This window comes from Aquarana catesbeiana, linkage group LG12 (genome assembly GCF_042186555.1).
Source record: "Aquarana catesbeiana isolate 2022-GZ linkage group LG12, ASM4218655v1, whole genome shotgun sequence".
Taxonomy (NCBI): Eukaryota; Metazoa; Chordata; class Amphibia; order Anura; family Ranidae; genus Aquarana; species Aquarana catesbeiana.
Window position 1 is genome coordinate 234,164,685 of NC_133335.1, and position 72,089 is coordinate 234,236,773.

General features: G+C 41.9%; 1 protein-coding gene across 1 annotated transcript; it reads right to left on the reverse strand.

Moving 5' to 3' along the window:
• Positions 1 to 21,591: 21,591 nt before the first annotated feature.
• On the reverse strand, positions 21,592 to 59,415 carry KCNJ2 (potassium inwardly rectifying channel subfamily J member 2). Its single transcript, XM_073606905.1, has 2 exons — positions 59,192 to 59,415; positions 21,592 to 28,446 (listed from the first exon to the last, which is right to left on the reverse strand). The coding sequence occupies exon 2, from the start codon at positions 28,226 to 28,228 to the stop codon at positions 26,951 to 26,953; it is 1,278 nt and encodes a 425-aa protein (XP_073463006.1). The 5' UTR covers positions 28,229 to 28,446; positions 59,192 to 59,415; the 3' UTR covers positions 21,592 to 26,950.
• Positions 59,416 to 72,089: the final 12,674 nt, after the last annotated feature.

Below are 72,089 nucleotides of genomic sequence, written 5' to 3' on the forward strand. Positions count from 1 at the left end.
TCTGAAAAATCTTGGATGGTTTTTCCAATGGAATTCTGCTCAATCTTGCCTTGCATACACACGGTCACACAAAAGTTCTCTGAACTTTCGACCGTCAAGAACGCGGTGACGTACAACACTACGATGAGCCGAGAAAATGAAGTTCAATGCTTCCGGGCATGTGTCGAATTGTTTCCGAGCATGCGTGATTTTTTTGTGCGTCCGAATTGCATACAGACGATCGCATTTTCGGATAGGAATTTTTTACGAGCGAAAAATAAAGAACCTGCTCTCAATCTTTTGCTGGCTGGAATTCTGCCAGCAAAAGTCCGATGGAGCATACACACGGTCGCAATTTCCAACCAAAAGCTCTCATCGGACTTTTGCTGGCGGAATTTCCGCTCGTGTGTACGGGGCATTAAACTGCTTTCTCTATATAATTTGCTTCTTCTGAAGTCAGATCAGCAACAGTTAATATTCCATTGGTTGTCCCTATCAGCGGCCATGGGCCTATGTGTCATGTACAGTTTGTATACTATATTGTCAAAGTATTGGGACGCCTGCCCTTACACGCACATGAACTTTACCTTTCCAACATCACTGCCTGATCTCACAAATGCTCTTCTGGAAGAATGATCAAACATTCCCATAGACACACTCCTAAACCTTGTGGACGGCCTTCCCAGAAGAGTTGAAGCTGTTATAGATGCAAAGGTCGGGCCAACTCAATATTGAACCCAACGGACTAAGACTGAGATGTCATTAAAGTTCATGTTGCGTGTAAAGGCAGGTGTCCCAATATTTTTGACAATATAGTGTATAAAGGGTGTGGGGAACCCCAAAACTCCATTCACCATTTCACTGTTCTAAGAGCAGCCGCGGGTGCCTGGGTTTCTTCACAACCCTGCAAATCGTTCTCCTTCCATGATGAACGTTTTACATCCCCCTTCATATCAATACCAATGAAGCCCAGGGTTGGGAACTTATATAACCAGTGAAGTTAAGCCCTCAAATAAGAGATCCCTCTTTATTGATGTCAACTCTTCATATTATCTCACACAAGTCACATTCTCAGCAGGCAAGGCGCAGATGAATACATACACGGCTAATTAGACTCAGGGACATTAGTCAAGTAATAGATTACTTTGAAGAAGGTTAGTACAATAAATGACAATGTCATTGCTCGGAGACAACAGCATGCATCACACAAGCTGTAACATCTCAAACAAAGGCTATTGTTCCCGGGTGCCAAAAGGAGGCTGATTTCAACGCTACAGAGAAGCTCTCAGCCTCTTGCGCAGAGGAGGCAGTTTTGAAAACTCTGTTTTTTTTCTAATTCACAGTGGCAATTATCATTAATAATATATAATTTTGCTGTTTAAGGCTTTTGTGTTGCAATGAGAACACCGTTACCTGGATTGCCTACTTACTGATCTGATGCAGCTTTAACCGCTTTGGAGCTGGAGGGCTCAGTGGTTGCTAGAGGCCACAGTTTTTATTAGACAGAGTGGCGCAAAAAAACTAAATATTCGGTCAAAGTGGAGCTGGCATTAGATGTATGTTTGCCAAAGTGGAGGAAAGGTCTAACTATAACTCAGTGGCGGCCGGTCCACGAAGGGGCGCAGGGGCAACGTTCCTCCCCCAGCCGGCACCATCTGTGTGGCCGGACCAACAAGTCTCTACCAGGTCCGTCACCCCCTCACAAACACGTGACCGCAGCCCGAGGCCCCAATTGGCCAGTTTCATATTGTCCTCGGGGCCCTGCAATACCAGCAAATCGAATTCCAGCTTCCCGGCGAATCGGGACAGGAGGCAGAAGACTGAGAACCCGGAAAGAGGACCCAGTCAAAACAGAAGCCACGGTGCCGGGCACCAGCGGGATCATGACAGCTGGAGGGCTCCTTCTGTAGGGTGAGTTCAGACCTGGAGGGCCCCACCCGTAGGGTGAGTGTAGACCTGGAGGGCTCCGCCTGTAGGATGAGTGCAGACATGGAGGGGCTCTGCCCATAGGCTGAGTGCAAACCTGGAGGGCTCTGCCCGTAGGATGAGTGCAGACCCGGAGGGGCTCTGCCCATAGGCTGAGTGCAAACCTGGAAGGCTCTGCCCGTAGGATGAGTGCAGACCCGGAGGGGCTCTGCCCATAGGGTGAGTGCAGACCTGGAGGGCTCCGCCCGTAGGGTGAGTGCAGACCTGGAGGGACTCCACCCGTAGGGTGAGTGCAGACCTGGAGGGGTTCCGCCCGTAGGGTGAGTGCAGACCTGGAGGGCTCCACCTCTAGGGTGAGTGCAGACCTGGAGGGCTCCGCCTGTAGTGTGAGTGCAGACCTGGAGGGCTCCGCTTGTAGGGTGAGTGCAGACCTGGAGTGTCCCACCCGTAGGGTGAGTGCAGACCTGGAGGGCTCCGCCCGTAGAATGAGTACAGACCTGGAGGGGCTATGCCCATAGGGTGAGTGCAAACCTGGAGGGCTCTGCCCGTAGGGTGAGTGCAGACCTGGAGGGGCTCCGCCCATAGGGTGAGTGCAAACCTGAAGGGCTCCGCCTGTAGGGTGAGTGCAAACCTGGAGGGCTCTGCTTGTAGGGTGAGTGCAGACCTGGAGGACTTCGCCCGTAGGATGAGTGCAGACCTGGAGGGGCTCCGCCCGTAGGATGAGTGCAAACCTGGAGGGCTCCACCCGTAGGGTGAGTGCAGACCTTGAGGACTCCACCCGTAGGGTGAGTGCAGACCTGGAGGGGCCTGCCAACGCCCCCCTCCCCAAAATCCTCCAGCACCAGCCGCCACTGCTATAACTGTTCTAAAACATGTCCCCTTCCCCATCCCTACCTATCCTGCCTAACCTGTACAAAAAAATATCTGTGCACTTACCTTACCAATCACATCATCCTGCAGCTCTTGCTCTCCTGTGTCAGTGAGCAGCTGCTGCAAGGGAGAAGAGGAAGCGCCGACAATGGATGGGCCACAGGAACCAATAGGTGACATCACGGCTCCAGAAAGTGCTGAAGCACTCCCTTACAATCCGATCCAGTCCGGTTACATGATCCTGCAGCTCCTGCTCTCCTGTGTCAGTGAGTGGCTGCTGCAGGGGAGAGGAGGGATTGCCGACAATGACTGGGTTCACAGGAACCAATGGGTGACATTACTGCTCAAGAAAGCGCTGAAGTGCTCCCTTACAATCTGATCCAGTCTGGTCACATGATCCTGCAGCTCTTGCTCTTTGTCCTTTATTTGCTCTCCTTTGTCAGTGAGCAGCTGCTGCAAGGGATAAGAGGGAGCGAAGACAATGGCTGGGCCAAGGGAACCAATGGGTGACATTACAGCTCCAGAAAGCACTGAAGCGCCCCCTTCAATTCGTTCTAGTCCGGTCACATGATCTTGAAGCTTCTTCTCTCCTGTGTCAGTGAGCAGCTGCTGCAGGGAATAGGAGGGAGTGCAGACAATGGCTGGGCCACAGGAACCAATGGGTGACATCACTGCTCCAGAGAGCACTGAAGCGCTCGCGTACAATCTGATCCAGTCCAATTACATGATCCTGCAGCTCCTGCTCTCGTGTGTCAGTGAGCAGCTGCTGCAGGGGATAGGAGGGAGTGTAGACAATGGTTGGGCCACAGGAACCAATGGGGGACATCACTGCTCCAGAAAGCACTGAAGCGCTCCCTTACAATCCGATCCAGTCCGGTTACATGATCCTGCAGCTCCTGCTCTCCTGTGTCAGTGATCAGCTGCTGCAAAGGAGAGAAGGGAGCTCCCACAATGGCTGGGCCATGGGAGTGACGTTACCGCTCTGGAAAGCATTGAAGGGCTCCCTTACACAGATTTGCAGGATCATGTGACCAGACAAGAGCAGATTGAAAATAGGTAAGTATACAGATCTTTTTTTTAAACAGGGGAGGGAGGATAGGTAAGGGGAGGGGGGGGGGGCAGAACATTTTTAGTAATAGTTATAATAGGAGTTTTCTTCTCCTTTGAGCTCATGCATGCTGAGTATTGTAGCCGTGTAACCCTACCAGGTATTTATTACCTCTCACAGAGATCACAGGACTCCCCTTGACATTGCCTTCATCGGCTTTTCACTCCCGAAGGACAGCACCATCTTCAACACCATCTACACTGACATATTACATAGCATACATGTATAGCTACATATAGATACATAGTTATATAGTTATCTAGTTACATAGTTATATAGTTACATAGTTAAAAAAAGACACAAGTCCATCTAGTGCAACCAATACATATACCATAAAAATATATATATGTGATGATAGGTCCACTTTGAAGGCCTCTGTCAGACTCTGAATATTTAATCTTACATCTTTATGACTGTATGACTATTTGCACTCTTTATTTTTGTTGTGTCTTGTTTATAAGCCTGAGTCCAGGAGTAAGAGGACACCAGAGCTCAGACAGATTCTGCCTCCTCGGTTGCCTCACATGCTGTTCTTAGAAGCTGGAAGACGTTGCATTGGGTCAAGTAGGGTCTTGTCACTCAACTTGTCTCAACTACATCTGTTCTTGGGAAACCCAACCACAGCACTCAGTCCCACCAAGCGCCCTACCCAAGAGGCTCTCAAAGCCGTTTGGTCATTATCTTGGGTATGACACTATTATTGAAGGGTTGGCAAAGCTCCCAACTGTCCCTGATTTCGAGGGACTGTCCCTGATTTGGAACAAAGTCCATCTGTCCCTCTTTCCTCCTCATTTGTCCCTCATTTTGGTCTGTATAGTTGTATATAAAATGCACTTTTTATCTTTCAAAAAGTGTTTTTCAGTGCTAAACCTTTCATCCAATTTCTAAATTTCTGCATTTGTAAATCCAGTATGAAGCCAGAATAAAGGCATAGTAGTGATAAAAAAACAGTTGTGGGTTTAACTAACCTTTTTTTTTTAATTCTCCTTTAAGGGACGTGGCAGTGTGTGTGTCCTATGTCTACATCATTCCCATCTCAAAAATTTGGGAGGTATGGGTTGGGGACATTTCTTTACTGCAGGTGAGCATATTGGATGGGTCTCCTCCCAGCCTGCTGATTGGACAGTGGTGGAGCATCTCAAAGGTTTGGGGATCGAGCAAAGTGACTTATTTCTGGATCTGGAGCCTAGAGGTAAACATAATGTACAATTATCTCAATCAGACTTAGAAACCACTTCTTTCATTACATGATATTGAGGACTGATGGGTCACTTTCGGTTTTAATTGCAAAGTATATGTATGTATCCATTAAGTCATGATCAACTCTTACTAGTTCTATGGACATGTTTGATATGCTTGAAAGTCTTCTTCCATGCACTTTTGCTTACGAGGTAAGTCACCAGGTCACCTTTTATCAACCCTCCCAGATTAGGACCGGCATGTAGAACTCACGGTGCCCAAAAACAAAACACAACACCAAAAAGTGCATGTGAACACACACACAAAATGTGCACTTAAGGTATGACATATGGGCCAAACCCCAAGAAGAAAGAGCCCTCCCTGGCCCCCTTGGGCACAAAACTTATGATGGGTACAAGGCACACTTAGGTCCACCTAGCCAAAAGGCCTGGTGGACCCCACTCCTCATGGTCACCAATGAGTACTAGGCGTGTGGGTTTTCCTGAAAAGGGATCAACACCCCCCCAAGGCAGGGGAGGAAGGAACGTGAGGGCCACACATCCTCCCCGTAGACTTCAAGGTAGGCCCTAAGACCCACACCCTACAATCCAAGTGGAAAAAGACACATACGTGAAGATGAAGCACACATGCAGAGAAAATAAATAAGAAAAAAGGGTGCCAGTGCAGATGCAGTGGTTAGGCCTTGCTGGCTGGTAACAGTGCCTCTATTGGCCAAAAGGCCTAGCCCATGAGGCATGGTGCAGAGAAAAAGCTTTTAGTGCCTATGGCCTAGTGCAGTTTCATACAGTGGGGTCCCAAACCCATAATGCTCCTCCGACACCCCTAGGACACCACTGGGGCTCCTTCCTTTCTGGCCCTCTGCCATACAAGATAGCACAATACAAATCAGGAGGCACTGGAGACCTTGGAACTCTCCATACCTCCTGACCTCCCCCTCACCTAGCGGATGCTTCATTTGGTTTCTTTCCCATGGGGAAGATCCCTCAGGTCCCCCATCATTCCAGCAGAGATACTATACAGCCAGCCCTCCACACCAGTGATGGGGCACAACTCCTCCCAATGACACCAACATTGGGGGACAATTTCTGCCAATGACGCCAACGATGGGGCACAATTTCTCCCAGTGTCACTTTTACAATCGGGCCTAATGACACCAATGAAGAGGCACATATCCTCTCAATGATGCCAATGATGGGGCACAATTTCACCCAGTGACACCAACAATAGGGCCCAGTGACACCACTCTTAGGGCAGAATTCCCTCCCCCGACACCAACAATAGGGCACAATTCCTCTCACTGAAACCAAAGATGGGGCATTGTTTTTTTCCCACTGACATCGGAACCATTTCTACTCCCAGAGGCCACAGTCTGGCCCAACCACCCCCCCCCCCCCCCCCCCCCAAAAAAGCTGAAGGACTGGCCCTTTGTTTAGAGAGTTTGGAACCCTTGCCCTAGAGGAACCCTTAAATTCGTTTTCAGGTCTCTGCTAAAACCAATTCTTAGGTGATAAAATGACAACCCTTACAACGTTGGTCAGAATGTTACTCTTACAGGTAGACAAAAAGATAATTGGTACCATGCCTCTGGCTCTGCCAAGGGGCATTGGTCAACCCCAGAACTATAAAGAAGGGGGGGGAATAGTAGGCACAAAGGCAATGTATCTCAGTCTAATATAGTTCATGAGTACTACACACTAGTCCAACACTTGGGCAAGCTGATCCGTGAGCTGTTGCTAGCTCTGGGGGAAAAATGGGAAGGAAGCAAAAGAGGAAAGTAAGTGTAGTAGGACGAGCAAGTTTTAATATACCCATAAACAGGGCTACTCACGTAGAAAGGTTAAAATCAGGCTCATCAAGTGTAAGGGTCCGGGACGCCATGGGATGTGTCTGCATGCGCCCCTGTGAGGAACACTGTGGAGATAAGGAGGACGAGGGCTATAGTATCACTCCTCTGGTGGACAGCAGCCTGGAACGCAGAGCAGTGTAAGGCAGCGTTGGACGTGTTGATGTTTGGGGACCCAGAATGGTCTGTGACACATTTTGGGGCATGCGCTGTGCTGTTCTCAAGCATGCATGCTCCTTTGTCAAGCTCTTGATCCCCAGATGTCAACATGCCCAACTCCGCCTCACGCCGCGCTGCAGTCCACGCTGCTGTCCACTGGAGTAGGAGTGATACTACAGCCGGCTTCCTCTTCATTTCCTGGATCTCCATAGTCCACAGTGTTCCTCATAGTGGTGCATTTGGACAATTCCCATGTTGTCCCGGGAACCTTACCCTTGAAGAGCCTGATTTTAACCTATCTATGTGAGTAGCCCTGTTTATGGGTATAATAAAACTTGCCTGTCCTACTACACATAGTGGTGCTTTTCCTCTTCTGCTTCCAACCCCAGAACTATGCAGTTCAAATAGAAGGTCAATCAGTCACAGCTCAAGGAACCCCTGGACACCTCTGGAGGAACTCTGGTTGGGAATGACTGCACTAATGTATGATGGGTTGTAGATGTACAATTTTGAGCAGGGGGTTTCCTGAGACCGCAAAGTTATTTCAGGGGTTCTTCTGTGTTTGAAAAGGTTGGTCTAGAGGCCCGCTTTACCCGTCTGATCTTTGCACAGTCGGTGTGGCTTGTATTTTGATATGGTGTCATGCCAAATATTCCTGACACCCTTTGCATCATATTTATGTCCACTAGTAATCCGACCCCGGGAACTTTCTGTCCTTCAGCGGAAAGGAATACGCCACGAGATTTATACCTTGTCCTGTTCTAATGCAAACACTTGTCACTTGGAGGGCTGAGAGGTAACAGCACACGGAATCAGGAGGAATGTCATCTTTTTTATTGGAAGCTTGATATCCCTGTCAAGCAAGATCGCTAGAACAAATGAGAGGATGCGTCATTTCCTTTTTTTTTTTTTTTTGTGATCGTCATTTGTAAGAATTTGGTACAGTAAACCACGTGTGACTGGTCTTCTCCATAAACCTGATCGTGAACCCTTTGTCCACGCAAGGTCCACCGGCACTCAAGGATGCCACCCTCCCCCTGCCCAGGTCCCAATCTGAGCTGAAATTTGTGGGGCTTTCACATCTGCATGTACAGTGCCTGGGTGAACAAATTATAGCTCTTGTCTACCGGTAACGAGAGTAATCACCTTTAATATATATATATTTTTAAAATTTTTTTTTTACTCTTTGTCACCCAAAAGAAGCTCCTGCTCCTTTTTTGGGGCAATAAGCTTAGTGCTATTTTTAAACGCGCTTCTTGCCGTGCCTTCCATATAATTGTATCGCACGTCAATGGTGGCTGAATCTCTTGGCGTTTTGGGTTTGCCATTAAGAATTTTGCCAAAATTTGGAATCGCGAGCAGAATTGCCCAGATTCTACACGTTTCCAAATCTCCTAGTGTGAACGGGACCTAACATCTCATATAAGCTTTAATATACACTCACCGGCCACTTTATTAGGTCCACCTTGCTAGTAGCAGGTTGGACCCCCTTTTGCCTTCATTCTTGGTGGCATAGATACAACAAGGTGTTGGAGAAGTTCCTCAGAGGTTATTGCTCCATAGTGACATGATAACATCACCCAGTTGCTGCAGATTTGTCGGCTGCACATCCATGATACCACCACATCCCAAAGGCCCTCTATTGGATGAGATGTGGTGAGTGTGGAGGACATTGGAGTACAGGGACCTCATTGTCCAGTGGTGAGATGATCGGAGCTTTGTGACATGGTGCATTATCCTGCTGGAAGGAGCCATCAGAAGATAGGGACACTGTAGTCATAAAGGGATGGACATGGTCACCAACAATACTCAGGTAGGCCGTGGTGTTTAAACCATGCTCAATTGGTACTAAGGGGCCCAAAGTGTGCCAAGAAAATATCCCCCCCACCATTACATCACCACCTCCACCCGCCTGAACCGGTGATAGGAAGGATCCATGCTTTCATGTTGTTTACGCCCAATTCTGACCATCAGAATGTCGCAGATGAAATTGAGATTTATCAGACCAGGCAAAGTTTTTCCAATCTTCTATTGTCCAATTTTGACAGGCATGGTCTTCTGCTCCTGTAGCCCTTCTACTTCAAGGTTCGATGTGTTGTGTGTTATCAGAGATGGTATTCTGCATACCTTGGTTGTAATGAGTGGCTTTTTGAGTTACTGTTGCTTTTCTATCATCTGGAACCAGTCTGCCCATTCTCCTCTGACACCAACAAGGCAGTTTCGTCCACACAACTGCCGCTCACTGGATATTTTCTCTTTTACCCACCCTTCTCTGTAAACCAGAGAGATGGTTGTGCCTGCAAATCCCAGTAGATCAGCTGTTTTTGAAATACTCAGTCCAGCCCGTCTGCCACCAACAACCATTCCACGTTCAAAGTCACTTAAATCCCCTTTCTCTACCATTCTGATGCTCAGGTTGAACTTCAGCAAATCGTCTTCATCACGTCTAGATGCTTTAAATGCATTGAGTTGCTGCCATGTGATTGGCTGATTAGCAATTTGTGTTACCAAGCGATTGATCAGGTGTACCTAATAAAAGGGGCCGGTGAGTGTACATTACAGAGGCATCGTCCACTGTTGTCATCATTACGGATGAGCCAACGAATGCCCGAAATAACTGCCCGTTAATCCCCCTGTTCAGCAGGAGCCGAGCATCACATACAGAACCGGTATTTCCACCATTTCTATATATGCCCATTTTCCAGTTGACAGTGGTCCCTAAGGAAGCAGCTGGTGCTGGCACCCGCTGCGTCCCTAGCAACCGCCACTGTCACTGTCACATTGCTTACATGGCTAGGAATGCCCAGGCCACGTAAAGCGAAGGGGCCAGGCACAGCAGTGACGTCACTGCCCAAATACGGTCACTGGCAATATTTGGGAAATGACTTTCCCAAATATGGTCATGGCCATATTTGGTCAAAGATGTCACTACGATCCCCGCCTCTTTCCTTATATAGCCTTTGACAGCTGGGGGGAGCAGCGAGCAGTACTGTTGGGATCTGTCGGGTCATTTTTGAAGATGGATCCACAACGAGGGACATTTTTGGGGGAATTTTAATTTATTTTATTAAAGGACTTGACAAATGTTTGGGACATACATGGGGGGGGGGGGGCAGTATCTTATTTTCGAAGAGGGCTTCCAAATTCCAGTAAGCTCCCTGCCCACAGACCCCCACACACAACCACAAGCCAGGGTTGTTGGGGAAGAGGCTCTTGTCAAATATTCGGGTGTTTTTGTTTCTGAGAGACATCTTTTTTTATGAGTGAGTAGGGATACTATGCATGTATTCACACAGAGGGGGGCAGTATCTGTGGGCCCCCTTATTTTTGAACAGGGCTCCCAGATTTAAGTCCCCCCCCCCCCTTACAACCACCAGCCAGGGTTGTGGGGAAGAGGCCCTTGTTCTCATCATCATGCCCATGGCAAGGAACCAGTGTTAATTTTGGCTGCAAATCTCGATTTAGTTTTAGTCTTAAGACTAAAATGGCATTCTAGTTTTAGTCGTATTTTAGTAGACTAAAATGGTATTAAAGGGGGGTTCCGGGCGCAATTTTTAAAAAAAAAAGTCAGCAGCTACAAACACTGTAGCTGCTGACTTTTAATAAGGACACTTACCTGTCCAGCGAGCCCGCGATGTCGCCCCCCCCCCCCCCCCCCCCCCCGAGGGCGCATCCATCCTAACTAAGGGAAACAGGCAATGGAGCCTTGCGGCTTCACTGCCTGTTTCCTACTGCGCATTCGCGAGTCGCGCGGCGCTTTGTGAATGGCCCCGTTGTTTCCTGGGCACACACGGTTCCCAGAAGGCAATGGGGGCCGCTCGCCGGAGAGGAGGAAGCGCCGCGGAATAGGAAGAGGCAGATTAGGAAGACTGCCTAGCAACAGGGGTTTCAGGTAAGTTAAAATTTTTTTTTTTTTAAATTTGAAAAAAAAAATTTTTTTAAAAGAATTTTAATGCTATTTTTTATTGTAGGGTGGCCCTCCACTTTAAGTTAGTCGACTAAAATGTTTTAGTCGGTTTTAGTCGACGAAATTAACAGTGCAAGGAACCCCCTCCCCCCATTTTTGCTGTAGGATGTGCTACAGCAAAAGTCACATTTACAAAATTGACAAAGAAAAAAAAAAAATGATAAAAATTGCTGGCAAATGACATTTCCTTGGCAGCTTCTTTTTTCTTTTTTTTTTCTTTAAATGGCACACAGATCCTTCCAAAGTCGTCCCCCCCCCCCCCCCGAATATTTTTGACACTGGTACATGTTCCCCGGGGCAGTTAATAATACACACTTTGGGTTTACATCTACTATGGGTAAAGAGAGGTTTTGTTTCTCTTTTTTTTTTTTTCCCTCTCTCTCTCTCTCTGTGATCTTGTACTTTAATTAATGAGAATATAATGAAAGTATAACTCTCGGCTTAGAGGCAATGCCAATATTCTAGATGGAATTCGCCCAATTAATCATGGAGCATTAAGCTCCACTTACCAGGAGCAGTTCCAGGCTAAGCGTATTAGGAGGGATCCTGGACGAACCGCTGCTCCGTATTATCGTCTCAATTACACACTTTCTTAAACAGTGCCGTGAAAATCTCCCCGGCCTTATTAGTCCAAGGAAAAGGTCACATCTCCGCGAGCAGCCTCTGACATTTTGCCGGTTTTAATGCCGGCCCAGAATCCGTGTTGCACAATTGTGCTTCATATTCCTTTCAAGTCCAATAAGTTTCATACATTGTCCTCTTCTGTGCTGGTGTTTGTTGGAAATTAATGTAAATTATTAACCCTCATTGGATGGCATTTAGTTTGCTAAACCATTGTGTAGGATATATATATTTTTTTAATACTGTTTTCATTTTTTTACATCATCCTTCTTTCCCTATTACACTATATTGTCAAAAGTATTGGGACACCTGCCTTTACACGCACATGAACTTTAATGACATCCCAGTCTTAGTCCGTAGGGTTCAGTATTGAGTTGGCCCACCCTTTGCAGCTATAACAGCTTCAACTCTCCTGGGAAGGCCGTCCACAAGGTTTAGGAGGGTGTCTATGGGAATGTTTGACCATTCTTCCAGAAGCCCATTGTTGAGGCCAGGCACTGATGTTGGACAAGAAGGCCTGGCTCGCAGTCTAAAGGTGTTCTATCGGGCTGAGGTGCTCAGGCCAGTCAAGTTCCTCCACCGCAAACTCGCTCATCCCTGTTTTTAAAGTGGTTGTTAACCCTTTACAACCACTTTAACCTACAGGTAAGCCTAGGTTAAGGCTTACCTGTAGGTGCTTGAAATATCTCCCAGACCTGCACGGTCTAGGAGATATTTGCAAATCGCCGCAGGGCGATTTCTTCTGTGCACGCTGTGCCCTTTCTAGCTCGGGTCATGATGCTAAAAGAGGCTCTTGCGCGCATGCGCGGGAGTGAGGTCACGTGCCGTCACGCGACTCCGGCCAGTCACAGAGCCGGAGTTCGCGGCCCCGGGAAGGAAGAGGGGTGAAGAATGGAAGCTCGCTACTAGCGAGGAAGATAGGGACATCATGGGCTTCTCCTGCAGGTAAGTGTCACATAATGGGCTACTATGCAATGCCGGGAAACAAAGAGGAAGTAACACCCATCAAGGTTTACTTCCTCTTTAAGGACCTTGCTTTTTGCACTAGTCCAAATCATTTGGTGGAGGGGGGATTATGGTGTGGGGGATGTTTTTCAGGGGTTGGGCTTGGCCCCTTAGTTCCAGTGAAGGGAACTCTTAAAGCGTCAGAATACCAAGACATTTTGGTCAAGTTCATGCTCCCAACTTTGTGGGAATAGTTTGGGGATGGCTCCTTCCTGTTCCAACATGACTGCGCACCAATGCACAAATTAAGGTCAGGCACTGATGTTGGACATAAAGGCCCGGCTCACAGTCTCCAATCTAAAGGTGTTCTATTGGGTTGAAGTCAGGACTCTGTGCAGGCCAGTCAAGTTCTTCCACCCCAAACTAACTCATCCATGTCATTATCAACCTTGCTTTGTGCACTGGTGCGCAGTCATGTCGGAACAGCAAGGGGCCATCCCCAAACTGTTCCCACAAAGGTGGGAGCACGAAATTGTCCAAAATGTCTTGGTATGCTGAAGACTTAACAGTTCCCTTCACTGGAGTTATGTGGCCAAGCCAAACCCCTGAAAAACAACCCCACACCATAATCCCCTCTCCACCAAATGATTTAGATCAGTGCCCAAAGGAAGGTCCATAAAGACGGGGACGAGCGAATTTGGGGTGGAGGAACTTGACTGACCTGCAAAGTTCTGAGTCCTAACCTCAACCCAACAGAATACCTTTGGGATAAATTAGAGCAGAGACTGCGAGCCAGGCCTTCTCATCCACATCAGTGCCTGACCTCACAAATGCGCTTCTGGAAGAATGGCCAAACATTCCCATAGACACACTCCTAAACCTTGTGGACAGCCTTCCTAGAAGAGATGAAGCTGGTATAGCTGCAAAGGGTGGGCCAACTCAATACTGAACCCTTACGGACTAAGACTTGGATGCCATTAAAGTTTATGTGCCTGTAAAGGCAGGCGTCCCAATACTTTTGGTAATATAGTGTATGTGCTGCTGGTGTCCTCTGACCTCTTTGAGACCATTTCATGTCAGCTGCACATCATTGCTCTGGATTGACTTCCTAGTAATGACAACGGTAGACCATGCCTATATGATGAGTGTTGAGTCTCCTCCAGGGATGCATGTTATAGGGTGTCTACTAGGGATTCGTAGTGAAAACTTTCAGTTGTGCTTACGGAGCTGCTTAAAGTGGAACTAACCCTTCAATATCCACCTTCTTCGAAGGCTGGTTTCAGTTTTGGGGTCTTTGGCCATCTTGACTACAAAGGAAGAAGTCTGGAATGTGCAGCACATTCCAGACTTCTTCCTTTGTTGTGCATTTCCAGGAGAGCTGTGCTAGTACCTTCAGTCCTACATGCAGTGGATTCATGGCTGATTACTTACCTGGAGCGGCTTTCTTCTTGTCTTTGGCCATCTTATTTGGCCAGGCCCATGCACTTGAGAGTTCATTCATCCTGGCACCTCTGAAGCTATAGGCATTGTGGAGAAGTTCATCTTCAAGGTTCACAACTAGGGACAGGCCCAGTAAGTTCAGAACAAACAATGGCTGTTCAGGTGCACAGATGACTGCCCAAACGTTTGCCCATCTGGCCTTCTGTTCAGCAGAAGCAGAGCATCATATATAGAAGCGGCATTTCCACCACCTCTATATATGACAGCTTCTCGCTGTCACTGGTTCCCAAGGGTGCTTACACCCACTGTGTCCCTAGGATCCACATTGGGATTCCTGGCCACATAACCAAAGGGACGGGGATAACAGTGACATAACTGCCCAAATATGGCACATTTTTGGCAAGCTGGTTTATTTTTTAATCCATGGCGGTATGGAAATAATTGAAACATTTGACCACTGAGATCCATCATGGACATCTGGGGCCATGGCCGGGACAGCCATCTCAATATCTCTTAGGCCCCTCGATCAGTCTATTTTTTGACCTGTGATTACAAGGAACAAAAACTGACTACCATGTATCCCTATGGGTGGCTGGACTTTAGTGAATGTGCATCCATTTTCATCTGGGTCTGTTTAAATTTGCACCCAAGACCACTTTTGCGGACAAATGTGAGCCGCTGACAGCTCTGCTGAGATGGAACCGGAGTGAGAAGGACCTTAGGCCCAACTATTCCAGCGCATGACTCCCTTGCTGGTTGAAACGATGCAGAATCCACAACCAGGCTTGATTTTCAATGAGTTTTCCCCCTCACACATTCCTGTTCTTGGTAAGTTGTCTCCCAAGTATGACTTAATAGACCTGAGGTGTGGCAGAAGTGTAAGGAAGGTGGGTGGTTACTCATCTGGCATGGCTTTCTTCCTGTTTTGGTCATCTTGGTTGGCCAGGCTCATGCACATTAGAGTTCATCTATCCTGGCACCTTTATAGCTATAGGCATATGTGGAGAAACTCATCCTCAAAGTTCACAACTAGGGATGAGCCTAATAGGTGTACAGATGAATGCCCAAACGTTTGTCCATCTGGCCTTCTGTTCAGCAGGAGCTGAGCATCATATTTAGAAGTGGTGTTTCTACCACCTCTATATATGACAGCTCCCCCCCCCTGTCACTGGCAGTGGTTCCCAAGGGTGCTTGGATCTACCTTGTCCCTAGGAACCACATTTTTTCCTGTTCCTCATTCCTGTTCTTGGTAAGTTGTCTCCAGCCAATGGATCCCAAGTATGACTTAATAGACCTGAGGTGTGGCAGAAATGTTAGGAAGGTGTGGGGTTAATACAATATAGACCTGTGGTTATCAACTTACAGGGTGTAGGCCCCTCAGCTGTTACCACTCCAAAGGGCTGAATATATTATTCAGAATACCGAGGCTTCAGACATACTAGAGAAGGGGGTTAAGTCTGTGCAACATAAGACCCATCTCCTTCCTTCCATTTACCTCCAAACTCCTTGAATGCCATGTCTACAATTGTCGGAGCCACCACCCCACTGATAACAAGCTTCTTGACCCCTTTGAATTTGGCTTTCATTCACCACACTCCACAGAAACTGCCCTCCTAAAACTCACCAATAACTTACTGACTGCTAAAACCAATGGTCACTACTTCATAGTCATTATTAGACCTTTGTGCTGCCTTCAACACAGCTGACCACCCGCTCCTCAAAAAAAACTCCACTGGTCTCCAAGACTGCTGGTTCTCCTCCTACCCATCTTACTGCACCGTTAGTGTAACCTACAACTCTGCCTCCTCATCCTCTCTCCATAAGGGCTCCCCAAGGGTCTGTCCTCAGGTTCCTTTTATTGTCTACAAGTCCTCCCTGGATCAGCTGTTAACCTAATAAATCTGGCCTCCTATCCAATCACTGTCCAAATCTTGCCACTTTCCCCTTGACACTGTGACATTTACAAAATAAACCCCTTCTTAACCAATGACAACTACTTATGCACTCTCTCAACTTGACTATTTAAACTCCCTCCTCATTGGCCGACTTCTACATAGGTTATTCCCTCTTCAGTTTATCATGAATGCTGCTGCCTGACTCATCCAGCTTACCAACCATTCCGTGTCTGCCACCCCTCTCCACCAATTCCTCCACTGTCTTCAAATCGCCCAACAAAAAAACAATTCAAAATGCTACCACACATAACCATCCACAGCTACACCACTAATCTCATCCCAGAATATCACCCAAACCGTCCTCTCTCCGCGCCTCCCAAGACTTCCTGTTCCCTATCTCCCTCATTGTCTCTTCCCACATTCACTTCCAGGACTTCTCCTGAGCCTCTCCCACCCTCTGGAACTCCCAACCCAATCTGTCCGGCTATCTCCTACTCTGTCCACCTTTAGAAGATCCCTGGTATTTTTTTTGGAAGGGGGATGGGGGGAGAAGCATTGTGCTAGTAGGGGTTTGTGGTAGAAAGGGTAATATAGAAGAATATAGAAGGGGGGGGGGGGCGGGGGAGGGGCAGGGATGATTGAGGGTATTTTTGCTAGGATGGGGGATTTGGGAGAATTTGTGCTGGGAGGGGGAAGTTGGAGCGGGGGAGAGGGGTAGGAGGTTTGTACTGGGAGGGGGGAATTTGGAGCGGGGGTTGATTTGTGCGGGGAGCATATGGGAAATAAGAGGATATGAGCTGGAGGGGGTTGGGGTTAAAGATTTGTGCTGGGAAGAGAATTTCAGCAGGGGGGTGGATTTGTACTGGGAGGAGGGGGAATTTATGCTTAAGGGGTAAGCATGCAGATTAGTGCTTTTTTTTTGGGGGGGGGGGATTTTTGCTGACACATATTGCTTATACATCTTGGGGGGGGCACAATTTGGCATGTTCCCCCTAGGCTCTAGATGACCTTGTCCCAGCACTGACTGTAATGCCCACATTAATGAGCAAAGGTGTGAACCCAGCCCCCCCCCCCAGGCTATAATGCGCCCCCCCTTTCCCCGCCCCCAAAATCATCGAACAAATCAGAAACCAGGCAGAAATTAAATTGAAATTTTTATTTTATTTTAGAAATAATAAAATAAGACATAATATTAATAAAAAAATCTGTACAATCCAGGATTTTTGTGCAGTACATTTTGTAGGAAGACTTCGATACAATAAAAAAAAAAAAAAAGGCTACAGCCAGAAATAAGATACTTATTTACAATGATTGTCATCCGCCGTTCACAACATGGAGACAGCACGGCAACAAGAGTTTAAAAAATAAAATAAAAAAATGGCTAAAGATAGCGACCAGGCCGCGCCCTTCGACCTTTCCGCCGGTCGGGGGACAGCCAGAGTTTTTAAAGACATTACAGTACATGTTATCTCTTAGTTACCCCCAAATATTAAACTAGATCCAATAGGAGCAAAGAAGAAAAAAAAGAAAAAAAAAGTCAAACCCTTTGTCTTTACCGTAAGTATAAAATAAAATTAAATACATTAAACTCCGCCCCCTCCCTGATTTGTTACATTGTATCCCGCCACCGGTCCAACAAATAAATAAAATAAAATATTCGCTCTCCCTATTGGGTAGTATGGACGGGAGGAGGAGAGGGGGGGGGTGTTAATTACAATAGCGTTGTACCTGTCAGGCGCGCTCCACGCCAGGTTTGGATCAGGTGACCACACACGGCACAGCGAGGCGGCTGCTTTCCTGTCGATCGATGTGCATTCGCCCGCTGCTTTCTGTGTGTGGCCGACAGGTACACTTTGTGTTATAAAAGGCCTCTTTATGTTAAAAGAAAAGAAATAGCGCTCTCTCTCTGTATATATATACTGTGTAAATATATATATATATATATAATATACATTTATAAGATGGATGTGAAGGCATCTCGTGACCTGACAGCCTGCTCTATGGAAGCTACGATCGATCTGGGGGGAGGGGGGGGTGACGAGCGCAGCTTCCCGCGCAGTGTTCCGGTAAGACATCGTTCCAATGTCCCGATTCAAGTATTTCAGGAAGGAAACAGAAAAACGGCGAAAGGATTCCAACTGCCTTTTCTGATGAATTTCACTATAGCGGGGGATGGGGGTGGACGGACGGGGGGGATGGGGATTGAGGGGGATGGGCAGCCCAATGGCTCCCATGTTTGTCCATACCAACTATCTTCAGCCAGGGATCCGTGAAACCTTAGAGTTCCTCCAGGGCCGGCTAGGGGGTTCCTTGGGCTGTGGCTAACTGATAGACATGTCCGGGTTCGTTTCGTTATCAATCGAAAATTCGGACAAAATTTTCATTATTCGGATGGATCCAAAATTTCCCAATCACAATAGTAATGAATTGAAACAAAATCCGAAATAAAATGATAACGAAATGAATTATCCGAATTCGAAAATGAATTTAAGTTGCAAATTGAAAATGAATTTGTATAAAAGGTATAAAAGTGAAATAAGATGATGATTTCTACTTAGGCTGCTTTATAGTATAGAAAAGAATAGAATAGAATAAAGCAAAACAATAGAATAAAATAGAATAGAATAGAATAAAACATAACAGAATAGAGTAGATTAGAAAAGAATAGAATAAAACATAGCAGAATAGAGTTGAATAGAATAGATGAGAAAAGAATAGAATACAACATAACAGAATAGATTAGAAAATAAATGAATAGAATAGAATACAATAGAAAATAAAAGAATAGAACAGAATAAAAAATAAAAGAACAGAATAGAAGTGAAAATAATTGAATAGAATAGAAAATATAAGAACATAATAGAATAGAAAGAATAGAAAATACAATAAAACTTTGTTTGGAACAACAACAAAAAAAGAATAGAAAAGGATAGAATAGAATATAGATTAGATTAGAATAGAATAAAACAAACAAAATAGAATTGCATGACATAGAACAGAAAAAAATGAACAGAATAGAATAGCATAAAACAGAACAGAATAGAAAAGGGTTGAATAGAAAATAAAAGAATAGAATAGACAATAAAATACTGGAATAGAAAAAAAAGAATATCACTGAATAGAATAGAACAAAACAGAATAGACTAGAATAGACAAGAAAAATCCAGAATAGAAAAAAAAAAGAATATCACTGAATAGTATAGAATGAAACAGAATAAAAATAGAATAGATTAAAATAGAATATAAAAAATAGAATAGTTTAGAAAAGAGTAGAATCAAATAGAATAGAAAATAAAAGATTAGAACAGAATATAATTAAATAGAATATAATAGAACAAAACAGAACAGAATAGAAAATAAAAGAACAGAATCCAGGTCTAACGCCACTTGGCAGAGCCAGTGGTATGACCGTAAGGGTGTCATTCTGGCCACTCCTGTAAGGGGGCGCATTCTTCCCACTCACCCCCCCCCCCACCCGCCAATGTAAGGGGCATTTTTCTAATGACCCCCCCCAATGGACTAACGGGGGTCCCCTGACACCTGAAAATTCTTTGAAGGGTTCCTCTGGGGGGGTGAAAAAGACTTTTGTTCATGCAAAAAAAAAAAAAAGACCTCATTTGGCGATGTGTGCAATGTACCAGGCTCTGTGTATACTATCAGTCCCTCCCTGTAAAATAACTATATCACCTGTTGATCCTGCCAGTAAATCGGTTATTTTCCACTTCCTGCAGCAGGGTGACCACTGTGATATTGGTCACATGATTGCTGATACCTTCCGGGCCAGTGGTTGGGCACCAGGGATTTAAAGGGATGCCGGGGGTGATTGCAAAGGGTTAAAACTGAGCATTGTAAGCTTCCCCTCCCAGTGTTATATGGTTTGCCCCAAATGTAACCAGGGCTTTTTTTCAGGGGGAACGCACCTTTTTCTTTTTATCAGTAATAAATTCCATACAAATTTCTTAGCACCCCAAAGTGATACTTTTCTCTGAAAGAGGAAGAACTGGAAGGCGGGTAGGGCATGGAACCAAGGGACGATGCTCGGAGGTGGGTATGGGGTGGAACCAAGGGATAATGCTCGGAGGTGGGTAGGGGGTAGAACCAAGGGACAGTGCTCGGAGGTGGGTATGGGGTGGAACCAAGGAACAATGCTCAGAGGTGGGTAGGGGGTAGAACCAAGGGACAATGCTCAGAGGTGGGTATGGGGTGGAACCAAGGGACAGTGCTCAGAGGTGGGTAGGGGGTAGAACCAAGGGACAGTGCTCAGAGGTGGGTAGGGGGTAGAACCAAGGGACAGTGCTCAGAGGTGGGTAGAGGATGATACCAAAAGACAGTGCTCGGAGTTGGGTAGGGGGTGGAGAGGAGGGGGTTACTCAGAAGGGAGGAGTACCTGCACCTATTCTTTAAAAAAAAAAACCCTGACTATAACCTTTGCTGGACAGCTTGGCCTGGAGTAGGAAGTGGAAATATAATGGATCTACCCAGCGGGATCAATAGGGCCAGTGCTCGGAGGTGCGTAGGGGGCAGAAAGGAGGGGGTGACTCAAAAGGGAGGAGTACCTGGCAGGATCAATAGGTGCTCGGAGGTGGATAGGGTTTGGACCCAAAGGTCAGTGCTCAGAGGTAGATAGGCGACAGAACCAAGGGACGGTGCTCAGAGGGGGTAGAACCAATGGACAATGCTCAGAGGGGGGTAGGATGTAGAGCCAAGGGACAATGCCGGATGTGGGTAGGGGTGGAACCAAGGGACAATGCTCGGAGGTGGGTAGGGGGTAGAGCCAAAGGACAATGCTCAGAGGTGGGTAGGGGGTAGAACCAAGGGACAGTGCTCGCAGGTGGGTACGGGGTAGAACCAAGGAACAGTGCTCGGAGGTGGGTAGAGGGTGGAACCAAGGGACAGTGCTCAGAGGTGGGTAGAGGGTGGAACCAAGGGACAGTGCTCAGAGGTGGGTAGAGGGTGGAACCAAGGGACAGTGCTCAGAGGTGGGTAGGAGGCGGAGAGGAGTGGGTGACTCAGAAGGGAGGAGTACCTGCACCAATTCTTTGAGAAAAAAAGCCCTGACTGTAACAGAAACCTTTGCTGGCCAGCTTGGCCTGGAACAGAAAGTGGAAATATAATGGATCTACTTGGCAGGATCAATAGGGACAGTGCTCTGAGGTGCATAGGGGGTGGAATCAAAGGACGGTGCTCGGAGGTGGATAGGGGGTGGAACCAAGGTACAGTGCTCGGGGGTAGATACGGGACGGAACCAAGGGACGGTACTCGGAGGTGGGTAGGGAGCGGAGTGGAGGGGGTGACTCAGAACCTATTCTGCATCTATTCTGGGAGAGAGAAAAAAAAAAAGCCCTGACTGTAACTTTAACCTTTGCTGGCCAGCTTGGCATGGAACAGGAAGTGGAAATATAATGGATCCACTGGCGGGATCAACTGGTAATAAAACTGGGGCTGTTTAAAGACCGAATCGTAAATGTAATTTTTTTTTTTCCCCACTTAAAAACATTTTAACTATGTAACATGTCTACAAACTGCGCAATGTCTGTTCAGCGCTGAATTATTCTGAATTAATTCATTTTACTCGATTTCCCTCTCTGCACAAGTGCAAAAACTGCATGGTGGTGAAGACAAAGGGTTTATGTACGGAAAAAAAAAAAAAAAAAAAAGACAAAACATGTAAAAATTCGAAAAAGCTACTAAACCGCTTGAAAAAAAAAAAAAAAACAGCTGTAGAAACGATAAAAACACTTTCAACTTTGAAGACCATGCTTTAATAAATAACATCCGCCCAAAAGATCGGGGACATCTGAGGTTCTAGATCTAAAATTCTAGGCGTCCCTCTCCCAGAATTCTCTGCGTCATCATACCGCTATTGGCATATCGTGTTTTCAGGACATACTTCTTATATATATACATTTGGCTTTAAATACAGAGAAAGGGATTTTTTTTTTTTGTTATTACAATGTATCCTTCCATAGATAATATAATATCCAGGATATTATGGATTCAACCAATTCTGTGCGATCGGAGCGGGTATAAATGAAATCCATTATTAGCATTCTGTGGATGCTAAAGGACAGCAATTCCCAGCATGCCTTGCTGATGGAATCCTGGGACTTGCGGTTCCTTGACATAGTCACAGATTGCCTGTTTATAGAAATTAAAGATTAAAAAGTCAAAGTGCATAGCAAGTCTGATTCAAGTTGTGAATACAAAGGGATTCTTGTAATCAATAAGACTCTGTGGCCGGCCTATAAGGTCGAGGGCAATAATGATGTTAGAAGTTCCGTCACCCGTAGCAACCAAGAGGGAGCATTCTTATTGGTTACTATGGGTTACTTCGAACGTCAGCCCACACGTAGTCCCTACAATGCTTTGGAGAGAAATCCCGAGCCTCCTTTACAAAAACGAGGGGGCCAGGGAAGGTTCAGCAGCAGCTGAGGCTGGTTGCTAGGGGCAACAAACCTCTTTCTTTTTAAAAAAAAATTGAGGCTTGACGCCGTTGCAGACATAATAAAATACAGGGACCAACATCCCTCCTCTCTGGATCAAGACACCCCTAGGGCTGATTTTTTTATTCTTTCTTGCATAAGAAGCACGAATTGTCAGCTAAATTAATTCTAGTAATCCGTAGCAACGAAATGATACCTTGCATTAAAAAAGCGATCCTGATTGGTTGCTATGGATTACCACATTGCTTTTTTTTTTAGCATGCTAGGGTCTCTCAGCTTGACTACCAAAGAGACAGTCTTGCTTGGAGGATTGAGAGTGGTATACTGAGCTTGATGCCGTAGGCCCGATGCTTGCAATCTGGTTGCCACGGCAATGTCCATGCTAAATTTAGCTTACTGTGTTTTAATTAGACGCAATGGGGGGGTACGAACTTTCTAATTTTAGGTCTGAAACGAAGCCTGGAGGAATCAGGGGGAGGAAAACCGCATTGGTGGTGATGGACGGCAGAGGGTGGCCAAAAGGTCCATCACAGAGGAGGGATGCACAAGGATACTTGTCTTTTCCCAAAATACTCTTTGGTTTCTGCCATCTTCCCTTTTTTTTTTAAATTTTTTTTTAAACAATGAATTTTAGCAGCAGGTACATAGAAACTCAATAACTGGTGAAGAAGAGACCGGACTTTGTTCTAGGAATAGTGGGGCTCATGACTGAAAGTGAAGGACGTAGGGTTGCTGTAGCAACCAGAGTCTCTTCTGTCATTTGATGACATGGCAGCAGGAATCTTAAACTGGTTGCCAGGTGCAACAGTTCTTGAATGAGGCCTAGGTCCTCTCTAGTTGGGTTATCTGGCAATGAATGGTCTTAACAATGGCCAAACATGGGCAGAACTGTCGTCTGATCCAACACAAAGTCTCACATTTGCATTGCCGTCCACCCACATACACAACAACGGAAAATTTTTTGCATTCTGGACTCACGAGTGACCTGATGTATGAAAACTGGAGCAAGAAACCTGGTGGAAATTGGATGCCGATTTGTGGTTATTGGAAATGGCTGTGCTTTCCCAAGGCTTGTTACTCCAGTTTTTACCAACTTGGCCAGCTGGCTCTTCCACAAATGTTTCTCCTGTCCTTAGGGGTCAAACAACAGACATTTTCCAGCATTAAAACAGTTACATTCCTGGTATAATTCTTCAAACAAAACATTTCCAGAGTTTTATTGCTCAAAAAGTTTGACTTTGATGCCTTTAAGTGTAAAGTTGGTATGGCTTACTGTGCCATTGTACGGCTTTCCTTTAGATGGGCCAAAACTATAAAAACGCAAGGGCCTGCTAAAACAAGGTAATCAGGCTGGCCCTTGTACTACATAGGTGCTGGTAGACCTGAAGGAGATTGTACAATCAAATTGTAAAGCCCATAGCTTGAAGGTTGTTTAAACCAAGCTTTGTTGGACCATAACACCTCTTCCCATGCACAGTGAGATCCATACCAACGTACAATAAAGAGAATCCATCACTAATGGAATTAAGCAGGAACCTGAATATATGTTAAAACTGTACTTACTGAAGCAAAGAATTTGGATTGCCATCTTATTTAGCTTTACTGAGTCTAACGCTTTAGCAGAGGTCGCCTTAAACCCAACAATGGCTGCTTGTCAACTCATGCGCTGCAAACTTAGAGGCTAGGGGACGGCGTGTGAGGCATAACCGTTAGCCGGCCAGCAATTTGGTTTCCCTCTCGCCCCTTTGATTAGCTTTCAATGCCATTCCCATAATTCCATCCTGACAGGTTCTCTTTAAGTCTTCAAACGGTAAACCAACCAGTCAGATAAAAAAAGGCCTACCCAACTCCCAAGTCTAACTAATGTCTATTTGTTTACATGCTGCAGAAAAAGTAATTGTTCAAAATACACTGGTTGTTTCATGCAATCACCTGTGTAGCGTTAAACAGGTCATATTTTAAAGACAGCTCTGCTTGCGTACGCAGGTTTGCTAAAAACAGGAGGTCTCTGGCTATTTGACTTGTTAGGCATTACCAAAAACTGGATTTACAAATCCATGGGCTCTGGTTGGCCATAGCAATTAAATTGCTCCTTTTTCGTTCCCCCAATCCTACGGTAGAAGCAATGAAAAGGACAATCTGGGTACTGTGGCCAACAAGAACAATTCTTCCATCAGACCAATGTTCGCCCATGTTCGACAGACCTAATATACCTTGTCATTGTAGAACCCCCTCTCACCAGTCAAAGGTTCCTTCACATGCCCAAAAGACCACAGTTATGGACAAGGGTATTTTTAATGGCATACATTGAAAAAGATATTTGTTAAAGCTTGGAGCTCACACACCCTTAAAGTTGCATCTTCTGCTCAGGCCAATGCTAACCCAACTCTGGCCTTCAAAAAAAGACGTGTTCTCCTAATAGCAAAGAATCACGTTACTTATTTCACCTGTCTTCAACAGAGGTAAGCTTCTACTTTATAGTGGTTCTTGATGACCCGGTTGAAAAAAAAACAGGTTTAGTAAAGATCCGTGATCCATTTATAACAAAAATATAAGTCCCAGAATCCCTTGAGTCTGTTAGTTCCAAAATATTTGGTTGGGGAGAGTTAAGGGAAGTTTGAAAGTAAAACGGACCCAGCACTATGTTCTTTTTTTTCCCCCCTCAAAGGACCTCATTTGGAACCGTGGCTCTCAAAGGTCACAGTTCAGTCCAGCACAAAACCATTTCTGCCCAGTTTAAAAAGGGAAAGATTACGGCAGGCAAAGTCTGCAACCGTGCTACCCTTCGCAGCTGACACAAGTGAGAAAAATGTCAATATGGCTCACACATGGCCCTTCATACCAAAATATTCCCAGCCAAACTAAAGGAATGAATAAAAGATTTCACTTTCCCGTGTTTACAATTATTAGAAATTCCTTTACAGTGTCATCTGCTCCAAATAATCATTTTTCCAAGGCCTTCCATCGGTTTCAAATGAGGTTCTTTTTTTTTACAACTCATATTATTTGATACGAGATCAATCAACTGATCTCCTCTCCCCCTTATCCCGGAAATAAACTCTCTGCTCTGCGAACATTCACACATTGCAGTCATATCTTTGTTTCTCAATGTGCCAATAAAAAAAAAAAAAAGGTTGCACCCTATACCCTTTGGAATTTTGGAACAGGTAGAACTTTAGAAAAAAAAATTTTTTTTTTCTTTACATCAGGTCATCTCAAGGGCTTAACAAAAAATGCTGAATCAACTCCCACAAATTTGGAATGTCCCCAGCACACTTGACCTTGCACCCTGGCTTTACTTGACTAACAGGAAAGTGGACTTTTTTTTTTTTTTTTTTTTGTGTGGTTGGGAGAAACTATTTTTTTTTTCTGACTCTTCTACGCAAAAAAAAAGTTTTATTGAAATCCCAAAATAGGACTAATAATTAGCAGCAGGAGGTTTCATTGTCTTTTTTTCTCTCTTTTTTTAGCCATCTTTACTACTCGCTTCTAAAAAAATAAAAAAAAATAAAAAGAACCAGCAGGTTTTTAAATAATACAATTGCATTATCTTTGGTATACAATTACATTGTCTTTACGTCTTTTTTTTTTTTTTTTCCTTTTCTCACTATAAAAATATATTCTATCTTTGCTATAGGAGGACTGCATTGCAGCTCTTTCTAAAAAGCATTAGTCACAAATTCCTCTACCTAAATAAGCAAAATGAGTGTATAGATACGTCTGTGGTTACTTATAGCTTTCTCACAGAATTTTGGATTTGGCTTTTTGTTTTTCTTAAATCTTTTATGAGTTTTGGCCAATAGCTCTTTACGGGGGGGGGGGGGGGGTCTGGCCATTTTTTCCTGTACATGACTGGAACACTGAAACAAAAACAAAAAAAAAAAAAAAAAAAAAAGAAACACCACAACAGAACTGGTAGGGTGTAAGTAGCAGCAGCTTATGGTTTAAGGCAAATAGTTGCCTATTGTTATGCCATTAAAAATGGACTTGTTCCCAATATTTGAGAGAGAATTTTTGAAAACTCAAAAAGCTTTATCTGCAAGTTCAAGTTTTGTCAAAATAAAAATATACATAATTTATTTTTTTTTTTCTTTACATTATGTGCCTTTTGGGTTACACTTGAACAAGGTTTAGTGCTTTGTCTCAAGTTCCCAGCTGCCTATCGTTTTTTTTTTTTTTGTTGTATAGCTCACCAGGAACAAACTGGTGGAACAAGGTCTTAGAGTTATGAATGTGACCAAGAGGTTGAGAAACGGTTCTACAACGTCTTGTCTGCTTGCGATGTTTTCTGTAGTGTCCCTGCACAGCCTGTTGTCACAAAGAACAGTGCATGGTGGGGGCATGTCCAGTGACGTGGAACACAAGTCTAGAAGTTCCAGTTTAGACCACCACACCCTACGCTTGCCAATCTTTTGCGATAGCTTCCCGTCAGCTGTGTGAAGCTGGATCCGTTTCACCTCTGTCCAACAGTACCGACATCTGAAAACTGCATTGGGCCCCTGCTTAGCAACGGGTGCTGCTGACCAGCTATTTTGACCAGCTGTAGTTTTTCAGTCATATTTCAGATTCTCGCCTTAGAGGTCTAGGATCAAGAGAAACTTGGTTGTGATTGTCTATTTCGGGATGCATGTCCGTGCTCATGCTATCTGGCAGCCCTATGTCGCTGCCTTCTTCCTCTCTGCTTGTGAGGGACACTTCGTTCTCGTAGCAAAAAGTATTTGCATTGGAAAGAATATATTTCTTTTCAGCCAAGTCCCTGGCGCTACATACCGGCGTGTTGGGCACTTCGTATGTTTTGTGGAACCTGGAGTAGTCTACTTTGTAGTAACTCTTTTCTTCAAAGAGAACGGGCTCGTATCGATGGCCCCAGTATATTTCATTAGCAAGGTAGGAGCTCCGACATTGCGTGGTCATTGCTGTGGCCTCCACCATACCTTCCAGTATCACCACAATTTCAAAGTCAGAGTTCTCAAGGTCCTGTTTGCTAAGATCATAGAGTGGACTGTCTTCATCCATTTCATGAACTATTGTAATGGGTGAGACCAAGAATATTCTGTCTATGCCACTGTCAAAGCCAACGTTAATATCTATTTGATCCAGGGGGATGTACTCCCCTTCCGAAGTAATGCGAGACTTAAGCAGCTGAGCTCGTACGTGAGCTTCTACCAGATGGCTCTTGCGGAGGTTGCCCACTCTCCACATCAAGCACAGCTTTCCATCTCTCATGGCTATGACCGCAGTGTCGCTAAAAACCAAAGTCTCATTTCTCTTTTTTGGCTTGGCCATCTTAGCCATAACAGCACCTATGATGAAGGCGTCAATTATGCAACCCACGATAGACTGGAACACCACCATGAAAACAGCCACTGGGCACTCATCTGTGACGCATCGGAACCCATAGCCGATAGTTGTCTGTGTTTCGATGGAGAAGAGGAAAGCTGCCGTGAAGCTTCTGACTTCAGTCACGCAAGATTTGTGATTATCTCCGGCCCCCAAGTCATTGTGGAGTAAAGCGATCAACCAGAAGACACAGCCAAAAAAAAGCCAAGACAGGATAAAGGCTAGGCAAAAGATGACCAGCATCCATCGCCAACGAATGTCCACACAGGTTGTGAAGATGTCAGATAAGTAACGCTGTCCCTTCTCACTGACGTTGATGAACTGAACGTTGCAGTGGCCGTCCTTCTTGACGAAGCGGCTCCGGCACTGTTGCCTAGTATGTATTTTGCTCTTACCGTTGCCATACCCGTTGGCAACTGCCATGGTGGCCAACTTCATTCCGTCCTCCTCTGAAGATACAACGCTGTAACGGTTGGTGCGCACGCTGCCCATCACTTCAGTTGTGGACTGCGGTGCTTCTGCTTTTGAAAACAGTCTTAATTTTTGCAAAACTCTTTGGAGAAACAGTTTTGAAGGCTCACAGGGGACGCTCAAGGGGAAGAAATTATGAAGAGATTTCTGTCTCTAGATGGCGTTGGTGCTACCAAGGAGAGTCTTCTCTCATCTGAAGGGGTATCAGCGAGCTTGCACAGTCATGTTGATGTCATAGCCTGCAACAAAAACACAGAGTTTGTGTCAAAACATGAGGAATTTGCAATGAAAGGTTTTCTTTGTTTCATCCTGTTTAAGATCAACTGCAGACAATTGTCATTTTCTACATCTATCTACTGGAATACCATGCAAGATATTGACCCACAACAATACAAAGCCTTTAAATACTTTAAAATAACTCATCCGAAATTCACACTCTACTGAACTTCATGCTGAGAAAGGCAGCTGATTAGCATAACCGCTATAGGCAAACTTTCAGAACCAAAACTATTTTTGAGTATATGAACATCTCTTGTCATGTTTTTTCTTTTCCAAACAAAAAATCGTCTTATCTGTTTTCTTGTTCTCTTTTTACTTTATGTATTTATTTATTTACTTTGAATGGGTGTTGCTCAAATTTTTGTCATCTTGATATTAGATTTCTGTGCTGGGACCTTGACACCACTTTTGGCAAGGTATAGTGTTTGAGAATTATGCAAGAGGGTTGAGTATGAAAACGAGGGGTTATGTTTTTTGGGAAGAATTCATTTTAGGCTTGGGCTTGTGGTTGATGATGGTGGTGGTCTTGGTGGTAGTGTTGGTGGTCATGATGGTGTTGGTGTTGGTTGTGTTGGCATTGTTTGTGGTGTTAATGGTGTTGGTGGTGGTGGGGTGCTAGATTTAAGTCACCTCTCTGTATAAAAAACTTCAGCTCTGATTTCCTGTTGTTGAAACCCAACACATAAAAGGTTAAACTCTAGATCTACTCAAAACAGATTGATTAGGTATGATAAAGGCAGATCAATCCTCATCCACTGACTTGTACTGGCTCAGCTCCAGCCCACTGATACAGGGGGAGCACCTCATGACACTACAACCTCTTCCCCCCCTTTTAGGATGGTCTATAGGCACTGCTGGTCCTGCAACCTAAACTGTAAAATGTACCTTCATAATGCGTTCTCAGAGTGGGCCCACATCTGAAAAGGCTTGGACTTAAAGTGCGAGAAAGTGCTGGTGGTGTTGTTGGAGTGCTGGGGTTAAGTCATCTGTCTGTACTAGGAGCTCTGCATCAAAAACTCTAATAGGCTTTGATCTTTTAATGTTGAAACCCAACATATCAAAGATTAAACTGTAAACCCCAAAGAAAGAGAGAATAAGAAATAGATTTATTTGGAATGATAAAGGCAGATCAGTCCTCATTCATTGGCTTTGTACTGGCCCAGGTCCAGCCCATAGATACAGATGAAGCACATCATATAGCTATGACCTTATCCCCTCTTGTAGGATGGTCTATAGGAACTTCTGGTCCTGCAACCTAAACTGTAAGAATACCTTTCATAATGCCTTTTCAAAGTGATCCCACATCTGAGAAGGCTTGGACTTACAGTGTGAGAAAGTGGTGTTGGTTGTGGTGGGGTGCTAGGTTTAAGTAATTTCCCTGTATAAGAAGCTCCTCAATAAAACTGTAATCGGCTCTGATCTCCTGGTGTTAAAACCCAACATATCAAAGGTTAAAATCTAGATCTACTCAAAACAGATTCATTTGGTATGAAAAAGGCAGATCAATCCTCATCCATTGGCTTTGTACTGGCCCATCTCCAGCCCACGGATACAAGTGGAGCACATCATAAAGCTTTGACCTCTTCCCACTTGAATGATGATCCATAGGCACTGCTAGTCCTGCAATCTAAACAGTAAAAATACCCTTCATAATGCGTTCTCAGAATCTGACTACACATCTGAGAAGACTTGGACTCACAGTGCAAGAAAGTGGTGTTGGTGGTATTGGAGGGGGTGATGGTGTTGGTGGTGGTGGAGTGCTAGGTTTAAGTAATCTCTCTGTATCAGGAGCTCCGCATTAAAGCTCTGATCTCCTGGTTTTGAAACCCAACATATCCAAGGTTAAACTCTAGATCTGCTCAAAAAAACACATTAATTTGGTATGATAAAGGCAGATCAGTCCTCATCCATTGGCTTTGTACTGGCCCAGCTCCAGCCCATTCATATGGATAAAGCACATCATAAAGCTATGACCTCTTCCCCACCTACAGAATGCTCCAAGGGACTGCTGGTCCTGCAACCCGAACTGTAAGAATAATCTCCATAATGCATTCTCATAGTGGGGCCACATCTTTGGGTTGTAACTAGGATTACAAAGGAACGTTCTCCACTGGGCCCTAAAAGTAAGCTTATAATCATATTATCCATCCAAAACCCATCCATTTTGGGTGGACCTCCCCTTTAAGTTCCAAGAGCGAAGGAACCTATATTAATGAACAAACCTTCTTTTGCTTACTTATCCAGACCATGACAGCTCTATATAAATGATCAACAACAATAGCATGCCTATGTTTGCATGACCCAGTTACACTTAAGTAGAGCGTAAATGGGTCACGTTGAGCTTGATCACCCTAAATCTGTCAATGCTTGGTCTACCATATTATTATTATATTTTTTATATACTTGATCACCCTTAGCTAAAGTATTTAATTTTAATTCAGCTCAATCGTAAAATATGTTAGGTGTTGACTGACGACTAAACCACTTTAACAACGCACCATCCTAAGATGCAGAGCGGCTGGTTGGAAATGATGTTGTAGCAGCTCTGTCTCACGTGGGAACGAATGAACCTGGCTCCTTATTACCTGAAATAAATTCTAGACTATTAGAGGCCTTCCATGTAGCACAGCAACCCTCCCTGGCAACGCACCAGCTGTAACGTTAGTTCCTGTGGGAGTTATTACCCAGAAGATGACCCCAAGTATGGCCATGTCCCTCACATGACATTGCTCAAGCTCCATTCATTCAGTACATTCTCACGCACAGACTTGGACGGAAATCAGGGACCTGTTTATTTTCTGAGGATTTTTATTTCCAGCTTGATCATCGTGAGGGCTTTATTGTCAAAAACCACTGATTTCCAAGAACCCAGAAAAAATAAAGCCTGAATCTAAGTGCCAAAATGGAGGGTGCTTCTATGAAGTCAGGGGCAGGTGTTATACTGAAAAGGTTCTTAAAGGTTAAATGCAAGTTGCATTTTTTTCAGGACCCCTGGCCTGCTGGCTTCTAGGATGTGTCCAATCTTTACTTGAAGCAGATCTAAACTCAAACTCAAAAATTTAATATATGGCAGCATACCAGTCTTTAGATGTGGTGGCTGCATTTGTTTTCTTTTTTTTTGCAGACCTATTTACCTTTATGTTCTCCTTGTGATCCTCCCAGTAACAAACTTGTTCTAGGGCACTGCAGAGTGTACACAATTCCAAACTGCAGCCCAGGACCCAGATGCAGCCCTTTGCTTGCCTTTATCTGGCCCGTAGGGCACTATTCCTCCCACTGATACAAGACACCATTCTGCCAACTGACACCAACGCTGGGGCACTATTCCTCCAACTGATACCATTGATGGGGCACTATTACATAGTTAGTAAGGTTGAATAAAGACACCAGTCCATCCAGTTCAACCTGAGAGAGTGTGGGTGCATGTCTACACCTATCCCTATTTTATTTGAGGTACCCATATAGCGCCATCAATTTACGCAGCACTCCACACGTACATTGCACACTCACATTGGTCCCTACCCTCAAGGAGCCCACAATCCAAGGTCCCCAACTCACACTAGGGCCAATTTTGGACAGAAGCCAATTAGCCTACCAGCATGTCTTTGGAGTGTGGGAGGAAACCGGAGTACCCGGAGGAAACCCACGCAGGCACAGGAGAACATGCAAACTCCAGGCAGGTAGTGTGGTGGTCGGGATTCGAACCAGCGACCCTTTTTACTACTAGGCAAGAGTGCTACCCACTACACCACTGTGCCGCCCTATTCCTCCCACTGATACCATTGATGGGTCACTATTCCTCACACTGACACCAATGATGGGTCAATATTCCTCCCATTGATACCAATGATGGGACACTATTCCTTCCACTGATACCAATGATGGGTCACTATTCCTTCCACTAATACCAAGGATGGGGCACTATTCCTCTCACTGATACCAATGATGGGTCACTATTCCTCCCCTGATACCAATGATGGGCCACTATTCCTCCCTCTTTCTTCAACCCTGAAGGCTGAGGACATCCGCTTAGAGCAGAATGTCATGGACATGAAAGATGCAGGCTTTCCGGATGCCTTTGATTCTTTCTTCAGGTTTTATACATTGTGTACACTCTGTAACGCCTGAAGACGGAAACTGAGGCAGGGATAGGCAAACTTGGCGCTCCAGCTGTGGCAAAACTTCAAATCCCGTCATGCCCCTGCCTTTGGGAGTCATGCCTGTGGCTGTCAAGTCTTGTAGTGCCCCAGGGAATTTGTAATTTCACAATACTTGGAGTGCCAAAGTTGCCTACTCCTGCCCAAGGCATCCCAAAATCGTGCATCATAGATTACTTATTACTATAGTAGAACTTAGAACTTAGCAATTTTTCGCCATCTGCATCCCATTGGGGAGATTTAACTTCACTTCCTGTCCCATAGCCAAAACAGGAAGTGAGATAAAATCCCTGCAAATTAAGGAAATTCCTTGGGGACCCCTAGGTCACCAGAACTAGTGTCCCCTTTGGAACATTTTCCCTCTATTACTTTTCTGGGGACAACCCAAAAATTAGGGGTTTTTTGTTTTCCTTTCTCTGAATCTCCCTAACGGGGGCAGAGGTAGCAATAAAAACCCAATAGGTTTTCTAATCCCTCTCCATTCTATCCAAAACAAAAAAAAAAAATGTTTTGCCTTTAGTTATACTTTACGTCATCTAATAAAGGGGATCACAACTCTAAATTCTCTTCACTAGTCAATGGCTAAAACAGTACAATACCCTAACTACCACCACGATGGAAGCTACCACAGTGTCCCACATTGGTAGAATTTACATACACTCTAAAGGGCAGCTCTCCTGAAAATGCTGGTTGCTTGTCTTCCTTTGACTTTAAACATTTCAGAGTCGCTCACCTGAGGCGAACGAGCAATTCTGAAAAGTCAGAATGAAGTCAAAGCTATCGATCCGTATCCTTGTAAAGCCATTGATTTAGCACGACGGCCATATCATGAACATTTTTCTAAAGAGGTCAACAATAAATGTGGCATCACCATCTAAGGCGGGATCATCGTTAGTCTCACTAACTACGATAGCAAGGGTGACCACAAAAGAACTGATATAAAATCAGAAGATTAAAATATGAAGATTTATGCCAAATTCAAGCATTACTTTCGAAAAAAACTGTTCCATTTCTGGAAGATAGCCGGCTCTTCTGACCACCAGGAAGAGCTTGGTACCAGGAATGAGTGTAGTCTCCATTGACTACTGAGGATTCATTCTTATTGATATATGCAAAATGTTCATCATCATACTTTTTAATACTTTGGGTTTAGTAAATAAAGAGATTTTCTTGTTAGCAATTTATCAGATTTAACCTTCCAAACCAGAGTTTCTTCACCATGGTTCCATGGAACCTCCAGACGTTGGTTGGGGTTCCTTGAGCAATTTCTGCCTCTCAGATAAGTTCCCACTGACACCATTGACCCTCTGAGTTATCTGTAAGGGGGTGATTTTTCCCAATGACCACAAGTGTAAGGAACATTCTTCTCACTGACCATCCCACTATCATGTAGATATAATAGTTCTTAGAAGGTGTTCCCTGAGACGGAAAAGTTATTTCAAAGGTTCCTCTCCATTGAAAAGGTTGAGAAAGGCTGGTCTAAACGCTAATAACTTCGGTCCAGGGCAAAGCTTCTTTTTCCAGCGGGAATGCAAGGGAACGCAGTTCCGGCACCTCCAGCACCTCCAGCACTGAATGTCAGTGCTGGAGGGTCTATTGATGTTGGCTGCTGGGGGACCTATTGTTGCTGGGGGGGTCTATAGTTGCGTGGCTGTTTATAGTTGCTGGGGAAGTCTAGTATTGCTGGTGGGGAATCTATTGTTGCTAAAGGGGGGCTTAAGTTGCTGGGGGGGGTCAATTGTTTCTGGACGGTATCTACTGTTGAGGGAGGGGTCTATTGTGGCTGGCTGAGTGTATTGACGTTGGCTGTAGGGAGATGTGTTGTTGCTGCTGGGGGTCTATTGTTGCTGGGGTAGTGTTTCGTTGTGAGGGTCCATTGTTGCTGGGGGGGGTCTATTGTTGCTGGCGGTGGATTTATTGTTGCTGGGGAGGGCTTATGTTATTGGAGGGGGTCAATTGTGGCTGGAAGAGATCTACTGTTGAGGGTGGGTTTTATTGTTGCTGGCTGTTGGAGAGTCTATTAATGCTGGCTGCTGGGGGATCTGTTGTTGCTGGGGTGGCATTTTGTTGCGAGGGTCCATTGTTGCTGGGTGGGAGTCTATTGTTGCAGGGGGGGGGGCTTATGTTGTTGGGGGGGATCAATTGTGGCTGGCAACGATCTACTGTTGAGGGTGGTTTGTATTGCTGCTGGCTGTTGGAGAAACTACTGAGGCTAGTTGCTGGGAGATCTGCTGTTGCTGCTGGGGAATCTATTGTTGCTGGGGTGGTATTTTGTTGCGGAGATCCATTTGCTGGATGCAGGGGGTCTATTTTACTGATTTTCTTGTTGACAAATGCCATACAAATTATATAGCACCACAAAATGATACTTGTATGCTCTAAAAGTGGCGGTACTGGGTAGGGGGGTGGAACCAAGGGACAGCGCTCGAAGGTAGGTGGGTGGGTGGGTGAGTGGACACCAGAAGTGACTCAGAAATGGGGAGTTCCTGCACCTATTCTCTGAGAAAAAAATCCCTGGCCCAGAGGGAAGCAAATTACAGTAACAACCCGCAAACAGGAACGCTGACCCCACAAAGAGAGTTGAGTCAGCTCCCTGGATCAAATTGTTCCCATAATATGCTTTAGACTGTTCACACTTGTGCAGATGTTAGTGGAAGTATTTCTGTGTGTTGCTGTTGGCTGCATATCGGCAGCCTATTAATTCTGAACGGGCTGGCAGGGCAGCTCAATGCAAAAAAAAAAAAAAAAAAAGGACACCGCATTTTTGACACATACCGCATTTTTGGCAATGCGGTATGTGGATTGTGGTGCTCTGTAGCGCAGGGTGAGTTGGCAGCTGCTCTACGTGTCCATGGGGGGGCCATTGTAAATGAACAGCACCTCAAATGTTGTGGAACTAGATTTAGTAAATATGACTCTGAGCACCAATTTGATGTGGATATAGCCCAAAAATATTTTTTCGTTTTGGATGGAGTAGAGAAGGGTTAAAACTGTAGTGGAAGAAGGTTGGGGTGGGATTATAACGGTGCCAACAGATAATAATAGAAACAAAGAGTAATTAAAACATCCCATTTATTATATACATGATTAAAATACGATCAAGTAAAATAGAGATTCCGGTTATATGGTGGGTAAGGGATCATGTGTTATCCTGACAGGTTTCGCCTTTCTTCCTGTACAGTTTTACATGTTTTCCGATGGTTCTCAAATCCCCCTGATGAAGCCAACACTGGCGAAACATGTCGGGAGAACACATGAACCCTTAGCTACCATATAACTGGAATCTCACTTGTTCGACCACCAAAATGGAGATGTACAATAATTGATTTTACTTGATGGTATGTGGTTACCCGGGTCGGAACAAATAAATGAAAAAATTTGGTGCCGAAACCGAAACCAAAAATTCAGGATGCACTTGGCCGCAAACCAAAATTGACGTTTTTTTAAAAAAAAATATTTTTTTTATATACAGTATAATTGTATTATATTCAACTTTTTCATTATTTCATGAATTTGAATGAATATTAATTTATTTTTGGCCATTATCAGCACCTTTTCGGCTGCTTTCACGCTAAGCAGTTTTTGAAGCACTTTTGCATTTAAAAAAAAGTGCAATAAAAAATTCTTCCCTTTAAATTCTTTGTATATCTTCACACTGGTGCTTTGCACTTCCGTTGCGGTGCTCAAAATCCTGCTTGCTGCATTTTTGGTGCATATTTGGTCAGTTAAAAAAAAAAAACACACCAAAAACTCACCTCCCCATTGAAAACGCAGCAAGAATGCATCAAAAAGGCACCCGCGTTGCTTTTTGATGCGTTTTTTTGAGTCACATAACCGCGGCAAAATCATGAGAAATTTGCTGGAAAACCGTGTACGTTTTCGGCGGCCATTATCGGACCCTTTTTTTTCTATCGGCAAAACGCCGATAACCCTATTTTCAACTGATCATTTTCGGCAGCCGAAATTTGGGTGCATCCCTAGTTAAGACCCTTGTGAGTTTATGTTTTTGTTGCCGATGATCTGTTGGGGAGATTTGCCTTCACTTCCTGCCCTGAAGGCAACAGAGGGAAAATTGCTACAAAGTGACTGTTGGACAGTTGTCACCGGAGTAGGCGTCCTGATTGGAATATTTTGACTCTAAAAAGTGTGTTGACTGCATTGGTCACGTTTTATGGAAAGGATCATGTTTTAGGAAAGCAACCCAACGCCTTTCTGGAATGATTCACTGCTATCAGGGCGGATAATAATCAGCTCAGCCAATATTATTTATTACCTATCTTGTTTCATTATGCTTTGAAAGTAGTGAGGGTTCCCTGAGTAGTGGCTGATTGACCTCACATCTGTTGGTGCCCGCAAAGTCCTGGGGCCAACACCACTTGGCAGAACCAGCGGCATGACACTTATGACGCTTTTTAGCTATTTTAAGGGTGGCATTCCTCCCACTGACCACCAATGTAAGGAACATTCTTCCCACTGATCACCAATGTAAGGAACATTCTTCCCACTGATCACCAATGTAAGGAACATTCTTCCCACTGATCACCAATGTAAGGAACATTCTTCCCACTGATCACCAATGTAAGGAACATTCTTCCCACTGACCACCAATGTAAGGGACATTCTTCTCACTGATCACCAATGTAAGAGACATTCTTCTCACTGACCACCAATGTAAGGAACATTCTTCTCACTGATCACCAATGTAAGGAACATTCTTCTCACTGATCACCAATGTAAGGAACATTCTTCCCACTGATCACCAATGTAAGGAACATTCTTCTCACTGATCACCAATGTAAGGAACATTCTTCCCACTGATCACCAATGTAAGGAACATTCTTCCCATTAATCACCAATGTAAGGAACATTCTTCCCACTGATCACCAATGTAAGGAACATTCTTCTCACTGATCACCAATGTAAGGAACATTCTTCCCACTGACCACCAATGTAAGGAACATTCTTCTCACTGACCACCAATGTAAGGAACATTCTTCTCACTGATCACCAATGTAAGGAACATTCTTCCCATTAATCACCAATGTAAGGAACATTCTTCCCACTGATCACCAATGTAAGGTACATTCTTCCCACTGATCACCAATGTAAGGAACATTCTTCCCACTGATCACCAATGTAAGGAGCATTCTTCTCACTGATCACCAATGTAAGGTACATTCTTCTCACTGATCACCAATGTAAGGAACATTCTTCTCACTGATCACCAATGTAAGGAACATTCTTCCCATTAATCACCAATGTAAGGAACATTCTTCCCACTGATCACCAATGTAAGGAACATTCTTCCCACTGATCACCAATGTAAGGAACATTCTTCTCACTGATCACCAATGTAAGGAACATTCTTCTCACTGACCACCAATGTAAGGAACATTCTTCTCACTGATCACCAATGTAAGGAACATTCTTCTCACTGATCACCAATGTAAGGAACATTCTTCCCACTGATCACCAATGTAAGGAACATTCTTCTCACTGATCACCAATGTAACAGAAATTTTTTCTCATTGATCACCAATGTAAGGGGTATTTGTCCCCCTGACCCCTGAAGAATTATTTTTAGCAGAGGTTCCCTGTGATCTGAGAATTATTTCAAAGGCTCATTTAGGGCGAGGTTTCTCAGCTAGGGTTCCTCCTGAGGTTGCTAGGGGCTCCTTGAGCGACGAGCAACTTCTGCCTCTCAGTTAAGTTCCCATTGACACCATTCATCTTTTTAGCTATCTGTGAGAGGGGAATTCTTTCCAATGACCATCACACAAATGTACCATGAGTTGTAGATATACTCATCTTTAGAAGGGGTCTCCTGAGGGGGGGGGATTATTTCAAGGGTTCCTCTGTGTTGAAAAGGTGGAGAAAGGCTGGTCTAGTACTTTTTTGTCTCTACAGTTCCCCCCCGGGGCAATGGCTACATTTTAACAGATCCCTTTGGGCACAGAGCTTAGTCCAAGAGTCCATAGATGCATAAGAGGTCACCATTAGAACTATTTTTAACAATGGTTACTTTGCCACTCTTTTTATCAGAGTGAATTTGGAAATTTGTACCGTCGATCTGCAGCGTCTTCTATAAGACGGGGTGTTGGGAACATAAAAAAACTGAACAGGTACACAGCCAAGGTCGATGGCCAGGAGACTCTGCTCCTGGACCACCCAGATGTAGAAGCCAGACGTAACCAAGCCCACCGCTCTCCACCAATGACACAAAGTATCCTACTTGTGTTTTCTATAATGCACCCCATTAGAATGAAATTATTATAATGCAAATGGCCCCAAACAATTCTAGTTCTCGTTATAAAACGCACGCCACAAAGACTCTTTCCACGCATCTTTAACGATGAAGAATTACAAATGAATTCATAGCAGAAGTTTAACTCATATGTTGCAGGTAAGTAACTCAAGGCCCGTACACACGATACGAAAATCGGATGGAAAAATTAGTATGACCAGCTGTCTGAAGATCTTCGTTTCATTGGTATGGTTTTCGTAAGAAAAAATTGGTAAGAGCAAGACTACGCATGCTCAGAAACGGAAGAATACATACAAAACTATTCAACACATGACGTCACTTCTGACATTGTTCAAAAGGAGGGAAGCAAGGGGGGGGGGGTGGGACTTTACATGACGTTGTATTCTGTCGTACGAAAATATTTCATATTGTAAGTAACCTCTTCACTTTCGACCTGAGACTAGCATTCCCCAAAAAAACGGACGTTCGGTCGTCCGAAAATCAAAGCGTGTGTACGAAGCGTTAGAATATACTCCACTATATTTCTGCCCGTATCTGGATTCTGTTCTATGAATTACATAGCACATCCCTCCCTGGTAGGGCAGGAGACCTGACTTCTCTCTGCTGCAGTTCAGTAACACTTACAGGTCTCCCCCCCCCCCCCCAGCCTGTGATTGGACAGTGAAGGGAGAAGCAGCAGACAGATGAACTCATCTCTCTGTCACTCTGCTTTCTCCTCCTATTAGCCTTCACCTTGTTAGCCCACGAGTACCGCGGCACAACGGATTGGCTCTGTGCGCAGCTTCTCCCATTCTGAGCTCTGCTGATTCAGCAGTGTTCATGAATGCAAAGCTGCATTTATTTGCAAATATTTTTATAGATATTCTCTATGTTAATAAATGAAATAATTACAGTGGAACCTTGGATTACGAGCATAATCCATTCTAGGAGAATGCTTGTAATCCAAAGCACGAGCATATCAAAGCGAGTTTCCCCATAGAAGTCAATGGAAACGAAGATAATTAGTTCCGCATTGACTTCTATTACATGCAATACTGCATGTGGCCAGAGGTGGGGGGGGCGCCGGAGAGCCTCGGAAATACTCGGGGACAGCTCGGCTGAACTCGGAAAGCCTAAGAAAGGCTCTGAAACACTCAGGAACTGAGTATTTCCGAACGGCTCCTAACCGCTTCGAGTGTCCCCGCCACCCCTGCACCTCTTGGCCAAGTGTGGTACTGCACCGCCATTGGCTTGAATTCTGCTAGTTTTGCGAGACAACACTCGCAAACCGAGTGTTGCTCGTCTTTCAAAACGCTCGTTAACCGCGTTACTCGTAAACCAAGGTTCCACTGTGCATTAAATAAAACAAAGATATATATATATATATATATATATATATATATATATATATATATATATATATACACACACAGTGGGGAAAATAATTATTTGATCCCCGGCAGATTTTGTTTGCCCACTAAGCCTGGGTTCACAATATTACGAACACAGACATGTGATGTGCATCCGCACTGCGGTGCCGATCCCATGCGATGTCTGTGCAATGCGAGTTCAGCCATATAGTTGTATGGCTGAACTTGCATTGGATTTGCATAATAAAAAGATGCAGGGACTTTTTTTATTTCCCTGGACTGGAATCGGGTCACATGGGTGTTCACACCCATGTGTTCTGATTCCTGTCCGAATCCACAGTTCGCACTGCGATCTGTGGACTGTTCTGGGGGTGTCATTAACATGGTATTGACACCCGCAGATGTTCGCAGAGGGTCGGAGAGATGCTATGCGGAAAAACCGGCGCTGGAATCCAGGCTTACAAAGAAATGAAGGGTCTATCATTTTTATCATAAGTGTATTTTATATGATGGAGACAGAATATCAACCAAAAATCCAGAAAAAACACATGATACAAATTGTAAATTTATAAATTAAATTATAAATTGAGTTGCAGTTCAGTGAGAAAAATAAGTATTTGATCCCCTACCAACCAACAATAATTCTGCCCCCCACAGACTGGCTACAGTAGGCGCTCATGTGGTACACAGATTAGTCCTGTCAATGTAAGAAGGTGCTTCTAACGACAACTCATTATGTGTATAAAAGACACCTGTCCACAGAATCTCTTTCTTCCATTCACACCTCACCATCATGGGCAAGACCAAAGAGCTGTCAAAGGACATCGGGGACAAGATTGTAGACCTGCACAAGGCTGGAATGGGCTACAAGACCATCAGCAAGAAGCTTGGTGAGAAGGAGACAACTGTAGGAGCGATTATTCACAAAGGGAAGAAATACAAAGTAACCATCAATCGCCCTCGGTCTGGAGCTCCATGCAAGATTTCTCCTCATGGGGTGAGGATGACCATGAGAAAAGTGAGGGATCAGCCCAGAACTACACGGGAGGAGCTTGTGAATGATCTCAAGGCAGTTGGGACCACAGTCACCAAACAAACCATTGGTAACACAATACGCCGCCATGGATTGAAATCCTGCAGCACCCGCAAGGTCCTCCTCCTCAAGAAGACACATGTACAGGCCCATCTGAAGTTTTCCAATGAACATCTAAATGATTCAGAAAAGGATTGAGAGAAAGTGCTGTGGTCAGATGAGACCAAAATTGAGCTCTTTAGCATTAACTTGATTAACTTGCCGTGTTTGGAGGAAGAAAAATGCTGACTATGACCCTAAGAACACCATCCCTACAGTAAAACATGGAGGTGGAAACATGATGCTTTGGGGCTGTTTCTCTGCTAAAGGTACAAGACCGACTTTGCTGCATTGAGGGGCCAATGGACGGGGCCATGTATTGTAAAATCTTGGATGAGAACCTTCTTCCCTCAGCCAGAACACTGAAGATGGCTCATGGATGGGTCTTCCATTATGACAATGACCCAAAACATACCGCCAAGGCAACAAAAGGAGTGGCTCAGGAAGAAGCACATTAAGTTCATGGAGTGGCCTAGCCAGTCTCCAGACCCTAATCCTATAGAAAATGTATGGAGGGAGCTGAAACTTCAAGTTGCCAAGTGACAGCCAAGAAATTTTATTTTTATTTAGAGAAGATTTAAAGAAGATCTGTAAAAAAATCCCTCCTGAGATGTGTGAAACCCTGGTAACCAACTGCAAGAAACGTCTTACCTCTGTGCTTGGCAACAAGAGTTTCTCCACAAAGTAGGTTTTAAAAAAATAATAGACCCTTCTTAGTTCTTTGTAATTGGGCAAACTTTGAAAATCTGCAAGGGATCAAATAATTTTCCCCACTGTTTGTGTATATATATATATATATATATATATATATATATATATATATATATATATATATATATATATATATATATATATATATATATATATATATGTATATATATATATATATATATGTATATATATAATAATCTGAATTATTTCATTGAATACTTTAAAGAATTATTTAAAAAAAAAAAATATAGATAGATATATATCTATCTATCTATCTATATATATATATATATATATATATATATATATATATATAGATAGATAGATATATAAAAATATAGATATATATCTATATCATATATATATATCTATATATATCTATATATATAGATATATATATAGTGAATGTACTGTATATTTATTATATATTTAATATTTTATTATTTATTTATATCATACTAGTGTTCAGCTTTCAGTCAGCCATTTATATAATTAAACTGCAATACAATACAAATAATTCTCGAACATGCAGCAAGCAGCAATTGACTTTCTAGTGAAAATAAGCTACATGGGAGAACTTTGCCCGCTTTGACCTTGTTCTGGTGAAGCGATAACCTGACATTTCACATGGAGCCCTATGGGGACATGATCCACCATGCTCTGTCCTGGAGATGAGTAAGTCACATCTTGAAATCATTGTTCAAGTGCCTCATCATTACTAGAGGAATGTTCAAAAGGCCCTGGATATGGAAACCTCTGGCTGGCCATGGTGGCACTCCTGTGAGGTCCATCAGATGAGAAGGAACACGCTCTATTGCTTTAAAGACAAAACTTATTGTCAATATTAACTGGCCTATGGAAAAATATTCATGTGCCTTGGGTTACAACTGGTAGGGTACCGCTAGTGGTTGCATGTTTGTTCCCTGTGCAACCTGTTCATGTATGTTCCCTGTCCAACCTTTTCATGTATATTCCTTGTCCAACCTGCTCATGTATGTTCCCTGTCCAAACCTGTTTGTGTATGTTCCCTGTCCAACCTGCTCATGTATGTTCCCTGTCCAACCTGTTTGTGTATGTTCCCTGTCCAACCTGCTCATGTATGTTCCCTGTCCAACCTGTTTGTGTATGTTCCCTGCCCAACCTTTTCATGTATGTTCCTTGTCCAACCTGCTCATGTATGTTCTCTGTCCAACCTGTTTGTGTATGTTCCCTGTCCAAACCTGTTCATATATGTTCCCTGTCCAAACCTGTTCATGTATGTTTCCTGTCCAAACCTGTTCATGTATGTTTCCTGTCCAAACCTGTTCATGTATGTTTCCTGTCCAAACCTGTTAATGTATGCTCCCTGTCCAAACCTGTTCATGTATGCTCCCTGTCCAAACCTGTTCATGTATGCTCCCTGTCCGTCCTTACATATATCTCCAGGTCACATGGGTATATCATGAGATCTACGTGTACTTGTTGATAAGATGCCGTTAAATGTCAAACTACATATTGAAATTCCATTTAGTGTACTGAACATTCCTAATTCTGGTTCCTTTTTCTAATTTAAAGATCATAATAGGCATTTCAGCCTCATTGAAAACTGTGCCAGGTATGGACAATTGCATCAGATACCATGGTGACAAGGAGAAGGGAAATGTACTGGACCTCTTTGCCTAGTTTAGCATTTAGAGTGCCAACCAACCCGCAGTCCAGTCCCATGTAGACACCTAAACTTAAACCCAATGTGCATTAAACCACACATGTGGTGGTCTAATAATGTCCCATCCAAGGACCATTTTTAAAGGTTACTATGAACCAGTATAAGTCCATCCAAAATCCAACTCAGAAGAAAAACAGAGTACCTAAAAAAAATGTCCAACTTTAAATCCAAGGTTGATGTCCTTAAGCTGCCTGTGGCAAAGTCCTTGTCCCAACAGGTGACAAATTAATGTAAAAATCAGGAGCTAAGCAATTCATCTAAGAGACGGAGAAAGGTGACACGAGGAGCCGAACAACTGCCAACAGAAGAATCGACCTGGAGGTAAGAAAAGAAGGATGTGTTTTTTTTTTTTAGCCCAACGTTTTCTCACACCTGCAAAATCCACAGATAATTGCCCAGATTAGGCGGCATCCCTAGACTTGGGCAATGCCCGTTCTATGATTAATGCATATTTCCCAGCAGATTAAAGAGTAATGGTTGGGTCTTGCAACTGTTGACATCCCTTCGCCCCATCAGTCTTCCTAAAACTCATCAGTCTTCCTACTCCTCTTTATCACCCCTTCTGTCTTCTTATCCCTCCTGATCACCCCATCTGTTCTCTTACCCCTCTTTTGCCCCATCTGTCCCCTTACCCCTCTTAATCACCCATCTGTCTTCCTACCCCTCTTTGTCGCTCCTATCCACCTTCCCTTCTTCATCACCCCTTCCGTCTTCCTACCCCTCTGTACCACCACATTTGTCCTCTTACCCCTTTTCTTCACTCCTTCTATCTTCCTACCCTTCTTTATCACCCTTCTGTTTTCCTATCACTCTCTCCCTCATCATCCTTCTTTTCCATAGGCTCTAGATTTGCCCTCTGCTTCCTCTAGTGAAAACTCCCTCCCATTATTGTACTTTTTATTGAGCTGCAAAATGAATGAAATTTTCAGTCCAGGTGAACGGACACCCTAAAAATAATATATAAAGAAAAAATAAAAGCACCAGCTTCTAGACCAGTGATGGCGAACCTATGGCACGCGTTCCACAGCTGGCACACAGAAGCTCTGGGCACACAAAGGCTCCTCACGCTTCACTAGTAGGACAAAGTGTCCCCCGCACTGTGCCGGCACCACCTACCACTTCCGGATCACACACAGCACTTTGAAGAAAGTGCTGCGGGACTGACTCACAAACTGGCCAATCTTCTCCCTCGGCCCGGGGAATGACCAGCCAGTTGACTGGCGCGGAAGGAGAAGTGGGTGTTTGTTTACCTAGGGGGGGGGGTCGACTGTGTGCAGCCGCTTCGTTCCATTGGTGAGAAAGCCCAAACATGAGACCTGGAGCGGCTGGTGATGAGCTGCGGCACGTGACCATGTTCTGTGCTATGGTGATAGCAGGAGAGGTGGGTATGGTGTGATGTGTGGTGAGGAGGTGTGCAATGAGTTACATGGCGATCTTTAATGTGCTGTAGCTCACCGATGTGATGTGGCCAGACAACAGAGAGGTGTGAGTTGAAAGCAAATACATAATATGTGCTGGAAGTTTACAGTGTGATGGAGATGTGCGATGAGCTGCATTGCGATGGTTGGCACTTTGAAATAAATAAGTTGGTTTTATGTTGCAGTTTGGGCACTCGGCCTCAAAAAAAGGTTCTCCATCACTGTTCTAGACAATAGGGGAGGATTAAATTCTCCAGTTTGTTGGCCCTTCCGCCATTAACAGCAAATCCAGAGCTACATCCAGCCCACACCCCATAGAGGGTCTGTCATGGTTTCCACGGGGGTGAAGCATAAATGATTTTGTCTCCAGTGTAGGTTTACCATTGAAAGGAACATTTAGAAAAAAACATTGTTACGCTCTCTGGTAACTCAAGCTGGAAACACATCAAAACCCTTCCAGCTAGCTCATCTTGTCCTTCGTAGGTGTAGAGTGATCGTCCACCAGGGACATCGGGAAAAGGGTGCATAGACTAATATTTTGACAAACGATGGAAAAACTCGCCATATGAGAAGTAATGAAATCACAGACTTTTTTTTTTAAAGGCTGAAATTGAGACATCTAACTCTGGCAAAGATGACTCAGCTCCAACCGTTCGCTTTATTTTTACCATTTGTTTTCTGTTCTCCTTTTTATAGCTAGCAAAGCAATAAGCCCAGTGCTAACCTTAAGATGCCGACACAACAGTAGAACAACGGTCAGATTTTATTTGTACAACAAATTCTGGCTGTATATAAATATAAAAAGAGTCTTGAGGTGGCAATCTACCAGGCTAGAAATACCCGGGGACCTAGAGATATCAAATGGTGCCTTAGGCTGTCTGCCTGAATGCCATGGGATCACCTCAACCCTGGACACGGAATTAGAAGACCACAACTTTAAGCTCTTAAGATGGAACTATAGCAGCACTACCCATCCCATCCTGCAAATCAATGGGCCTCATAAACCCATTAAGCCCAAAGATATCAAGTGGTAACTTTGCATTACAGTACCTTAAGTTGTCTGCCTGAACACCGTGGGATCTCTCAACCCAGGGCTTGGAATTAGAAGACCACAACTTCACATTCTTAAGAAGGCGCTATAGCAGAAATACCTATCCCACCAGGAAAATCATTGGGACTCATGATACCATTAAGCCAAAGATATTGAGTGGTGCCTTAGGCTGTCTGCCTGAATGCCATGGGATCACCTCAACCCTGGACACGGAATTAGAAGACCACAACTTTAAGCTCTTAAGATGGAGCTATAGCAGCACTTCCCATCCCATCCTGCAAATTACTGGGCCTCATAAACCCATTAAGTCCAAAGATATCAAGTGGTAACTTTGCATTACAGTACCTTAAGTTGTCTGCCTGAACACCGTGGGATCTCTCAACCCAGTGCTTGGAATTAGAAGACCACAACTTCACATTCTTAAGATGGCGCTATAGCAGAAATACCTATCCTACCAGGCAAATCATTGGGCCTCATGATACCATTAAGCCCAAAGATATTGAGTGGTGTCTTTGCATTAACCTAGGTTGTCTGCCTGAACGCCATGGGGTCTCCTAACCTAGGGCATGGAATTAGAAGACCACAAGTTTAAGCTCTTAAGATAGCGCTATAGCACCACTACCCATCCCACCAGGCAAATCATTGGGCCTCATGAACCCATAGGGTGGTGCACATTGGGGAAGGGAGGGGGTGTGCCAGAACTTTCTTTGGAGCTCTAGGTTGAAATTTGCATATTGAGAACTCTAGGAATGGAGGCCCAGAGATATTCAGGTCAATAACTTAAGCTTGCATATAGTAAGGTTTCCATCTGACTCAGTTTTTCAGGGACAGTTTGCGTTTTGAGGGGTCTGTCCCCAGCAGACTAGCGTCCCTGGATTTGTCCCCAGGAACTGGACACCATGGAGTTTGCAGTACTCAGGCTCCAACCCATCACGCCGCTCAAGTGGGAATTCAAAAATGGCGTCACTAGAGCCCCAGTGATGTTCTTGGCCCCTTCAGCTTCAAAAACTTTATTGACGTTTGAACAGACATTCTGCAAACTGAAGCACAGAATTTTTCTTCTGGCTATCTTTAGGGCGTCCCTCCAAACCACGCATCCATATGTTGGTGCCTCACATCTAGATTCTGCTGATTTTGTCTATATGCCCCTATTTTGCCCCTGCCCCCCACCCCCCACATGAAATTGTTTCGTTTCGATTCGTTATTTACATAAATTCGTTTAGTTAAATTAGTTTCATTTGTTTAATTAGTTTTCGGAATTTGTTTATTTGTTTTTGAATCAATCCATATTTTTCGAATTCGAAACGATTCGAAAGGTTTTCAAATCAATTTCGAATAGTTTTCCAATTTCCAAAGAGAATAAAATAGAATAGAAAATAAAGGAATATCTATTCTATTTTATTCTATTTGGAAATTGGAAAACGATTTGAATTCGAATTTCGTCCGAAAATTTTTTTCCTTCGTTATTTTGGATCAGTTTAAATTCCGGTACTATCCAAATTCGGATACATTAGAATTTCCAAAAAACGAAAAGTCGCCCGAATTTTAATTCGGAGCGAAACGAACCGCGGATGTCTACCCCAAATGTGGAGTGATTTCGCTGCGGTTTTCGAGCGACAAATCCCGCTACAATCGCCGCTAAAAATCGCAAAACTGCAAATGCTCCTGGCTCTGTGGCAAGATTCGGTACGTTAACGTTTTTTGGAGCGGAGGGAGGCCCGTTCAAATGAATGGCGCCGCTCCAAAACGCTCTATCAAAAAAAAAAACACAAAAAAGCTAAAAAAAAAAAAAAAAATACGAGCTGCAGCAGCTGTCACTGCAGATCGCTCAGGTGTGAATGGAGCCTAAGAGGGAATTTCCCCAACTTTTCTCCCTTCTTGTTGTGTCTCTGGTCCAGGAATTGAGAGGGAAACTTACCCAATGGGACGCATCACTGTGACAGTCACTTTGTATCAATTTACATCTCCAGGGCAGGGAGTGAAGGGAAATCTCCCCAGCTGGTCACAAGCAACGCAAGCAAAAAAAAAAAAAATACCGACCTGGGTTTTCCCCGCCCAGATTCCATCCAAAACTTCAAAACACAAATTGGCTTGAAACATAATGAATTAAAATAATATCTATAATAATAAAATAATATCTTATCTTGAGCACGGATGGAGTGGATTGCTTGGAAAGCGCGCTCTACCCCAAATCCTTCGCTGGATCCCTTTGACTTTTAATCAATAAATACTAAATTACAAGAGATCAAATAGTTCAGCAACATCAACCCGCCGTATAAATCATTCCTCAAATCTGAGCAACCAAAAGATAGAAATTCCATAGGAATCAAAGCTAAGTCATAGGGCTGTCTGTGGAGCAGGGCCGGCGCCATGGCGAAGCTGCCCTGGGCACAGCGTCTATTGTGTGTAGTGAAGGGATGGGGACGCTGCAAGCTCCTTCTACTATAAGGCTGACAGGAGTAGTGACAGCGGCATCACTACTTCTGTCAGCCCAGTGCTGGAAGAGGCAAGGAGAGGAGGAGAGAGCCGGGAGGAGGTGCAGGCTGTGCTCTCTCCCCCCCCTCCTCCTCCTCATAAGGTCGCAGAAGGGGCAGCTGCCCTGGGTGCAGCGTCTATTGTAGGGATGGGGGCGCCACAAGCTCCTTCTACTATAAGGCTGACAGGAGTAGTGACAGCGGCATCACTACTTCTGACAACATGCTCCTCTATGTGTTACAATGAGTGAGCGTTGTCACCCCAGGACAGGAAGTGAGTTCTTGTCAGGATCACCAGGTGAAAAGAAAAACACATCTAAGGGGGGTGATCTGTGATGTGACATTCGTGTTCTCAGGTTTGGATACATTTTCATTGTAAACTCCTCCGATGTTATATTGTAATCTTCCAAATTCCTCAGAATACGTCTCCCAAAAGAGACGCCACAATCACAACATACATACTGCACTTCTTCCACCCGGGAGAATGAAGGCAGATATTTGGGCCCCTTTAAATCAGATGTATCATCCTATGAGATCTATCATTCGATCAGATGTATCAATCGATCAGATCTATCGTTCTATCAGATGTATCATCCTATGAGACCTATCATTCGATCAGATGTATTATCCTATGAGATCTATCATTCGATCCGATGTATCATCCTATGAGACCTATCATTCGATCAGATGTATCATCCTATGAGACCTATCATTCGATCAGATGTATCATTCGATCAGATGTATCATCCTATGAGACCTATCATTCGATCAGATGTATTATCCTATGAGATCTATCATTCGATCCGATGTATCATCCTATGAGACCTATCATTCGATCAGATGTATCATCCTATGAGATCTATCATTCGATCAGATGTATCATTCGATCAGATGTATCATCCTATGAGATCTATCATTCGATCAGATGTATCATCCTATGAGACCTATCATTCGATCAGATGTATCATCCTATGAGATCTATCATTCGATCAGATGTATCATCCTATGAGACCTATCATTCGATCAGATGTATCATTCAATCAGATGTATCATCCTATCATTCGATCAGATGTATCATTCAATCAGATCTATCATCCTATCAGATGTATCATCCTATGAGATCTATCATTCGATCAGATGTATCATCCTATGAGACCTATCATTCGATCAGATGTATCATTCGATCAGATGTATCATCCTATGAGACCTATCATTCGATCAGATGTATTATCCTATGAGACCTATCATTCGATCAGATGTATCATCCTATGAGATCTATCATTCGATCAGATGTATCATTCAATCAGATGTATCATCCTATCATTCGATCAGATGTATCATTCAATCAGATCTATCATCCTATCAGATGTATCATCCTATGAGATCTATCATTCGATCAGATGTATCATCCTATGAGACCTATCATTCGATCAGATGTATCATCCTATGAGACCTATCATTCGATCAGATGTATCATTCAATCAGATGTATCATCCTACAAGACCTATCATTCGATCAAATGTATCATCCTATGAGATCTATCATTCGATCAGATGTATCATTCAATCAGATCTATCATCCTATCAGATGTATCATCCTACAAGACCTATCATTCGATCAAATGTATCGTCCTATGAGACCTATCATTCGATCCGATGTATCATTCGGTCTATCATCCTATGAAATGTATGATTCAATATGATGTATAATGCGATCAGATATATCATCCCAATAGATGTATCATTCGATTAGATCTATCATCCTATGAGATGTATAATTCGATCCGATGTATCGTTTGATAAGCCGTGCCGCGGATACATGTAAATGTTCAGGAGAAATATCCCAAACATATCAGCTGGATGAAGGTGTAGGGAGCTGTGCGGCCACACGGGGGCAGCACAACGAAATGCCTTTTGGGCAGATATATAGAATTTGGTCCTGGCCTCAGACATTGTTAAAAAAAAAAAAAAAAAAGAGATCACAAAGTTTTATTTCTACGTACAATTCCAAATCTTTGCCACATAAAGCCAAGTAGCGATCAATCGGATCTGAGTTTACAGATATCAGACCGATGACAGATTTGATTGGCTGCTCTTTGCCGCACAGAATGCGAGGGATCCTGACCGGGCTGAGGCAGAATGGTGTTTAAAAGGCATAAAATAACGTTATAAAAACAGTAACTATCATACAAAGTAAAACGAACAAGTTTTAACATTTTTTTAAAAAAAAGAATAAATGTCTCCTGATAAGTGAGCCCCCGATTGATCGATGTCGCAGGGTGTCAGGTGTTTATCTGTCGCACATAACGGAGAGCGGATCTCATTCATTTCAGTGCCCTATACACAACAGGCATGGCGAAGGAGCTCATGTCATATATACAATATAGCACACAGATGGTATACGGAGCGCCCCCCCCCAAGATATGTCATTTCCTGCAGTGATTGGCTCACTGATTTTCCCCAGAAGTCTGCACTAAGATACAAGTCAGATTTTGGGCATCACCTGCAACAAAAAATTTCAGTGAGATACTCCCAAAAGGAAATCACGTCTAACGGGATTCAGACCCTGCCACTTTCCTTATTAGAGCCCTGCAGGTGCAGCAGCTGGTTGATAATTATAAAGCCACTCCCATTCACATTCACGGACACAGAGAAACACACAGCTATTTCCTCAGAATAACAAAAGGTTTGAATCTGCAACAATGTTTGTTACAATCCCGGCAATGTACAGAGATCACCCGGAGGGGGGAGGGGCTTTCTAGGGGGAGGGGCTTTCTCAGCAAAAGTGAAGCTACTCTTTATTAAAGCGAATTGGAAGAATATAGATTAGGGTGCGCTTATCAATGCGTCATCAGGGAGAACCTCGTACTCTATAAGGTTGTTGGCAGATCTAAAGGAAATCGTACAATTGGATTGTTAGATGAACTTTACAGATCAGAATGATGATACACTATATTACCAAAAGTATTGGGACGCCTGCCTTTACACGCACATGAACTTTAATGACGTCCCAGTCTTAGTCCGTAGGGTTCAATATTGAGTTGGCTCCGCCCTTTGCAGCTATAACAGCTTCAACTCTTCTAGGAAGGCCGTCCACAAGGTTTAGGAGTGTGTCTATGGGAATGTTTGACCATTCTTCCAGAAGCACATTTGTGAGGTCAGGCACTGATGTTGGATGAGAAGGCCTGGCTCGCAGTCTCTGCTCTAATTCATCCCAAAGGTGTTCTATTGGGTTGAGGTCAGGACTCTGTCCATGTCTTTATGGACCTTGCTTTGTGCACTGGTGCGCAGTCATGTTGGAACAGGAAGGGGCCGTCCCCAAACTGTTCCCACAAAGTTGGGAGCATGAAATTGTCCAAAATGTCTTGGTATGCTGACACCTTAAGAGTTTCCTTCACTGGAACTAAGGGGCCAAGCCCAACCCCTGAAAAACAACTCCACACCATAATCCCCCCTCCACCAAATGATTTGGACCAGTGCACAAAGCAAGGTCCATAAAGACATGGATGAGCAAGTTTGTGGTGGAGGAACTTGACTGGCCTGCACAGAGTCCTGACCTCAACCCGATAGAACACCTTTGGAATGAATTAGAGCGGAGACTGCGAGCCAGGCCTTCTCGTCCAACATCAGTGGCTGACCTCACAAATGCTCTTCTGGAAGAATGGTCAAACATTCCCATAGACACACTCCTAAACCTTGTGGACGCCTTCCCAGAAGAGTTGAAGCTGTTATAGCTGCAAAGGGCGGAGCCAACTCAATATTGAACCCTCCGGACTAAGACTGGGATGTCATTAAAGTTCATGTGTGTGTAAAGGCAGGCGTCTCAATACTTTTGGTAATGTAGTGTATGTCATACTTCCGTTTGATGCGACCACACAGAGAATGGACACATGTAGTGATTTCTGGGGATCACAGGTGTCCATACAAACGAGATAAAGGGCTACAATCTGCGTTGATTGAATGCTATACATGATTGGGTGTCTTTGAGCACAGAACTGTCACCTGGAACAGCCATTGGTCATCCACCTGCACTACTCCAGTGACATCACAAGCTGCCCATTTTTATTTCTATGAAGTTCCATCACCCAGTGCGGTGCAGGTCGGAGCTACAACAGGATCTCCCCCCCCCCTCCACCCAACACTCACTAAACTTTATTCAAACTTTTCATTATCACTTAAAGTCAGTCTGAGATGAAAGTGATGGTGGGGAGGGGGGGTTACAGAGCGACTATTTCTTCAACACTGACCCAGAATTCTACAAGAAGTTCTCCAGAGAGATCCGCTCCATCATTCTACAGAGGTCCCCAATATCAGTATATAGAGATGTTATATATCAATAAACAGGGATCTCACATATCAATGTACAAAGATCCTGCGTAATATTATACAGAGAGATCCCATGTATCATTATATAGAGATCCAGTGTATCAATATACAGAGAGATCCAGTGTATCATTATATAGAGATCCAGTGTATCATTATATAGAGATCCAGTGTATCATTATATAGAGATCCAGTGTATCAATATACAGAGAGATCCAGTGTATCATTATATAGAGATCCAGTGTATCAATATACAGAGAGATCCCGTGTATCATTATATAGAGATGTTATATATCAATATACAGAGAGATCCCGTGTATCATTATATAGAGATGTTATATATCAATAAACAGGAATCTCACATATCAATGTATAAAGATCCTGCGTAATATTATACAGAGAGATCCAGTGTATCAATATACAGAGAGATCCAGTGTATCATTATATAGAGATCCAATGTATCAATATACAGAGAGATCCAGTGTATCATTATATAGAGATCCAATGTATCATTATACAGAGAGATCCAGTGTATCATTATATAGAGATCCAGTGTATCATTATATAGAGATCCAGTGTACCAATATATAGAGATCCCATGTATCGTTATATAGAGAGATCCCGTGTATCATTATATAGAGATCCTGTGTATCATTATATAGAGATCCTGTGTATCATTATATAGAGAGATACAGTGTAACATTATACAGAGAGATCCATTGTATCATTATATAGAGATCCATTGTATCATTATATAGAGATCCAGTGTATCGTTATACATTTGAGATCCATTGTATCATTATACAGAGGTCCTGCAAATATATATATATATATATATAGATCTTGCATATCAATATATAGGGATCATTTGTATTACTATACAAGGATCCAGTGTATCTTTATACAGAAATCACGAAAATTGTTATACAGAGATCCAGTGTATCATTATATAGAGATCCAGTGTATCATTATATAGAGATCCAGTGTATCTTTATATAGAGATCCAGTGTATCTTTATATAGAGATCCAGTGTATCATTATATAGAGATCCCGTGTATCATTATATAGAGATCCATTGTATCATTATATAGAGATCCAGTGTATCATTATATAGAGATCCAGTGTATCATTATATAGAGATCCAGTGTATCATTATATAGAGATCCAGTGTATCATTATATAGAGATCCAGTGTATTATTATATAGAGATCCAGTGTATCATTATATAGAGATCCAGTGTATCATTATATAGAGATCCCGTGTATCATTATATAGAGATTCAGTGTATCATTATATAGAGATCCAGTGTATCGTAATACATTTGAGATCCATTGTATCATTATACAGAGATCCAGTGTATTATTATATAGAGATCCAGTGTATTATTATATAGAGATCCAGTGTATCATTATATAGAGATCCAGTGTATCATTATATAGAGATCCAGTGTATTATTATATAGAGATCCAGTGTATCATTATATAGAGATCCAGTGTATCATTATATAGAGATCCAGTGTATCATTATATAGAGATCCAGTGTATTATTATATAGAGATCCAGTGTATCATTATATAGAGATCCAGTGTATCATTATATAGAGATCCAGTGTATCATTATATAGAGATCCCGTGTATCATTATATAGAGATTCAGTGTATCATTATATAGAGATCCAGTGTATCGTAATACATTTGAGATCCATTGTATCATTATACAGAGATCCAGTGTATTATTATATAGAGATCCAGTGTATTATTATATAGAGATCCAGTGTATCATTATATAGAGATCCAGTGTATCATTATATAGAGATCCAGTGTATTATTATATAGAGATCCAGTGTATCATTATATAGAGATCCAGTGTATCATTATATAGAGATCCAGTGTATCATTATATAGAGATCCAGTGTATTATTATATAGAGATCCAGTGTATCATTATATAGAGATCCAGTGTATCATTATATAGAGATCCAGTGTATCATTATATAGAGATCCCGTGTATCTTTATGCAGAGATCTGGCTCAGTCAGCACTTGCAGGCTTCTATAGAGGTAATAATGATCCTTCTATCTAACCAGCCATGATCCCAGAGACCTGCCAGCTCCGGAGAGGCCGAGACAATTCCCCAAATGACGCCACAAATCTACATGTTGCTACGCTGGGGCTACACTGCTACTGTGCTGCTTCCTCCAGTCTCCTGTACACCGTCTGCACTCACATACAACATATACAACACATACAATACACACAACATATAGAATACATACAATACGAACACATACAATCCATACAACACATACAACACATACAATCCATACAACATATACATTACATACAATCCATACAACATATATAATTCATACAACATATATAATTCATACAATATGTACAACACATACAATGCATACAGTACATAACAGACAACAATCCATCCCATACAGAACATCCATCAGATCACAGCCAGGAATGGCCACTTTGCAGTGTATGGGGGGAGGGGAGGGTCTCGCCCTTCATGTTCATCAACTTTTAAGACTTTGATGTGTAATGGGGGATCTTACACCTTGCTACATGTTTGTCAACTTAAATTACTTTCCAGTTTTTGGGGGAAGTGGGGGGGGGGGGGTTGATCCTAGTTGGAGCTCAATCATCTTTTTGGGTACAAATAACTTTTACAAGATGCAAAACAGAATTTAGGAAGCCATCCGTCCAATCTAGGAAGTAGGGGGTTGATTTACTAAAGCTGGAGAGTGCAAAATCTGGTTGGGCTCTGCATAGAAACCAATCAGCTTTCAGATTTCATTGTTAAAGCTTAATTGAACAAACTGAATTGAGAAGCTGATTGGCTCCCATGCAGAGCTGCACCAGATTTTGCACTCTCCAGTTTTCAGTAAATCAACCCCCAGAAGAAGCTTCCACAGGGCCAAAGTACATGAGTGTCCATTGACCTCCATACCAGAACACATTGGAAGGTCTTATCTCCTGTGTCCTGAGAACAAAACCACATATGTTATTGGACACAAGCATGATGACATCATTATTATTATTAATATTAGAATTATAAAACCCATTCTCCCTGTTTTCGGAGGGAGCCCACACACCGAGCCTCTGTAGGACACAAGCTGTCAAGTCAGAGGAGCCAAACTCACCCTGACCTCCCAAAGTGGAAATGGCCAATTACGACTTTTAATAAGTGCGCTCGCTGTTGTCAGAGACGAGTGACGTGAGCGTTTCTAACCAGAACAACTCGTGTGCCATGGCACATGGAGCCAGCACATTGACCGATCGTCCTCACATCTCATTCGCCCGCCAAGCGATGACAAGTTGGAGGAGCTACAAGTCCGGGACAGTTCTGTGCCTTCTAAGTGTTGGCCCTCAAAAACAACTTCATAACTCATCCTAACAGAAGCAGATGCCCCCCCCCCGGGGTGTAAAAAATCCCTCGGCTGAGAAATGGAACAAGGGTTCAAGAAGCAGAAATTCTTGACGTTTCTCAAATACTTAAAAAACGAGTTAAACTGAAACACCCTCCGAAATCAGCCCAATTCTATTACAGGTGCCACCGATTGGGCAGAAAGAACTACATTGTGATACATTGTGTTTTAAGTGCACCTGATATTAATTGACTGATACTATGTTATAATACATTGATATACTTTGTTACAATGGACCTCATATCAACTGATATACAATGTTACAATGGACCTCATATCAACTGATATACAATGTTACAATGGACCTCATATCAACTGATATACAATGTTACAATGTACCTCATATCAACTGATATACAATGTTACAATGTACCTCATATCAACTGATATACAATGTTACAATGGACCTCATATCAACTGATATACAATATTATATTGGACCTCATATCAATTGATATACAATGTTATAATGGACCTCATATCAGTTGATATACAATGTTACAATGGACCTCATATCAATTGATATACAATGTTATATTGGACCTCATATCAATTGATATACAATGTTATATTGGACCTCATATCAATTGATATACAGTGTTATATTGGACCTCATATATCAATTGATATACAATGTTATAATGGACCTCATATCAGTTGATATACAATGTTACAATGGACCTCATATCAACTGATATACAATGTTATAATACTTTGTTACGTAGTTACTTTGTTACTATGTTATACTTTGTACACAATCATTTGATATACTTCACTATAATTATTTGCAATACTATGTTATAGAATTATTTGATATCCTATGTTATAATGCACCTCATATTAATTGATATACTATGTTATAATAAATTGGTATACTGTGTTGTACAAGTATTTGATACATTGTGTTATAATGCATCCAACTTGTCTCCCTGCCTTCTCCGAACTCTTTCCATCGCACAGATGACACATGGGGGGGTTATTTACTAAAGCCGGAGAGAGCAAAATCTGGTGCAACTCTGCAAAGAAACCAATCAGCTTCCAGGTTTTTAATGCCAAAACTTAACTGAACAAGCTGAAGTTAGAAGCCGATTGGCTCCCACACACACACACAGCTGCACCAGATTCTGAGCGCACTTGTTTTAGTAAATCTACCCCATAGTGTTATCGAAAGGATAAGATTAAAGGGCGCAAGAACTATATCTAAAGCCCCCCCTCCCTCCCGCATGACTGTCACCCTAGACAACGGCGCAGCTCGGCTACATTTTTTTTTTTGTGAAAACGCCGTCTCCCACGTATTATAAAACAAATCAATCGGCGGTCGATATTAAAAATAAAACAAGGACATCTGCTCCGCAATCTGCGCTGCATGCTGTCTGGGATGAGGCAGATGCCTTGCAGCACGAGCCCGCCGACACCGGCGGAGAGTTCCATCGTCATCTAGATGTACGTCTCCGGATTCCGTTGCCTTTTTAAGCCTTCTGGCTTGATTAAAAAAAAATCTCCGGTCCGTTTTTTTTTTAAGCGCGCGTATGCGTGCACGCACATGTGCACGCACGCGTGCGCCTACAACGCACCTCTGGATAAAATGTTGCATGAGGTAGAATTTATTTAAAAATAATGCCTAAAAGTTTGGACCGGGAAAACCCAATGTTCGGACATCGGGATGGTTGGAGGCTTCAGATATCTCGGAAGTCAACCTGCCAAGACCCGGTTGGGCGGATTTAATCAAACCGAAGCACATCGGAATCTGGTGCAGCCAATCAGCTTTTAAGTTCAGCTTGTTCGAGTAAGCTTCGGCAATAAAAACCTGAAAGCTGGTCGGTTTCTCTGCAGAAGCGAAGTCAAATTGCCAAGACCCGGTTTGGCGGATTTAATAAAACCGGAGCATATCGGAATCTGGTGCAGCCAATCAGCTTTTAACTTCAGCTGGTTCAAGTAAGCTTCGGCAATAAAACCTGAAAGCTGGTTGGTTTCTCTGCAGAAGCGAGCCTGATTTTTTTTTTTTTTTTTGCAGTAGATGAACCCGGCGGTGCGCTTCCGACAGAGGCTGCACCGGACGCCGGCTGAACTGTCAGAGTATGATGCAACTTTCCTGCAGAAGTGTCTCCGCCTGACTTCAGTTCTGCAGGCTGAGGACATGACAACCATTCCGCTCTCTCTCTCTCTCGCTCTCTCTCGCTTTTTTTTTTTTTTTTGGAAAGCAGAGCGGTGAATGATCCATGGAAAAAAAAAAAAAAAAAGCATTTGCAAGCAAAAGGAAGAGAAAGAGAAGCAGGGAGCGCAGATGTCAGCGCCGCACACTGTACGCTGATTGAGATTCATGTTGCTTTTAAGACATTCCAACTCCTGACTCTTTGCCTAAAAAGTTCCAACAGCTGCTGCAAGTGAGTCTGAGCACAAACAGATGCTGAGCCGCCCCGGCCGACCAACTGTTACCCGGCTGAGCCTATATATGTATTTTTAGCTGAGGCTGCCACCACCATCGCCGCCACCACCACCACCACCATTGTCCGGGAGGGCTCAGCGACAACGTCAAAAATCAATAAAAAAAAAAAAAAATTAAAGGGATCAATGTATGAGCAGAATCATTGCATGAGAGCAAAAAAAATAAAAAAATAAAAAAAATAAAAAAATAAAAAAAAATAAAATAATAATGTCTGTTAATTAAAAAGGACCAGGGACTTACCTAGGAGACAGCGAAGGAACATTTAAAGGGGAAATAAGATCCAGCGGCATTTGCTTGGAGGTGAAGTTCGAAGTGCAAATCCAAAAGGAAAAAAAAATAATAAAATAAAAAAGATAAAGAGTTGTTTTTTTTTTTTTTTTTTTTTTTTTCTCCAAGCTCCCACTAATCCTTTAGACCTGCTATCAACACGCTCCCATTCACATCCTCTGCCTATCTGAAAGCAGCCATGTGCTTTTAAATAGCTAGCTGGCACTGCACGCCCCTTTGCAAGGCTCTGGGCCAATCGGAGGCCCAAGGGGGCGGGCTGAGTGACAGCGAAAAAAAAAAAAAGGGGGGGGGGGACTGACTGACTCAGGAGCTTTTCAGCAGCTCATTGAGGGAGAGCTCAGTGCAAAGTACAGATGGGGAAGAGAAGAGATGGAGGGATGGGGTGGGGGGGTGGGGGGGGTGGTGATGAAAAGGGGGGGGGACAGCCGGGCTCTGAGAGGCGATCCTTCTGCACCATAAGCTTGTTGAGGCTGGCTGGAAAAAATGACAGCCCTCGAAATTGATAACACACACATACATTAATAGTTACATCCTCGGCTCTCGCTTCCTCCTATGACAGCTGCTTGATTTTTCTTTTTTTTTTTTTTCAGAGCCCTGACAATAAAAATAAACTCCCAGAAATACATATCGAGAGAACTTCCAGGGACGCTTCGGATCATCCTGCGCCGTATTACTCCCGGAGGATCGCCGATTATTTTATACCGCTATTTTGAAGTTTGCAAAGTCGGTCGGCCGTGTCGCAGAAAATCGCAGAGATGTCGTTGGCGCTTATGGATTTCGGGTCAATGTTCGCGAGTAATCAGCAAATCCAGGGGACATCTGGGAAACAGCAAAAAAAAAATTTTAAATCAGAAAAAAGATTGAAATTCACCTTCGCAACTCATGTTTATTCAGCTACCGGACGCTAACGTTCGTTTATCCAATCAGCGGACTGCTATGGGTCAGATGCTGTCAACCAACATGAATGCTGCGCACATCTACGCATGTTTATATAAAACCGCAACTATCAGGATTTCGTCATAAAAACAGACTTAAATTGAGATTTTTTATTATCAGTTTTTAGGATCAGCTGAAATGTTTTTGGATCAGATCCTGATTTTTTAAATTATTATTATTTATTTATATTATTATTATTATTATTATTATTATTATTATTATTATTATTCAGGATTTATGTTATTATTATTATTATACAGGATTTATATACATTTTTATTATTATTATTATTATTATTATACAAGATTATTATTATTATTATACAGGATTTATATTATTATTTTTTATTATTATTAATAGTATTATAATACAGGATTATTATTATTATTGTTATTATACAGGATTATTATTACTATACAGGATTTATATTATTTTTTTTTATTATTATTAATAGTATTATAATACAGGATTTATATTATTATTATTATCATCATTACACAGGATTTATATTATTATTTTTAATATTATTATTATACAGAATTTACATTATTATTATAATATTATTATACAGGATTTATATAGCGCCAACAGTTTGCACAGCGCTTTACAACATGAGGGCAGACAGTACAGTTACAATACAATTTAATACAGGAGGAATCAGAGGGCCCTGATCGTTAGAGCTTACAATTGTATTATTTTAGTGTTTAGGATGGAAGATTATTTTTATTATTGGATATTGATTCGATTTATACATTGCAATCAGCTCATATGAAATGGTACAAAGTCAAGTCACACCTTGGCCAGCATTGTCCCAGATTTCCAGGACTTTACAGAATGTGGGTCAACCTACCATTAAAATCCCTCTGTCACCTTCCTACCTCTTCATACTGTTATAGGGATTTTTGGTTTAGGGGTATCTAGAATTAAAGAAAAATTAATCGACTTCCATGCATTGGCAGGACTGTGACGAGCTCCATGGTCCTTCCAGGCAACGGAGGATTGCAGACAGAGGATACTGCGAGCAACTGTGTGACAATAACATTGTATGAAGATCTGACACAAATTTAGAAGGCTTATAAATGAAAAATGATCAATAAAATGATTAAATTTACAAACATAGATCATCATGTTAAGCAGTTTGAGTGCAATGCATTTCTATATCACCTCTATATCACTCACCTCTATGGAATTGAGATGGGAATTGCAATGAAAAGGCAGAAAGTGGATTTGTTCATTATTAATATTAGATTTTTAGTTTTGATTATTATTATTATTTTTATATTATTATATTATCATTATTATTGTTAATATTTTTATATTATTATTGTATTATATTATTATTAGTATTTTTTTATTATTTTAATCATTTTTTTATATTGTTATTATTATTATTTATAATAATAATGTTCATGTTATTATTAGTATTATTTTGGTACATAATTAGTTGTATTGTTTTTTTTGTTTTTGTATTATTATTATTATTATTATAATATTATTATTTATTTTATATTATTATTATTAGTATTTATTTTATTATTTTAATATTACTATCGCATCATGCTGGGAATTGCAATGAAGAGGCAGAAAGCAGATTTATTCATTATTATTATTATATTTTTATTTTAGATTATTTTAATAATATATATATATTTATATTATTAAATTATTATTATTATTATTATTATTATTATTATTATTAGTATTATTAGTATTATTTTCATTAGTATTAATTTTTATGTTATTATTAGTAGTAGTATTACTTTATCATATAATTATTATTAGTAGTAGTATTATTTTTTATCATATTATTATTACGATTATTAGTATTTATTTGATATTATTATTTGTATTATTTTAAAAATACTATTTCTTATAATAAAAATGTTCTATGATTATTATTATTATTATTTTATTATAAAATTAGTAGTATTATTGTATTTTTATTGTATTATTCTTATGATTATTATTATTTATTTTTAGGTTATTATTATTATTATTTACAGTATAATTTATATTATTGTTAGCATTTAGTGTATAGTGTTTTTTTATCATGTTAATATTACTTATTTTATTATTTCTATATATTAATTTATTATTATTTCTTATATTATGAATATAATTCTGATGATTATTTTATATTATCATTATTATTATTGTTTTATTATATTATTATTAGTATCATTATTTTGTACTCATTTATTATTATTTTTATGCAATTTATCATTGTTATATTTTAAATACTAATTATTATAATTTCAATGATTATTTACTTTCGTTTCGCCAGTTAATGCATTGCAATGTGTTTATTCCCCAATCTACAATGTTGAGGCCCCACTCACAGCTTTGCGTTCTCGGAACGCACGCAGAAACGCACGTTCCCGCAAACAGGTGAAAAACGTGCCAAAACAACCAAAGCATAGCGCTTGTGGTGCCATTACATTTTATTAGCACCCCAAACATAGGAAGCAGTCGTGTGACAAAATGCGCAAAAAAAAAAAAGTGACAAAACGCACATTGCAAATGCATGTGAGACTCACTGCCAAAAAAAAAAAAAAAAAGGGTCAGGAGCTACTTTGGCGTGCTTGTCGTGTGTAGGGCCGCCCATTCAAGATTCAAGCAAATGGGCTTTCATACTGTCATGTGACAAACGCACACAAAAAAAGCAGGAAAAAAAAAGTGACACACACACAGGTGTGAATGGGGCCTGGAGGAGGAGATTTTGTTTTTGTTTTTATGTTTCTTTTTGTGTTTATGTGGCTTCATCAGCATTTTCTGAGCGCTGAGATGTATTATAAGATCTACTGATCTACTGATCTATGAGATCTACTAATCTACTGATCTATAAGATCGACTAATCTACTAATCTATGAGATCTACTAATCTATTGATCTATAAAATCTACTGACCTATGGTATCTACTAATCTACTGATCTATAAGATCTACTAATCTATTGATCTATAAAATCTACTGATCTATAAGATCTACTAATCTACAGATCTATAAAATCTACTAATCTACTGATCTATGAGATCTACTAATCTACTGATCTATGAGATCTACTAATCTACTAATCTATGAGATCTACTAATCTACTGATCTATGAGATCTACTAATCTACTAATCTATGAGATCTACTAATCTATTGATCTATAAAATCTACTCATCTATAAAATCTACTAATCTATGGGATCTACTAATCTACTGATCTATGGGATCTACTAATCTACTGATCTATAAGATCGACTAATCTACTGATCTATAAGATCGACTAATCTACTGATCTATGGGATCTACTAATCTACTGATCTATAAGATCTACTAATCTACAAAATCTACTAATCTACTGATCTATGGGATCTACTAATCTACTGATCTATAAGATCGACTAATCTACTGATCTATGGGATCTACTAATCTACTGATCTATAAGATCTACTAATCTATAAAATCTACTAATCTACTGATCTATGGGATCTACTAATCTACTGATCTATAAGATCTACTAATCTATAAAATCTACTAATCTACTGATCTATGGGATCTACTAATCTACTGATCTATAAGATCGACTAATCTACTGATCTATAAGATCTACTAATCTACTGATCTATGGGATCTACTAATCTACTGATCTATAAGATCGACTAATCTACTGATCTATAAGATCTACTAATCTATTGATCTATAAAATCTACTGATCTATAAAATCTACTAATCTATGGGATCTACTAATCTACTGATCTATAAAATCTACTAATCTACTAATCTACGGGATCTACTAATCTACTGATCTATAAAATCTACTAATCTATGAGATCTACTAATCTACTGATCTATAAGATCCACCAATCTATACGATCTACTAATCTACTGATCTATGGGATCTACTGATCTATAATATCTACTAATCTACTGATCTATAAAATCTACTAACCTGCTGATCTGTAAACTCTACTAATCTACTGATCTATGAGATCTACTAATCTACTAATCTATAAGATCGACTAATCTACTAATCTATGAGATCTACTGATCTATAAAATCTACTAATCTATGAGATCTAATAATCTACTGATCTATAACATCTATGAATCTATGAGATCTACTAATCTACTGATCAATAAGGTCCACCAATCTATATGATCTACTAATCTGCTGATCTATAAGATCTCATCTCATTTACTAAAATCTCATAAGAAAACCTTCCATGAGTTAAAATGTCATTAAAACACTGTTCAGGAATTTCCTCCCTTTTATGGGGTGACAATTGTTCCCCAGTTGTCTCCGTTGTCGCAGACGCCCCCGGTTGAGCAGAAACACATTGCACAGGCCATGGTCAGGGAGCTGCTCCGGAGCAATCAGCGGACTCTGGATTGGGTGCATGCATACAGGAAGTGGCTTAAAGAGGCTGGAGGAGATCAGCAGCTTTGAGATGGTCAAAAGGATTAAGGCTCAATTCACACTTATGCGACTTGTCATGCGACTTTGGACACTAAAGTCACAATTCAAATCGCCCCCCATGTTTTTCAATGACAAGCGTTCGAATATGTGCTACTTAAAGTCACAGCGACTTAAAAAAGGTTCATGCGCTACTTTGGTCCGATGGTCATGTGACTTGAGTGCCATAGACTGCAATGTAACATTAAAAGTCGCATTAAAGTCTCCCCTGAATGTTATACCTGCAACAGTTGTCCATTATTATTATTGGTCAAAGCCAAAGTGGCATCCAGGTCGCACCCATCCAAAGTTGCATCAAAGTTGAGCTCTAGAGTCGCAAAAGTGTTCCCTCTTAGATTGTAAGCTCTAAGGAGCAGGGCCCTCTGATTCCTACTGTATCAAATTGTATTGTATTTGTACTGTTTACCCTCAAGTTGTAAAGCGCTACGTAAACTGTTGGCACTATATAAATCCTGTATAATAATAATAAAAAATGGAGTCAGTAATAAAAAATAAAAAAAGAGGGGGTTTGATCTACTTTAAGGCGCCATTCACATCTGCGCGTTCCGTGAACGACTGCGGAAGTGTGAGTTTTCACACACACTTTCACAGAACGTACAAAAATGTGTGTTGTGCTTGCAAAGCCACTAATTGTTATTATTATTATTATTTTGTATTATTTTATCATTGTCATCAATATTATTATTTATTTTTTAAATTATTATTACTATTATTATAATTTGTATTTTGTTATTATTATTGTTCTCATTTCAATGATCATTTCTTAGATTATTATTTTTTTTATTATTATTATATTATCATTATTATTTTATCATAATAATATTATTAGTATTATTATTTAGTTTTTTTTGTTTTTGTTTTTTTATTTATTATATCATTGTTAGTATTAGTGTTTTTATCATGTTAATATTACTTATTTTATTATTTCTATATATTCATTTATTATTATTTATTATAATATTAATATACTTTTTTTATATTAGCATTATTAATACTGTATTATATTATTAGTAGTATTAATATTTTGTATTATTGTATTTTTTGTATTAATTTTATGCATTTTATCATAGTTATATTTTTTAATAATAATAATAATTAATATTATCATTTCAATTATTATTTACTATCATTTAGCCAGTTAATGCATTGCGTAGTGTTTAATTTCCCAGGACTCTGGACTATTTATAAAATGTTGAATGTTAAAGCCCCTTCCACGCCTTCACGTTTCGGGAATGCATGCAGAAACACAGGTTTCGGCGCAAAGTCCCTGAAACGGGTGAAAAATGTGCCGAAGCAACGAAAGCATCGCGCTTGAGATGCCATTAAATTTTACAAACAGGAAGCAGTTGAGCGAAAAAAATGCCCTATGCATGTCGCATAAATGGGCTAAAAATGGGCGGTCATGCAAAGTGTGATTAATGATTTCCTCGCAGTACTTTTTTCTGCCACTAGATGTCCTCAGTCTGCTGGTCCTAAATGTGCCATCAGACAGTAACTGGACAGTGAAAGGAGAAGCAGAACAGCACGGTGAGGGTGGAACTCAGCACAGAGATGGTGGGAACCCCTTATAATGGGCGCAGCAGGTGTACAGACCCGGGAACTCAGCACAAGGATGGATGGTTGGAACCCCTCATAATGGGAACAGAAGGTGTACAGACCCAGTTAATCAGCACATGGATGGTGGGAACTCCTCATAATGGGAACAGAAGGTGTACAGACCCAGTTAATCAGCACATGGATGGTGGGAACTCCTCATAATGGGAACAGAAGGTGTACAGACCCGGCAACTCAGCACAGGGATGGTGGGAACCCCTCATAATGGGCACAGCCGGTGTTCAGACCCAGGAAGTTAGCACAGGGATGGTGGGAACCCCTCATAATGGGCACAGCGGGTGTTCAGACCCAGGAAGTTAGCACAGGGATGGTGGGAACCCCTCATAATGGGCACACCAGGTGTACAGACCCGGCAACTCAGCACAGGGATGGTGGGAACCCCTCATAATGGGCACAGCGGGTATACTAACTCGGGAACTCAGCACAGGGATGGTGAGGGTCCGGTCACTGTGTCTTTTGCACCTTGACTGACTACTGACCCAGATATCTTAGACAAAGGTCCTCAGTCTGCTGGCCCTGGATTAGCCATCAGGCTGTAACTGGACAGTGAAAGGAGAAGCAGCACAATGATGATGAATGGGCTACCCTATCGACTTGTCGACTACAACACATAAATATACGTTGTGCCTTTCAAGTGGTTTACCGGGGTTATGGATGAAACTGTCGGCCATAACCTGGTATTTAGGTTTTCAGCTGGTGATTCTCTTTCTTATAAAAGTGGTCTGAGTGGCTAATTAGACGCTGGATGGCTTTCAGAAGCAGCGAAAGGGCCCCCCCCCCCCTTACACGCCACCGCTCCCTGGTGTTGCTTGGGCTTACCATTCTTACCGGCAAGCCTGGGAAACAACCCAATGGTTCGCACAGATGGCCATAGAGGTGAACAGAGACCAGATCGTCTCTAATAACCTCTATGATCTTGGAGGACCAGAGTGACGTCATCGGGTCACTTACGGTCTAGAGTGGAAGTAAAAAAAAAAAATGTTTTTAACCAAAAGATTATTTATTTTTAAAATCTTTTTCTTTTAAAGGTAGAGGAGAGATTTGTGGTCTGGGGACCCCAGATCTCTCCCTAAAGAAGACCTGTCATCCCTTATTTCTATTACAATGGATGTTTACATTCCTTATAATAGGAATAAAAGTGATAAAAAAAATGTCAAAAAATTAAAGGGACAGTGTAAAAAAAAAAAAAAAAAAAACAATTTAAAGAGCCCCATATCTCCGTGCTCATGTGCAAATGCAAAAGCATACATAAGTCATGCATACATATGTAAACAGTGCTCGCACCACACATGTGAGGTATCGCCGTGAACACGAGAGCGGCAGCGATAATTCTAGCACTAGACCTCCTCTGTAACTCTAAACAGGTAACCTGTGAATAAAAATTTAAAGTGTCGCCTATGGAGATTTTTAAGTATCGTAGTTTGTTGCACGGGTGTGCGCAATTTCAAAGTGTGGCATGTTAGGTATCTATTTACTCGGCGTAACATCACCTTTTATATTTTACCCAAAAAACATTTTTTGGCATTAAAATTATGAACTTGGATTTTTTTCTTAAAAAAAAATTGAAAAAAAAAAACACTGCGCAAATACCATGTGACATAAAAAAATTGCAACAATCGCCATTTTATTCTCTGGAGTCTTTGCTAGGAAAAAAAAAATACATAATGTTTGGGGTTTTATTAATTTTCAAGTAAAAAAATATTGGTTTAGATAAACTGAAAGTGCCAGAAAAGGCCTGGTCTTCAAGTCGTACAAAAAAAAAAAAAAGAGGGTGAGGGTCATGCGTCCCGCGTCATCCACAACCAGACCAATTTAAGATCTTTGGGTCAGTTTTGGTGGGCAAACAAGGTGAGCGATTATAAGTATTGGGGGGGGGGGGTATTAACATTTTTTTTTTTACTTTGCTCCCATTGTAGGCAAAATACAGACCCATGTTAAAAGGCCGGCTCCGCCCAGAACGTTTGACCGGAGTTTCATTGTGCCACGAGCGGAGTTGTGCCATGAATTATGGATGCCTCCACCATGGAGGGCCAGAGGGTAGAAGAGCAGAAAAAAAGCCATTCTCTGTATCTGCAGCATCGACTATTGTTAGCGGAAACATCTGTTCCCGGAGACGGAGTATAACGCTATAAATACTCAATAATTGAAGGTGTGTTCGACGCATTTAATAACATGTTTCTTTGTTTACAGCTCAGGGAACCCAATGTAGATCTCACCTCTCTGGAGGAACACCTGAGATACGCCGATCGGTGCCTGACCATCGCTTGGCACAGGAGAAACTTCAAGAGGTTTTGAAGCCTAAAGGAAATGATACAAAATAATAAATATTATATAGAAGGCTGCGTATGTTTCCATAACCTAAAATTGCAATTCAATATTTTATCAACCGTTACCGCTTCAGACTAATAATATTTGACAATAATATTTAAAGAGAAAGTGAAAAATCGTAAAAACCTTGACATATACTTTTTTTTAAAGAAAATTTCAAGGTTTTTACCTTTTTTCTTTAAATATGTATATTTGTATATACAGTATATATGTAAAAAAAAAAAAAGATATATATATATAGATAGATAGATAGATAGATAGATAGATAGATAGATAGATAGATAGATAGATAGATAGATAGATAGATAGATAGATAGATAGATCTATCTATCTATCTATCTATCTATCTATCTATCTATCTATCTATCTATCTATCTATATAAATTATATATATATATATATATATATATATATATATATATATATATATATATATATATATATATATATATATATATATATATCAGTGATGGAGAACCTAGGCACCACCAGATGTTTTGGAACTACATTTCCCATGATGCTCACGTACTCTGCAGTGTAGATAAGTATCATGGGAAATGTAGTTCCAAAACATCTGGGGGTGCCGAGGTTCTCCACCACTGATATATACATACAGTGCCTTGAAAAAGTATTCATACCTGTTGAAATTTTCCACATTTTGTCATGTTACAGCCAAAAATGTATTTTATTGGAATTTTATTAGACCAATACAAAGTGGCACATAATTGTGAAGTGGAAGGAAAATGATAAATGGTTTTCAAAATGTTTTACAAATAAATATGTGAAAAGTGTGGGGGGGGCATTTGTATGGCGCCCCCCGGAGTCAATACTTTGTAGAACCTCCTTTCTCTGCAATTACAGCTGCAAGTCTTTTTGGGGATGTCTCTACCAGCTTTGCACATCTAGAGAGGGAAATTTCTGCCCATTCTTCTTCTTTGCAAAATATCTCAAGCTCTGTCAGATTGGATGAAGAGCATCTGTGAACAGCAATTTTCAAGTCTTGCCACAGATTCTCGATTGGATTTAGGTCTGGACTGTGACTGGGCCATTCTAACACATGAATATGCTTTGATCTAAACCATTGCATTGTAGCTCTGGCTGTATGTTTCGGGTTGTTGTCCTGCTGGAAGGTGAACCTCCGCCCCAGTCTCAAGTCTTATGAAGACTCTAACAGGTTTTCTTCTAAGATTGTCCTGTATTTGGCTCCATCCATCTTCCCATCAACTCTGACCAGCTTCCCTGTCCCTGCTGAAGAAAAGCATCCCCACCACGTGATGCTGCCACCACCATGTTTCACAGTGGGGATGGTGTGTTCAGGGTGATGTGCAGTGTTAGTTTTCCTCCACACATAGCGTTTTGCTTTTAGGCCAAAAAGTTCAGTTTTGGTCTCCTCTGACCAGATCACCTTCTTCCACATGTTTGCTGTGTCCTCTACATGGCTTCTCACAAACTACAAACAGGACTTCTTATGAATTTCTTTCACCAATGTCTTTCTTCTTGTCACTCTTCCATAAAGGGCAGATTTGTGGAGAACACGACTAATAGTTGTCCTGTGGACAGATTCTCCCACCTGAGCTGTGGATCTCTGCAGCTCCTCCAGAGTTACCATGGACCTCTTGGCTCTTCTCTGATGAATGCTCTCCTTGCCCGGCCGGTCAGTTTAGGTGGACGGCCATGTCTTGGTAGGTTTGCAGTTGTGCCATACTCTTTCCATTTTCCGATGATGGATTGAACAGAGCTCCGTGAGATGTTCAAAGCTTGGGAGATTTTTTTTATAACCTAACCCTGCTTTATACTTCTCCACAACTTTATCCCTGACCTGTCTGGTGTGTTCCTTGGCCTTCATGATGCTCTTGGTTCTCTAAGGTTCTGAGGGCTCAAACCTCTGAGGGCTTCACAGAACAGCTGTATTCATACTGAGATTACATTACACACAGGTGGACTCTATTTACTAATTAGGTGACTTCTGAAGGCAATTGGTTCCACTAGATTTTAATTAGGGATATCAGAGTAAAGGGGGCTGAATACAAATGCCCCCCACACTTTTCACATATTTATTTGTAAAACATTTTGAAAACCATTTATCATTTTCCTTCCACTTCACAATTATGTGCCACTTTGTGTTGGTCTATCACATAAAATCCCAATAAAATACATTTACGCTTTTGGTTGCAACATGACAAAATGTGGAAAATTTCAAGCAGAATGAATACTTTCTCAAGGCACTGTATATATATATATACATACACTTTTTGTTAAGCATATGTCAAGGCTTTTATCTTTTTCCTTTTGTAAGATAGTAAATATATTATATACTGTATATGTATATATATATATATATATATATATATATATATATATATATATATATATATATATATATACAGTATATGTGTGTGTATATTTTTTTGAGAAATATTTACAGTATATAATATATTTATTGTATTAAAAAAGATAAAAGCATACATACATATACATATTTAAAGTGAAAACGATGGAAAAATGTGAAAAAGGTTAAAAAAGTTTAAGTAATAAAGTATATCTGTCATGGGTTTACCTTTCTCACTTTAATAAGAAAAAAAAAAAAAAATAAAATATATATATATATATATATATATATATATATATATATATATATATATATATATATACATATTCATAGTAATGCAGCATAGTGATTGCACTTTGCTGTTCCACCTCAGTTCTATCTTCTTATCGCACTAAAGTACAGGACTGAAAGCTGCCGCCTATCTGTTTATTGCATTTATCTTAGTTGTTCAGCCAGGGTGCTAATTGCATACAGATGACTACTAAAATGACACTAAAACAAGACACTACAAATCTCCATAGAAAATATCATCATGCAAAAAAAACCCAAAAAACGTTTAAATGACAAAAATGACTTCAAGCAGCGCTCCAGCCGAAAAGAATACAATATAAATGAAAAGCCCTTAAAAAAAATAAGCAATATTTACCTTCGATCCAGAGATTTCCCCCGCAGTACTTCTTTTTTGCCTCTAGAGGTCCTCAGTCTGCTGGCCATCATCATTCAACCCACTTTCTTTGAGCCCATGTTGTTGCTGTAACTGCACTGTGAAAAGGGAGAAGCACATTTCTCTTGTAGTACTATTTTCTGCCACTAGATGTCGTTAGTCTGCTGATCCTGGACTTGCCATCAGACTGTAACTGGACAGTGAAAAGAAAAGCAGCACAGTAATGATTTAATTTCTCTGTCACTCTGCTCTCTCCTCCTATTAGCATGTTCCTTGTTAGCACATGAACTGATTTGCCTCCTTTTGCTGCTTCTTTCTCTCCCAGTCTGAGCTCTGCTGTACAAGGGCTGCAGGAGGCTGATATCAGGTCACATTCAGGGGCACTGCTAAAAACAAATACAATGTTGTATCAATAATTACACTTGTATTGATTTGTATCCTTTCTATCTTCCTAGAATCCAGCTGTGAGGTGTGTAGTCATTACAACCCCCATCTCTAACATATATCCATAATGAACCTC

Bases quoted from the DNA above. Each gene is read 5' to 3' on its own strand.
- KCNJ2 (XM_073606905.1), bottom strand. From the start codon at position 28,228: ATGGGCAGCGTGCGCACCAACCGTTACAGCGTTGTATCTTCAGAGGAG.